Source organism: Eleutherodactylus coqui, chromosome 10 (genome assembly GCF_035609145.1).
Source record: "Eleutherodactylus coqui strain aEleCoq1 chromosome 10, aEleCoq1.hap1, whole genome shotgun sequence".
Classification (NCBI taxonomy): domain Eukaryota; kingdom Metazoa; phylum Chordata; class Amphibia; order Anura; family Eleutherodactylidae; genus Eleutherodactylus; species Eleutherodactylus coqui.
In genome coordinates, this window is record NC_089846.1 from 124,290,055 (window position 1) to 124,362,143 (window position 72,089).

Genomic DNA, 72,089 nt, shown 5'->3' on the forward strand with positions numbered 1-72,089 from the left:
CGGGCGTTTTTTTGCCCAATTTGCAGATGCGCTTGCGATCTGCAAATATAAATATCTAATGCTTTGCAGTGGGATTGGTCACATGGCCGTTTTTTATGCGAATGTGCCGAAAATTATATGACACAACGATTCGAAGAACACGTGCAACTGCGTTCTGCGCAAATTTTGTTGTTGTATATGCGCTCAATGGGGTCGGCGGCAGAAGCGCCGACCCCATTAAGAACATATACTAAAGATCGTTCTCCTCTGCGACAGCTGTAACTGTTGTGGCAGAGAAGAACGATGTTCTCCAATTGAATTCAATGGAGCCGGCAATATAGCCGGCTCCATTGAAAGCAATGGGCTGCCGGCAAGCGCTGTATTAATTTTCGTCTAAGGGCTTCAAATATAAGCCCTTCCCTGAAAACCATCCAAAAAAGTGTAGAAAATAAAAAATATATATATATACTCACCTTTTTGCAGCTGCCGGAGATCAGCCGCGTCCAGCCGGCTATACTCCTGAACTGCTTTCTGTAGTATTAAGAAGGCGGGGATTTAAAATCCGCGCCTGCTGAATGGGCTGCCTCTTATAGGTCAAAGACCTCAGCCAATCAGAGGCAGCTCTCACCCATTTATGAATTCATGAATGCGTGAGTGAGAGCTGCCTCTGATTGGCTGAGCACTGCGACCAATCAAAGGCAGCATTCAGCTGTCATTCAATAGCTGAGAGCTGCCTCTAATTGGTCACAGAGCTCACCCAATCAGAGGCAGCACTCACTCATGAATTCATAAATGGGTTAGTGAGAGCTGCCTCTGATTGGCTGAGGGCTGTGACCAATCAGAGGCAGCCCATTCTGCAGGCCGGGATTTTAAATCCCCGCCTGCTGAATACTACAGAAAGCAGTTCAGGAGAAGAGCCCGCTGGACGCGGGTGAGCCCCGGCAGCTGCAAAAAGGTAAGTATATATTTTTTTTTATTTTTTACACTTTTTTGGATGGTTTTCAGGGAAGGGCTTATATTTGAAGCCCTTACCCGAAAATTAATACAGCGCTTGCCAGCAGCCCATTGCTTTCAATGGACCTGGCTGTATTGCCGGCTCCATTGAATTCAATGGGCGAACATCGTTCTCCTCTGCCACAGCTGTGCTACAGCTGTGGCAGAGGATATCAGGCAGTGCCCGTGTGACCGAGCGCATTTTTTCAGCCGTGACACTGGCTTTGGTCACGCAATTTTTTTTGTGCGCATCAGTTTTGCGCAAAAAAAAAAAGAAAAAAAAAAAAAAAAAATCGCATGAAAGAACACCCGTGTGACTAAGCCCTCATAGAGTCAATACGTCATTTACTACTGCTTGGGAAGAATAAAGATCTTTTGATCTGCACCTTGGATGCTGCCAATTTATATCTATACATATAGGATAAAAATTGCCGTCGGAATTTCCATGCAGAAAGTCTGCACATAAATTCCACGACAATTCCACCCTGCGTTAACCCAGCCTCAAACATTTTCAATAAAGTTATTATGTTTATGATAACTGCTGTATGGCATAATACAAGAAATCAAACCAAAGCATGAAATAAAAATAGAATCCTTGTTTTTCGGTTGAAGTTCCTCTTTCTGAACAACTGCTGATCTGGAAAAATGCAGACATACAGCAGCTTTGCTTGCACTTACACCTCAGCTTGACCCACAATCTCCTCTCGTTCTTAGTATGAGCAATCACATCATCTACCCATCATGTACTAAGCACTAAATTGCTGAATGCTGTCACTCTCACATACTTCCAGCTGCCAGGTGAGTGTAGGCATGCTGATATGTGACAGCCAGGAATTCCAACAAAGATGGATTGTTTCATCCTGGGGGACTGAAAAAGTGGACCCTTGCCTTGTAATAACAGCTGTACTGACAGTGCCAGCATCCAAAGCACCATTAGTGCCAATTAAACAAGGAGAAGGATGAAGTGCTACCACCAGGGATTTGGGAACTAAAGGTGATCCACTAAAACTTTTGTTTGTACCTTCTATATAACCGTGTGACAATGCCCTTAATACCCAAATATATGCTTCTGCAACATTGACTGCCCTGTTCATTGCACAACAGGCAGTCAGGTGGCCACAAAGAATCCACCAGGTGAGATGAAATAGTGTAATACTTGATTCAGTAAAAGCTATGCACAACTTCTTTGAAGGCCATTACTATCTTTTCACAAGTTTCGTAATCTATATCCCAATGGCCACAAACCTTAACTGACTTCTCCCTTTCTGCTACTTGAAGGTAAAATCAATTATGATTCATAGCTTTTACCTATATTCACCTAATAAGTATCTTAATAAGCAGCATGCCATCTTGAAAACCACTCATTGTATATACTTTAAAACATTGCATAGTGGAATAAATAGTGGTTGCAGCCAGAAAGGAGTACTTCTGGTTTGACCTTTTAAAGTGTGATAAAATTGGTATTATTTCATAAAAACTATTATCATGCAGTTGAATTTTCTCTATTATACCACTGTAAATTTGGACACCAATAATCATTCAGAAAGGGAGGATTTAACCCTTTGCAATCCAATTTTGGATTCAGGGTTTCCTAGGGGGCTTTCTTTTTCTGCCATTATACAATGGCGCCATCTGCTGGCTTGAGCCAGTACTGCGGTATGGGACATGCTGGAGAGGCCCCCGACAACAGAGCAGCCAGTAATATACAGTAAGAATATCCTGCCGGACGTCTTCCGACATCGGAGCTGTACAACCTTCAATCAGAATGTCTTCAGACGTCAGACAGTGGACTGGAAAGGGTTCATGATCTTTCATGTGAATGTAGTTTCTCTGTGGTATAGGCAATGCCTATGTCACAGTTTATACTTTTAGAATGAAAGCTGTTTTTTCTTGATTTAAATTATGGCTCTGCAATTGTTGCTGTGAGGCTTTAAAATGTTTATATTAAAAAAACAAGTAATTGTAAACTGTACCCTCTGAATAATCTAATATAACAACACACCAATCCGTCATGCAACTTGTCCAACTCAATGCACTCGAGAGAACGCTTTATGCAATCTCAAATGCTGTTCTGTAGCATGAAAACACAATGTACCTTAATGTTATTTCCAGATCCAACTGAAGATTAGATGAAGAAGGGGGATCCCTGTGCACTGCAGGGCCAGCTACAGGCGTATGTGGGCTGTATAACAGCCAGGCGCTCCGTGCAGTAAACATCTGGATGCAGAACACAAGTGGGGACACCCCACTTGTCTTCTTCATCCTCCGCTCTAAGTGCTCGGCTGTATAACAGCCGGGCGCTCGGAGCGGGGAACAGCTGAATGCAGAAGACAAGCGGGGACACTTCTGCATCCTCCGCTGGCAGCGCAAGGTGATCGCTCATCTTGAGTGATCATCTTGCGCTGCAAATGACACAACAATTATCCCTCAAACATCTCTTGAGCGATAATCGTTGTGTCTAAATGGGCCTTTTTACTTCTATTGTGAGAAAAATGTCTGAATGGTTTATAAAAGATTCTATCCTGGAATACCTCAAGGAAAATAGCTGTATAACTCCGTATCAGCATGGGTTTCTGAGGAGTCACTCCTGTCAAACCAATCTGATCAGCTTCTACAAGGAGGTAAGCTCTAGACTGGACCGGGGAAAGTCATTGGCTCTTGTGTATCTGGACTTTTCCAAAGCGTATTGATACTGTGCTGCATAAAATGTTGGTATATTAAAAAGAGAATGCTTGGTCTGGGTGAGAATGTGTGTAACTAACTAGCTCAATGATAGAAAGCAGAGGGTGGTTATCGACTGTACATATTCTGATTGGATCACTGTTACTAGTGGGGTACCACAAGGGGCAGTATTGGGCCTGGTAGAAGGCTTGCACAGTAAAATAGGAATATTTGCAGATAACAGAAAAATATGTAAAGTAATCAACATTAGAGAAGACAGTTTACAGTTGCAACTGCATTTGGATAAGTTGAGTGTTTGGGCAAAAAATGTCTAATGAGATTTAACACTGATCAATGTAAGGTTATTCACATGGGCAGGGAATAGATATTCATTGGATATACTTAGAGATGAGCGAGTATACTCGGTAAAGGCAATTGCTCGAGCGAGCATTGCCTTTAGCGAGTACCTGCCCACTCGAGATGAAACGTTTGGGTGCCGGCGGCGGGCAGGGAGCTGCGGGTGAGAGCGGAGCGGAACAGAGGGGAGATCTCTCTCTCCCTCTCTCCCCCCGCTCCCTCCTGCTGACTGCCGCTACTCACCGCTTCCCCGCCGCCGGCACCCGAACGTTTCATCTCGAGCGGGCAGGTACTCGATAAAGGCAATGCTCGCTCGAGCAATTGCCTTTACCGATTATACTCGCTCATCTCTAGCTATACTCATATAAAGAAGAATTTACCCATTATGAATTAGCAGCAATGTTATACACATACAGCATATATCAACATATATATTCATATATAGACATTTATGCACACCTAATGTATATGCATATATAGGCACATGTATACATATACAGGCACATATACACAAACATAAATTCATATATAGACATATACATACACAATGGCCATTTACGTTTTCCTTGCTTGGATTCTGCTGTCCGTGTAGCGCCTATGTCCCCGTTTTCCTTTTGTTGTGTGCACCTTTGGTTTATGCATGGTGTGCACGTTCTCCGTTCGTGTCTTTACTCCTATATCCTTTCCCTTAAGCCATATTTACATTGCATTTATGTAGGTAGCTGTTTCCATGGCTTGCACGGACATAACATAATTGCTCTTTAAAACTCTTAATGATTGGAACCTGTGGAGAAAATGGAAAAGATGACTGATCATGAAAATGTCTTAGATGTGTGATCTTACGTATATTCATTTAGGGATTTGACATTTGAGCATTATAATATAAGCATTAGAGATGAGCGAGCGTACTCGGATAAGCACTATTCGCTCGAGTAATTTGCTTTATCCGAGTATCACTGTGCTCGGGTCTAAAGATTCGGGTGCCGGCACGGAGCGGGGAGCTGCAGGGGAGAGCGGGGAGGAACGGAGGTAAGATCTTTCTCTCCCTCTCTCCCGCCCGCTCTCCCCTGCTCCCCGCTGCGACTCACCTGTCAGCCGCAGCGGCACCCGAATCTTTAGCCCCGAGCACAGCGATACTCGGATAAAGCCAATTACTCGAGCGAGTAGTGCTTATCCGAGTACGCTCGCTCATCTCTAATAAGCATACAAGAAAATTATTTCTTAGAGATATTTTAAAACAGCATAAAAATGCTTATGATAAGCATCCCTACCAGACACAAAACTCATCTTTCAATACTTACTGTAGATGTGTTGCAATTTAATCTGCTCGATGTATGTCATTTTCTCGATGCACCATAAGAGCTTCTTTGTGTGCTTGGTTGTTTCCAGTTTATTATGTATTTGCATTTAATTTCTTCACTCATTTCCATTGTCACTTTCCTTTCTTTGCTGTGCATGTAGCTTTTGTTATATGTAAAAGCTTCTTTTGAGCAAGTGTCTGCTGCCTCTATATACTTTTGCTTCCCGGAGTGAGTCTGATGAAAGATGTCACTGAAACTGACAAGTGGTTCAAAGAATTATGCTACCTGACAAGTGACACTTTTTAAAATTCTACCTCCAGCTTTTATTTCTTCTCACCATCACATAAAATGAAAGTATGAAAAATAAGATGCTCAATGTATTGAGCAAAAAGTAGTTTGACTCTATATCTTTGTCCATGATGTGGATTTTTGGTTTCAGATCTCTGGGAATAGTTAATATTGAGCGATACAGTAAAAGTGATCATACAAATGCTAACTAACAGCTCATTTAAAAGCACACTCCGCTAGTAGATTTTTAAAAGTAAAAACAAGTCTAAAAAGTAACCCTTTTTAGTAGTAGTTGCCTGTTTGTCTTTATACATACACAGTGGAAAAAAAAAACATTGCTTCTTCCATTACCAAATAGTCCAAAAATGATTCCTTTTTGGGAGTAGAACCATGTTAAAAGAAATTTTATTTTATGTAATGTAATGTTATGTTTGTAATAAAATGGCTGCTGTGGCCAAATTATCAAAATAAGTGGTGTATGTTGTTAATGTATTTAAAGGAAGTTGGGAGAAGTCTATAAGATGGCATGGCTACAGCGGCTCTGGAATACCTTGGTCAATTAAGTCCAGAGCGGAGGCCGCTAGGGGCCGACATTGGAGGCTGCCCATGATGGGTTAACGAAGAGTGGTGAGGAAGGGGTTAACAAATACATAGGGGTGGAATGAAGGGGGTGGAAGTAGATAAGAGGAGGGGATATAGAGGAGCAGAGTTGGAGAAGAAGAGATAGAAGAAAATATGCCCAGAGAAGAAGAAATTCCCACCAGCAGGCACTATAGAAGAGCTAAGAGGACCTCCCTCCTTTTGGTTATGGTTAAAAAATTGGGTTTAAAAGAAATGTTATTTTATGTAATGTTATGTTTGTAATTAAATGGCTGCAGCTGGAGAGTCTCCATTATACGCCGGTCATGGTTTTTTACAAATGAAAACCCCTTTTAAGCTAGTTTCACATGAGCGAGTGCGATATCAGGCTATGGAATTCAGCCCAACATCACACTTATCAAGGTGTGATTGACCTGTGGATGAGAAGATTTTTTTCTTTAAAAACGCCTCCCATTACTTCAGGTAAAATAACAATCGGAAAGTGCTGGAGATTGTGATTCCGCTGTAGAGGGCTCTGGTAAGACCACTTTTGTGTTCAGTTCTGGAGACCTCACCTACTGAAAGACATTGCTAAAACAGAACGAGTCCAAAAATGGGTTGCAAACATGGTAGAAGGTCTCAAGAACAAATGGTTCTATGAAAGGTGACTGCTAAAGGTGAAGTTCTAAAATGAATTCTATGGTACATGGCTATTTAATTAAATTACTACCTCCATTTATAATTTTTAGGGCTTATTTACACGAGCGTATATCGGCCGCAGTTTTCATGGCTAGCCGATATACGCTTCCATGGGAGTGTGCGGGACAGGGGCGGCAAATGCTAGAGTGGAGGAGAGAGGCAGAAAGCCAGTGAAGGGGAGGGAAGGGGAGGGGACTGCTCAGATAAAAACATATATTCACCGGCCAATATATGTTCACGTAAGTAAGCCCTTAGTGAGCAACATTTTTGTGTTCCAGACAAGACTAGCATAATCTTGGTATTTTTTTGCTTTATCTTTTGCATGCCAAAGAGTAATATCATCCCTATACATTCCTTTACAGTATTATCTCCTTAATGACCAAGTTTTTTTATTTTCATTTTTTCCACTACCATTTTAAAAAATCCTTCAGAATCCCCACGGCTGGCATGACACCCACACGGCTTCCTGCAATCTCATCGCGGGTGGGGGAAGCGTACGGGACCCCCGGACATCAGCCGGGGGGATTTAAATGCTGCTGTCAGAATTAACAGGGGCATTTAAAGGGTTAACAGCCCCAATAAGCCACGCAGCTCGTTGCAGCTGTTGCCGCTGGGTGTCAGCTGTAAGGAACAGCCAGCACCTGAGATGTATGAAGGGAGGTCGCCACGTGGACTTTCTCCATACATGTCCTGCAGCAGCAGGACATAAAACACTATAAGGGCTTATTTACACGAGCCTATATCGGTCGGGTTTTCACTCACGACCGATACACACTCCCATTTAAGCAGTTCCCCCCTTCCCTCCCCCTCACCGTCTCTCTGCCTCTCTCCTCCAGTCCGGCGTTTGCAATGGGAGGGGCAGGAAGGGGCAGACTCCCGACCACTCCCATTGCAAACCGCTCGGAGGGGAGGTGAGAGACAGAGAGCCGGTGAGTGGGAGGGAAGTGGGGAACTGCTTAGATGGGAGCGTATATTGGCCGGGCGTGAAAACCTGACCGATATATGCTCGTGTAAATAAGCCCTACGGCTGTCACTAAGGGGTTAACCCTTTCCAAATCTACTGTCTTCCTACATACTGATTGAAGCTTGTACAGCTCCAAGGTCAGAAGACATCCAACAGGGTATTCTTACCATCTATTGCCAGCCACTCTGCTGTCGGAGTCTCTCTACCACACACACACTGGCTTTAGCCAGCAGATGGCACTGTTGTATAACAGCAAAAAGAGAAAGCCTTTTAGGAAACCCTGAATTCAAAATTGGATTGGAAAGGGTTAAAGTCATAATTGCCTGTACTTATTTAGATGTCAACAGTATCTGAGTCATTTTTGCCTTTTACGTGGGCAAATGATGACTGCAGATTACAGTGCCCATGCTATTCTAATTCATATGAACCCTGCACCACCATCACACCCTGAAAACTTCCCTGGAGTTCTAACATGGTTGTATCTATTGTATATTATTAAATAGTATGCAATTCTATTAGATTCTATGGTATTGTATATCACTATCCCATTTTAAATCTGCCACTAGTATATAGAAAAATGTATGGTGGTAGAATCAAATTTATGAATATCAAGCAAATCTGTCAGTGATTGCCGATTCCAAAGACTGTCATAATTCAGAACAATCGTATTCCTCCACAATAGTTCTAACAGTATCCAGTGAATCCTAATGTATTTGTATATCCAATAACATCTCTGGCGCATAACATTCTCCACATTTCACAAACACATTTTACTTCTGTTAAAATCTGACATTTCTGCTAGTTCACATTTGAATAATCGTTCATAAATAAAATAACTGTCCAGATGAAGTCAACCGTGAGATACAAAGTTTCTATGGATTTTCTATATAAGCTTATATATTGACTCACTGTCAAAAACAACATTTCATGTTTGCAGTACATGTAGTTACAAATAAATAGTATGAAGATACAATTGTAAAACAATATGTAATCCAAATACAGCTATGTGTACGCAATAAAATATAAAGCTACAGTCCTGACAGCTGCAATTCTGTTTTTTCTTGAATAGAATGTACAATCTATGCTGAAAACAGTCTTTGAACTAATTTAGTGGATTGTATGTGTCATTTTATAGTCTGACCAATATCATAATTCCATTGCATTTCAGACATAGCCAAATGTGGAAGGATATGCCAAAAGTCATGCTCAAAGGTATTTAACTCCGAGGCCATTATCACATCTCAGTATGATTGACAGTAGAGCTCTTGAGACGGACAACAGAACTAGGAAAAGATTCAAAATGTATCAATGATCAGCTTATATCGAGACTCTGTAGAAATTGCTTTTTTAGAATAAACCATGAGGATGAATTAAAAGTAAGGCCGCTCTCACACATGCGTTCACAAAATGCCACATCCGAAACGGCGGCGTTTTACTGCAATTTTGTGTGGCGTTTTCGAATGCATGCTACAGTGTTTGACAGCGTTTTTAATAGAGATGAGCGAGTATACTCTCTAAGGGCAATTACTCGAGCGAGCATTGTTCTTAGCGAGTACCTGCCGGCTCGAAAGAAAAGATTCGGGTGCCGGCGGGGGACGGGGAGTGGTAGGGGAGAGCGGAGGGGGGTGGGAACGGAGAGGAGATCTCTCTCCCCCTCGCTCCCCCCTGCTCACTTCCGCAACTCACCGCTCACCCGCGCCGGCACCCGAATCTTTTCTTCCGAGCGGGCAGGTACTTGCTTAGTACAATACTCGCTCGAGTAACTGCCTTTAGCGAGTATGCTCGCTCATCTCTAGTTTTTGACGCACCTCATCATTGAGATGGGTGATGAGGTGCGTTAACAAGTGCTAAAACGTACGAAAATAGAGCAGATGGTGCTAGAAAATCGGGGTATGTTCTATCTTGTGCATGCTCTTGCATCGCACCTCCCATTGCTTTCAATGAGGCCAGCAGCAGCATCGCGCTTGGTGCATGCGGTGCGATGCGTTGTCTCCCATTGAAAAAAATAGGATAAACTCCGCTATACACATGAAAACGCCTTGCATCCCTGAGGAATTTACATTGTCGGGAGCACAATATGGGTACGGGATACACAGCCCCGTATCACGCTTACCCATGTGAAATTAGCTTTTAGGAAGCCTGAAGCTAAGTTTATTGAGACAAAGGTATACTTGTTTGTAACTACTACTGTACAACACAAATTGCAAGTAGTGATACAGGAATGTTTATCTGAGTGCTATTAATCACAATGCCTGGGCCCTATCATGCTGTCTCTGGTATTTATCCAGTGCAAATTAAGTTCACCATGTCTATACCCGCACATGTGATCATGTGTATATGTGCCCCATCCAAGTGTATATCGGCTGGCATTTTCACGCCCGGCATATATTCGCTACCATCTAAGCAGTTCCTCCCTTCCCTCCCCCTCATGGCTCTCTGCCGCTCTCCTCCCCTCCGAGCGGTTTGCAATGGGAGGGGGCGCAATGGGGCAGAGTAAAGTCCCCCCCCCACCTTGTCCATAGCCAGCAATGGGAGTGGGTGGGATGTTGGCGGAGCTAAGCTTCCATCCCCTCCCCTTCTCCATAGCTAGCAATGGGAGTGGGCGGGACAGAGCTGAGCTTAGCTCTGCCCCCTCCCCTTGCAAAGGGAGGGGGCAGAGCTAAGGGGAGGAGGGAAGCTGGAGGAGGGAATGGGAGGACTACTTAGATGGAAGCGTGCATCGGCCGGCCGTGAAAATGCCGGCCAATATACACTTGTGGGAATAAGCCCTAAAGCTGCTCTCACACATACCATCGGCAAAACACCACCATTTAGATGGTGGTGGTTTACCACAACTTTACCTTTGTTTTCGTGACAGGTGATGAGGTGCGGTAAACGCTAAAAAATAGAGCAGACAGTGCAGCGCTAGAAAAAGGGACATCTAGCGCCATGATCAAGCCCATGTCTGCAAAGCCCAATTGAAATCATTGGGAGCATTATACCACGATTACCAAGGCGTTCAAAATGCCACAGTAATCGTGGTAAAAAATGGATGTGTAAGAGCAGCCTAAGGGCTCAGTCACACGGGCACATCTACTGCAGGTAGCAGACGGCCGTACCTGAAGACGGACGTCTCTTTGCAGCGCCGGAGGAAAGAACATGTGACCGGCTTCATTGCCGGTCACGTGTTCTTTCGTCAGCGCTGCAGAGAGGCGTCCGTCTTCAGGTACGGCCGTCTTCTAACTGTCAGTCACACGGGCGCATCGGCGCTGGTATACGGGTGCCGATGCGCCCGTGTGACTGAGCCCTCCCCTGATAGACTGAGCCCTGTAGTATTAGGATATGTTTATAAACTGTGGAATCTGCAATGAATCTACAGCAGCAAGATCCGCAACAAATGGGTTACATTTTGCTATGGATTAATTATGGTCACTTAATATATAGTTTCATATTTTTCTACTTTTGCACTGTAGTAGCATATTTTATTTAAAAAAATAACATTTTGCATCAGCACATTCCAAAACCCTTAACTTTTTCTATTTTTTCGCCAATGTAGCTGACTGTGAGCTTTTATTTTGCTGGGTGGGATACACATAATTTGACGTGATGAAGCATGTCCACCATTTTTCTATGCTATGCACGTAAAAAATGCTAGAATTTTATTTTACTCTAAAGTGCTGGCGCCAGGAAGTGATGCTGTGGGCATGTCACCTGTGCCAGGACTATCACTGCAATGGGATAGTATGGTGTTTGGCAAGTGAAAGTATACCTCCTACAGGTCCTGTGTGTAAGCAGCTGTCAGTCATGCTAGGATTTGTAGCTTCTGGAGAGCAAGAAGAAGACAGTCACTATTTTTAAAAGACTAGTATTATTAGAAAATTATAGTACCAGTGTTTCTCGTGGTGCAATGCGCCACACAGCTTTGCTACATACATGTCACAAACAGCTGTGCTACATGTCTTGCGCCTGACAAACACAGCTGTGGTACATGACATGCGCCTGACAGACATGACATGCGCATGGTATAAACACAACTTTGCTACATTATATGCACGTGACAGACAAAGCTGTGCCACAGTACATGCACATGTTACAAACTCAGCTCTGCTACCTGATATGCATGTCACAAACACAGCTGTGCTACATGACATACATTCATGCTGACTATACACATTCCACGCACAGTGCATTAGACAAACAGCCACACGCAGCTCTAATACATTTATGCTGACTGCACACATGACACACACGGCTCCTGGAATACAATGATGAGTCCCTGGTCATGTGATCCCTGATGTCACCCACACAGGTGATCACAATACGGTGACATCACAGGTCCTGTACTTTCTGTCCGCTTATCCAGTACACAGTACTACCAAACTCAAGAATGGCTCCTCCCACAGTGGTGACGTCACCACATGTCTTTCAGCCTATCAGATCTCTGTGGTGGCGGTAAGTCAGTGTCTCCTGTCAGGACCGCTGAGTTGTGTCTTACATAATAACGGCTTATTTATATTCTCAGTGTGTTAGGACGTGCCATAACGGCGCCAGGGGGCAGAGCTATGACAGGGCTAGGGCTGGGGCTATGATGTTGCCAGGGAGCCGAGCTATGATTATCACTCACACACATACTTACATACATACAAACAGACAAGTGGTCCTTAGTAGTTTGAATAAATAGTAAGGGGTTAACAGTACTTCAAGTAATTTAATCAAGGACCACTATTATTCTTTGCACTTTCACCTAATGTAGTATTCTATACACGTTCTACCCTTCTGTGAGGAGTTCCAGTGACATGTCTTTCAGCTTGAAGATGCTTGCAACATCTTGCTGCAAGCTTAGGTAAAGATGGTACCTGCTCTGCAACTAATGCAGGATATTTACTAGTAGTAAACACCTGCTAGTGAAGATTCCAGTGTGCAGCTCCATTTGGGGAGGGAGGTTACCCGGGGTGGCGACTGCAGGGAGCCTGTGAGGTTTTCAATTCTTAGTGGAGGGGCCCATTAGGGGATTCCCCAGCTTCCCAGTGGGCCAATCCTAGCCTGGATATAATTAAGAGGAATGGCTAGCACCACTCATATGACTACAACAGCAGACTTGGATTCACAGGAGCTTGAATGTTTTTGTGGAATGGGCATTTTATATTTGCGCGCACATCAACATTTTACTCTACCTTTTGCACACCCAAGTCAAGTGCAATTGCATGCAAAAAAAAAAAAAAACATGCATCAATGCTCTCACCTATTAAAATGGCCAACAGTTTGAGGAGTTCAGAATGTTCTCTTTCCTTTACAATTGCGCATATTTTTTAAATGGCCAAATTGCACATGCCAAATTCGTTCATGTGAACAAACCCTTTGAATTGAATGGGCTTTATTTTCTGCATGTTTCATGTGCAAATTTTTTTGAGATGTAAAGCTGGTTTGAAAGAACAATACAACAACAATTTTTTTCTTAATCACGGTTGATAATATATTTATCAAAACACTCAAAAAAACAGAAGACAGAAACAGTAAAAAAAAAGTACACATTAAATTCCTGTTCACTAATATTTAAAATCTAATCACGGCACAAAAATAAGATTACTTCATTAGATATTATATAGAGATGAGCGAGCATACTCGTCCGAGCTTGATGCTCGTTCCTGTATTAGGGTGCTCGAGATGCTCGTTACTCGAGACTAGCACCACGCGGTACTCGTCTCGATTAAATGAGCACTGACCATTGAATTCAATGGAGCCGGCAGTACAGCCGGCTCCACTGAAAGCAATGGGATGCCGGCAATCGCGGGATGAATTGTCGGGAAGGGCTTAAATATATAAGCCCTTCCCTGCAATTCATCCAGAAATGTGTAAAAAAAAAATACTCACCTTGTCCCGGCAGAACGATGTTAGCCCATTGAATTCAATGACATTCAGCTGAAAGCTGCCCCTGAGCCAATCAGAGGCAGCACTCACTCACCCATTCATGAATTCATGAATGGGTGTGAGTGAGATCTGCCTCTGATTGGTCAGGCTGTGAGCAAACAGAGGCAGCTCATTCAGCAGGCGGGGATTTTAAATCCCCGACTGCTGAATACTACTCACAGCTGTTCAGAGCAGTTCAGGAGGACTGTAGCCGGCCGCGCTGAATTCCGTCTGCCGGGACAAGGTGAGTATATATATTTTTATTATTTTTACACATTTCTGGATGAATTGCAGGGAAGGGCTTATATATTTAAGCCCTTCCCGACAATTCATCCCGCGATCGCCGGCAGCCCATTGCTTTCAATGGAGCCGGCTGTATTGCCGGCTCCATTGAATTCAATGGGCTAACATCGTTCTGCCGGGACAAGGTGAGTATATATTTTTTTTATTTTTACACATTTCTGGATGAATTGCAGGGAAGGGCTTATATATTTAAGCCCTTCCCGACAATTCATCCCGCGATCGCCGGCAGCCCATTGCTGTATTGCCGGCTCCATTGAATTCAATGGGCTAACATCGTTCTTCTCTGCCACAGCTGTTACAGCTGTGGCAGAGGCGAACGATCTTTACGCTGACAGTGCGGGGGGTCTCACTCTTGCCACTATTGTGGCTTAATAGTGGGACCTGGGAACTTGAGATGCAGCCCAACATGTAGCTCCTCACCTGCCCTATCCGTTTCTGTGTCGTTCCCATCACTTTCTTGAATTTCCCAGGTTTTCACAAATGAAAACCTTAGCGAGCATCGGCGATATACAAAAATGCTCGAGTTGCCCATTGACTTCAATGTGGTTCGTTACTCGAAACGCACTCTCGAGCATCACTGAAAGTTCGACTCGAGTAATGAGCACTCGAGCATTTTGGTGCTCGCTCATCTCTAATATTATAGCAAATGTAACATTTTGCAGCAAATATACCGTAAATAATGAATGATTGACCTCTGGTAATACAAACATACAGACAGTTATTCATATAGTATTTAAAACTAAATATTAACTTTTTTTATATTTGCATTGATATTTACATATACAGCACCATGAAGCATGGGAAACTGTTACTGCAATATGTCTTGTAATAAATGCAGTGGATGCTTTAGAATATACATATGAATGTTGACAAACGCAGATAGGCTACTGTCAAAGCTATTTAATTTTTTACATCCATGAGAACTTTCCTTATGTAACCATTAGAGTGTTTCTCCTGGTTACGTAAAATTTAGCATCACTGACAATAGCCTATCTGCGTCTGTCAAAATTCATATGAACATTCCAAAGTAAGCTGATTGTTTGTCAAAACAGAAACTGTTGCAAATATGTATTGACCAAAGCAGAGAGTTATAAACAATTCACTACGCTGGCATGCTATCTCAGCATGGATATTGGCTTTCTACAATGGTTTCAAAGACATATGTTTTCCTATTTTTCTGCACTGTTAAATGAACAATATGTACATTCCAAGAATATACAGTGATGGGCTATACTTAGGATTGTAAAAGTACATTTACAAGAGGTAATGTTCTGTTCACATATGTATTGTAGATTTACTATGATGGATCCCAATGTAGACCCCTAAGGCCTCATGCCCACGGCCAAGTCGGACTCCGCCGGCAGAATATCGCAGCTGAGTCCGACATGGCACCCCCAAAGACCCCTACTCACCTCTCCGGATCCGCTGCGTAAATTCTGTCTGACGGGCTGATGCGCATGTGTGGTACAGCACATGACGTGCCGGCATTGGCCGATGACGTGGCTGGCGTTGGCTGGAGGTGCGTAATCACGTGATACTTCCAGTGTCCTCACAGCGGAAGTATCGCGTTGCAGATGGCTACCATTGGCTACAATGGAAACGGGCCACGGGTTTTTCCACGGAAATTAGACAATTGGGCAATTTGCTGCGGTTTCTTTCACGCTGCAGAATTCCGTGGTGCAATTCTGCAATGTGAATATTGAGGTATTAGGTTCAATAGAACCTAATTGCTGCGGGACAACGCCGTAGATTTCGGCAGCATGAAACGTGGCAGAAATCTGTCTGTGGGCATCAGCCTTAAGTTGTGGTATTCATCAGTGTTAAGGCTGTCCCTTTCTTGCCATGAAATCTGTCACAACTACCAATTGAATATTTCCTTCCCTTCCTTCCCTCCTCTTGAACAAGCCAAACAAAAAGCCACACAGTAAAAAATAATATTACATTGCAGCCATATATGTCTTTATAAGCCAAAGATTGGTTCTCTGAGCTCATAGAAAGAGGTCTTAAGCAGGGGACACCCCTCTAGGACGTTCATATATTCTAATATGGCATAGGAAATTGGCACAGGTATCGTCTTTATAAAACAACCCCTTTAAAGTTTTATGGAGGAGAAATAATAGTTCTTGCCTTTTTCTTGAGGGATGTGAGGTGTAGTGGAAGGTGACCAGTGTTTTACTTGCGATGGGCTGCTTATATCAGGTTTGTCCCATTTTTCTACATTATTTAGCATATTCTGAGGCGCTTTACATTTTTTCTAAAATAATCCATATATGTCATTTAGCTAGCTATACGTTGCATATATTGGGATTAGTGCAGAATAAACTTTTCAAACATTTAGTTCAGCCATTTTGCCAAATTTCAGAAAAAGGTTTGGTTTATTCCAAATTAGTTTGAACCAAGCTGGAAGTTCACCAATAGCTGTAAAAGAAGGTGGTGTGGTAAGTTCAGGGGAGACAAACCACCCGAAGTTTAGATTGGTGGCAAAGTAAACTTTTTGCAGAGTTCAACCAAAAACAAGATTCAGCTGCTACAGTAAGCTAAACACTAATTGGTATATTTACAATCCAAATAGGAGATTTGCATAGAGAGGATTAGTGTGAATGGAAATTGCTAGTAATATTGAGTAACAATGTTAATTGTTTGTTACGATCGTGTGGGCAAACTAAGCACGGGGGCCCACACGATCGTACCCAAAGAGGACTGGATGCACGCACACAGGTTGCACATGGGTCACACGGATTTCAGGCAACTGACCCTGTTCTACAGGGAGGATGACATGGCCCTACCTAAGGGGGGATTCACCCCAATAAAGTGCAGCCCAGTGGTCTTTGGATCTGGGCCCTAGCTGATCCTAGGAGCCACGCCACAGAACAGGAGACATACAGATGCCACATGACAGGGACAGAACAACAGGATACACAGAGCCAGAAAACACAGCTTACAGCAGCCAAAATGCAACCACTAGTAACAGATGATAGGCTGAATATAAATACCAGGTATTAGTTGACATTTTGTACAAAACGTGGAAGCTAGCGGGCTAACTTCACGGCTCCTGGTTATACCACTAGTCCCTACACTAACCAGGAGTCCAGGAGAACCGGACACAGTTCACACAGCACACTGCAACAGGACAGGACACAGATCGCAAGTCATACAGCAAGCTTACACAAAACTGACAGAATTTAAACGAACAAACACACATGAACCAGCAAGACATAGATCACACAGAAAGCTTGCAACAGGACAGAGCACAGGGCACACGGCCAGCTGCAACAGGAACAGGACAGAGCACAGGGCACACGGCCAGCTGCAACAGGAACAGGACAGAGCACAGGGCACACGGCCAGCTGCAACAGGAACAGGACAGAGCACAGGGCACACGGCCAGCTGCAACAGGAACAGGACAGAGCACAGGGCACACGGCCAGCTGCAACAAGAACAGGACAGAGCACAGGGCACACGGACAGCTACAACAGGAACAGGACAGAGCACAGGGCACACGGCCAGCTGCAACAGGAACAGGACAGAGCTCAGGGCACACGGCCAGCTGCAACAGGAACAGGACAGAGCTCAGGGCACACGGCCAGCTGCAACAGGAACAGGACAGAGCTCAGGGCACACGGCCAGCTGCAACAGGAACAGGACAGAGCTCAGGGCACACGGCCAGCTGCAACAGGAACAGGACAGAGCTCAGGGCACACGGCCAGCTGCAACAGGAACAGGATAGAGCTCAGGGCACACGGCCAGCTGCAACAGGAACAGGACAGAGCTCAGGGCACACGGCCAGCTGCAACAGGAACAGGACAGAGCTCAGGGCACACGGCCAGCTGCAACAGGAACAGGACAGAGCTCAGGGCACACGGCCAGCTGCAACAGGAACAGGACAGAGCTCAGGGCACACGGCCAGCTGCAACAGGAACAGGACAGAGCTCAGGGCACACGGCCAGCTGCAACAGGAACAGGACAGAGCTCAGGGCACACGGCCAGCTGCAACAGGAACAGGACAGAGCTCAGGGCACACGGCCAGCTGCAACAGGAACAGGACAGAGCTCAGGGCACACGGCCAGCTGCAACAGGAACAGGACAGAGCTCAGGGCACACGGCCAGCTGCAACAGGAACAGGACAGAGCTCAGGGCACACGGCCAGCTGCAACAGGAACAGGACAGAGCTCAGGGCACACGGCCAGCTGCAACAGGAACAGGACAGAGCTCAGGGCACACGGCCAGCTGCAACAGGAACAGGACAGAGCTCAGGGCACACGGCCAGCTGCAACAGGAACAGGACAGAGCTCAGGGCACACGGCCAGCTGCAACAGGAACAGGACAGAGCTCAGGGCACACGGCCAGCTGCAACAGGAATAGGACAGAGCTCAGGGCACACGGCCAGCTGCAACAGGAACAGGACAGAGCTCAGGGCACACGGCCAACTGCAACAGGAACAGGACAGAGCTCAGGGCACACGGCCAACTGCAACAGGAACAGGACAGAGCACAGGGCACTTGCTTACAGAAGACTACAACATATAGTGAAAACCAGACAGACTCCACCCAGAGCTCACATGCACACAGATGGAACTCACAGCAAGTCTATGTGTCCTCATACGAGGGGGACTAGACAGTCAGCCACACAAGCTGACATAGGGAACTGTGTCAAGTTCCACCAACTGACAGAGGGGATAGACAAGACATAAGACATTTGAAGACCTTACCTGTAAAGGGGGCTGCATGTGCTGCAGACTAGGACTACAGATGTCCAAACCGTCTTGGGGAAGCAGAGAGACACAGACCTACTTACCTACACAGATCTGAGTGGGAACAAGGCAGATACATCCAAAGAGTACAACAGCAGCTTCAGACAAGGATACATGATCACTCACTCTGGAACCCAGCCAAAGACTGACAGGAGCAGGGTTTATATGTGAGCACAGACCCAGTAAATTGGCTAGCAGGAAGTACCACACACAGCCAGCTCAATCAATTAACCCTGTGAGGGCTGTGCTGCTAGGAAGCTTAGAACTACAGATCCCAGCAGCACACATAACATTGTTGTTCTTTTGAATAACATTGTATAACAAAAATCACCGTGACAAGAATGCTGCTACCATTACCTCCACTCCCTTCTGTGAAGCTACTTTTGTGAATATCATTATGCTTAAGTGTATTTATGTACAGGTCTGCTTCTAGTGTCTTGAAGAATAAACACTATTGGCTCAAGACAAGACACAATTCCAAGACTATAATTTCCAGCAGTTATCAGAACTCCTTCTACTTTTACTCAGTGCAGCAATGGTCCCTGTGCAAAACAACCTTACTGAATATTCTACAACATTACCCAATTCATCCAATTTTCAGTGAACTGGTACAAGCTATAGGGCCATGTTCAAAAAACTGTTCCAAAAAGTTTTCCCAGTAGAGTGACATAAAAAAGAATGCCCCAGTCCACCTTTGTGCTATTAGGTTTAGAATGAAATGTTCAAAAAGCACATTTCTGTTTGATGTTTGGGATCCACATATAGTACTTTTGGCCATGTACTGTGCCTCTGCAGTGCCTATCATTGCTTACAATACATTTCACATAACCATAAAAAGAAAACATAAACCGAGAGAGCAAACTGTTATTTGCACAAGTGCTTGATGCATGAAAGAAAGCCAATATTTTCCATCATAAAAGCTTTTGAAAGCAGCCCCCGAGTCATATGTATCTCATAAACGCGTGCCACGGACCAAAATATTTACGTAAGATAAATAAACTTGCTTTAAAGCACAAAATTGATTCCTTTTGTTATAAATGTATAGTTTACTGCTTTATGCCATTAACAAAACAGTCTCTGCTTGGTGCAGAAAACATTTGTATAAACCCATTTCTACGTTTTTCCTTATTATTTTCAATATTTAATGGCTTGTAACCAAGTTAAATGAATTGCATCCACTTTTACTTGCCGGGAATATGGGTTGTTTGATCCTCATACAATACATATAATAAACAATAGATATTTTGCGCTAAGGCACATAACTTACCAAGGGACTTACATGGATATGACTGATAATGCTTCCATAACCGAACATTTAAAGTGATTTATTGAACAGAACAGGGAGATTGATTTCAATCATAGCCCTGAATGATGCCGTTCTACCATATCACTATTAATCTACCTTCTCTGAGCAATTGGAGCCAACAGTGAACTCCCATGTCAGAAAATACACATTTTATTGAGTCTTATATGATTCTTTCAGGCCAGCACAGAAAAAGTAAATGATATCAAGACTCTGGTTATAAATCACAACAGAGTCATACTAGACTGATAATTAATGTATTTCATTTTTCTTCAACTCCAAGCCCTAGATTTACTAGAGTGTGCTGATTCCCATACCCCCTTAGTGGCCCTGGGCATAGGTTGTCAATTTAGTACTGATTGGTGTCCAAGGCTACTTAGTCATAGTCAGTAAACTTCATTCTCTGTGTATGGACATGAGCTCAGAATTCTTCTCCTAAAAAGAAACATCCTGTAATGAGTTTACCAAGGAGACATTTACTACATGTCTAGCATTTTGAGTCTAACTTAATTTTGGTCGGTCACAGTGCTCTGCCAGCTAAAGTCTATTTGTAATGGTCAACTGAAATTGTATTTTTCTTTACATGAAGACTATTAGCTTCTCTATATACAACAGGACTGAAAAAGTGTTCAATAGTTTATCATACCCCCTATTTATAAATCTGAAACCTCACTTTCAGCACCATATATGTTTCAATTATATAAACGATATTGTAGAAATCTGAACTAAAAATATGTTAGGCCGACTGCATAAGACCGGGTCGGACTTTGGATGCAAGATCTCGCAGTGGAATCCACCCCAGTGTCTGGCCGGTGACCCTGCGTACCTGTCTTCTTTTCTTCTTATCTGTGCTACGTATGGCTCGGACGGCTCGCCATCGGACATGCACAGTACAGATTTTCCCATGCCTTTGCTAAGCGATGACGCAGAATCTGCGCCTTGCCCGCAATGTTAATTGTGGACAGGCCGCGGATCAGACAGTTTTGATTGACTTCAATGGAAGCTGTCCATGTGGACACGGCACTAAAATAAAGCATGCTACAATTTTTCCTACGCAAGCGGTAAATCGCGATCGCTTTTCCACTGATGTACAGGAAAAAAAATTGCTTTTTTCATTGCATGCTATGGAAGGCATTTGCTGCGGAACCTAAAGGCGGGCGCCCATTCTGGTTTCTGCAATCCAAATACGCCCGTGAGCAGCCAGCTTAATTTTTCCATTCTTGGAAGTTTATTTTGCAGGCTTTTAAAATATGCAGACCCAGCTGAGGTCACAGGGATCCAGAAAGAAGACTTATGCTGGAGTTTTATCTCACCCAGGCTAAGCATTTGGGTAAAATATACACTCCTCCAGTACTCTTCCTTGCACATGTCTACAATAGTTATTAGCCATCTATTTTCTAAATAACCCCAATTTTGGTAACCTCTCTGAGTATTGCAGGAGTATTCTAGTCCACCCATTTAATTTATTGATTTAGTTGCCATTTGAATCTGATCAAACTCTTATATATCCTTCTTGAGTACTGGTGCCCAAAACTGTACACAATATTTCATTTGTGGTCTGTCCAGTGACTTGCAAATAGGACAGCAGTGTTCTTTTCATATGCCCCTACATCTCTTTTGATGCACCTCATGATCCTATTTGACTTGGAAGCAGCTGCCTGGCATCGTTTGCCTCAGTTAAGTTTACAATTAATTAAAATTCCAAGTCCTTTTCCACGTCAGTATTGCCCAGTGGTTTCCCCTTTAGTGTCTAAAGGCGACATGTATTTTCTCCACACATGTGCATAGCCTCACATTTATCAGTTTTAAATTTCATTTGCCACTTTTCTGCCCAAGCTCTAACTTATCCAGATCCATTTGTAACCATTGTGACAAGTTGGGGTCTACTTGCCACTGGATCGCCTACCTTTCAGACTGGAATGGCCACCAACCATGCAGAAACGCTTAGGAGACATAGATTCTAGTTAAGTCGGGTGCCTGCCAGCCTTAATTCAGCATCACACAGGTATATTACACATAGCATACAAAGTCCACAAACACCCCACTTGGGGGTGAGTCAAGGGTTGTCATCCCTGTCAGACTCCAGACCTTATCTGTTCCTCACTGGACCCCAGCTTGCAGCCTGTCCAGCACTGCCAAGCTGTCACTTCTCTCCCTCTTCTGGCAGGATCTGCTTCTTCTACATAGTTCCTACCACACCCAACAGGTGTTAACTCTCTCTGTACCTTTTTTGCATTGTATCAGAATGCCTGTTTAACACCCTCTGCAGGCCATTCTGATACTGTACTGCTACACCACATACTGCCCTCTTTTGTTTTAATTACTTTATATAGTTTTGTATCATCTGCAAATATTGATATTTTACTGTGCAATTCCTCACTGAGGTTGTTAGTATATTTAAAAGATTCAACACCAAAATCTACGGTAAAAAAAATCATTTTTATTTAGAAATGGATTAAAAATTCACTAATGCCTATATGAGGAAATTATTCTACGCATTTCAAGCAGCACACATTGTGTAATCACTAGAGATGAGTGAGCACGCTCAGATAAAGCAGTTACTCGAGTGAGCATAACTCTTCTCGAGTAACTGCTTACTGGTCCGAGCAGGCTCGGGGGGGGGGGGGCAGGGAGAGAGAGATCTCTCTAACTCTCCCCCCGCTACACCACACCGTCCCCTGCTCAGCCCTGCTCCCTGCCGCTCCCCCGAGCCTGCTTGGACCAGTAAGCAGTTACTTAAGAAGAGCGATGCTCGCTCGAGTAAACTGCTATATCTGAGTGTGCTCGCCCATCTCTAGTCATCACTCATAACAATATGACAAAAGACACCCAGTAAGTATTTAAAGCAAATTCCATGCTTGAAGGTAGAATTTGTTTTAAATACTTACCTAAATGATAGATCAATGGATGTCCAATCCCTTACTATTACACATGCTTGACTGCTGTTCCATTCAAAACTCTGCCTAAAGGCTCCTGCACCCTTGCGTTTTTGTTGCGTGTTTTTTTTTAATGCAATATCGCAGCATTTTTTTCACGCAGTTGTCAATGGGACTTTCTAATGTTAAAGACTAGAGATGAGCGAACGTGTTCGTCCGAACTTGATATCCGTGTGGATATTAGGGTGTTCGGGATGTTCGTTATTCGTAACGAACACCATGCGGTGTTCGGGTTACTTTCACTTCCTTCCCTGAGACGTTAGCGCGCTTTTCTGGCCAATTGAAAGACAGGGAAGGCATTACAACTTCCCCCTGTGTCGTTCAAGCCCTATACCACCCCCCTGCTGTGAGTGGCTGGGGCGATCAGGTGTCCGCCGAATATAAAAGTCGGCCCCTCCCGCGGCTCGCCTCAGATGCCGTGTGAGTTAGATGAGGGACAGTGCTGTTTGTACCGGAGCTGCTGTAGGGAAAGAATTGGTAGTTAGTGTAGGCTTCAAGACCCCCAAAGGTCCTTATTAGGGCCACTGATAGCTGTGTGTTGGCTGCTGTTAGCAGTGGCAATTTTTTTTTTTCTCAAAATCGGCTCTGCAGAGCGTTGCACCCGGCATTAGGGACAGAAGTGTTGCATAGGCAGGGAGAGTGTTAGGAGTGAGTGTAGCCTTCAAGAACCTCAACGGTCCTTTCTAGGGCCATATTTAACCGTGTGCAGTACTGTGCTGGCTGCTGTTAGCTGTGCTGCATATTTTTTTTCTTCTCAAAATCGCCTCTGCAGAGCATTGCACCCTCCATTGATACTGCAGGGAAAGAATTGTGTAGGCAGGGCCACAACACAGTTATTATTCATTGAATATACGCAGTGCGGCCTTTTGCTTGTAAAACAAGTGAAAAAAATTATATTTGACCTGCCTCTGTCCGACCTAAGGGCTGTGGACACGTGTCGGCTGCGTGTGCAACGTTTAAAAATCAGACGCACCCAGCTACGTTTTACTGCTGGCTTCGCCATTTGCTTTCCTTAATTGGGAAAAAAAATACCTGCTCTGCCAGAGTTATAATAACTCTGCTACCCTCAAGTTCTGTGCCACATTAGCAGGGCCACAGCACAGTTATTAAACTTCTCATGTTCATTGAATATACGCAGTGCTGCCTTTTGGTGGAAAAAAACTGAAAAAAAATCTATTTGTCCTGCCTCTGTCCGTCCTAAGGGCTGTGTGTACGTGTCGGCTGCGTGTGCAATGTTTAAAAATCAGACGCACCCAGCTACGTTTTACTGCTGGCTTCGCCATTTGCTTTCCTTAATTGGGAAAAAAATACCAGCTCTGTCAGAGTTATAATAACTCTGCTACCCTCACGTTCTGTGACACATTAGCAGGGCCACAGCACAGTTATTAAACTTAGATTATTCATTCACTAGAGGCAGTGGGGCCTTTCGTTTTCAAAAAAGGGAAAAAATTATATTTGGCCTGCAGTCTTGCGCCAATTTATTTCCTGCCTGTGAAATCAAATCACTGGTAATACAGCATGCTGAGGGGTAGGGGTAGGCCTAGAGGACGTGGACGCGGCCGAGGACGCGGAGGGCCAAGTGAGGGTGTGGGCACAGGCCGAGCTCCTGATCCAGGTGTGTCGCAGCCGACTGCTGCGCGATTAGGAGAGAGGCACGTTTCTGGCGTCCCCACATTCATCGCCCAATTAATGGGTCCACGCGGGAGACGGTTATTAGAAAATGAGCAGTGTGAGCAGGTCCTGTCCTGGATGGCAGAAAGTGCTTCGAGCAACCTATCGTCAACCCGCAGTTCTGCGCCGTCCACTGCTGCAAATCCGAATCCTCTGTCTGCTGCTCCTCCTTCCTCCCAGCCTCCTCACTCCACTACAATGACACCTGCTCAGGAGCGGGAACACTCCCAGGAACTGTTCTCGGGCCCCTGCTTAGATTGGGCAGCAGCGGTTCCTCTCCCACCAGAGGAGTTTATCGTCACTGATGCCCAACCATTCGAAAGTTCCCGGGGTCCGGGGGAAGAGGCTGGGGACTTCCGCCAACTGTCTCAACAACTTTCTGTGGGTGAGGAGGACGATGACGATCAGACACAGTTGTCTTGCAGTGAGGTAGTAGTAAGGGCAGTAAGTCCGAGGGAGCAGCGCACAGAGGATTCGGAGGAAGAGCAGCAGGACGATGAGGTGACTGACCCCACCTGGTGTGCAACGCTTACTCAGGAGGACAGGTCTTCAGAGGGGGAGTCAAGGGCATCAGCAGGGCAGGTTGCAAGAGGCAGTGCGGTGGCCAGGGGTAGAGGCAGGGCCAGACCGAATAATCCACCAAGTGTTTCCCAAAGCGCCCCCTCGCGCCATGCCACCCTGCAGAGGCCGAGGTGCTCTAAGGTCTGGCAGTTTTTCACAGAGACGCCTGACGACCGACGAACAGTGGTGTGCAACCTTTGTCGCGCAAAGCTCAGCCGGGGAGCCAACACCAACAGCCTCACCACCACCACCATGCGCAGACATATGATGGCCAAGCACCCCACAAGGTGGGACGAAGGCCGTTCAGCGCCTCCGGTTTGCACCCCTGCCTCTCCCCCTGTGCCCCAACCTGCCACTGAGATGCAACCCCCCTCTCAGGACACGGGCACTACCGCCTCATGGCCTGCACCCACACCCTCATCTCCGCTGTCCTCGGCCCCATCCAGCAGTGTAGTTCAGCGCACCGTCCAGCCGTCGCTTGCGCAACTGTTGGAGCGCAAGCGCAAGTACGCCGCCACGCACCCGCACGCTCAAACGTTAACCGTCTGCATAGCAAAATTCATCAGCCTTGAGATGCTGCCGTATAGGGTTGTGGAAACGGAGTCCTTCAAAAGTATCATGGAGGCGGCGGCCCTGCGCTACTCAGTTCCCAGTCGCCACTACTTTTCTCGATGTGCCGTCCCAGCCCTGCACGACCACCATCCCCCCGCCACGGCCCACTTAATCCTGGCCGCATTCCGAAAACCAACACAACAAAATACAACCGTGCTACTAGGTCCGCAGTCACCACCACATTACCACCAACGCGGTTACTGTTAAGGTACATATTACCAGTCTGACTGGGGCATGCAGACACCTTGACAGAATGAATAGTGTGTGGCACATAGGTTCCCCATTGCTATGCCCACGTGTGCAGCTCCTGATGGCGGTGGCACAGGATTCTATTTCTCATTGCTTCTGTACAGCATTGTGGGCTATCGCCCCACCACTTTTAAAGAGGGTCGCTGCCTAGCCGTGCCAACCCCTCTGCAGTGTGTGCCTGCGGTTCCTCCTCATGGCAGACGCACTTCTAAATAGACATGAGTGTGGCGTGGCATGAGGGCAGCTGAAGGCTGTGCAGGGACACTTTGGTGTGCGCTGTGGGGGGGAGGGGGGGCGGTTGGTCAGCATGTAACCCAGGAGAAGTGGCAGCGGAGTGTCATCCAGGCAGTGATTGTGCTTTGTTGTAGCTAGTGTGGTGCTTAGCAAAGGTATGCCATGCTAATGAGGGCTTTTCAGAAGTAAAAGTTGTTGGGAGGGGGGGGGGGGCCCACTCTTGCCGCTATTGTGGCTTAATAGTGGGACCTGTGAACTTGAGATGCAGCCCAACACGTAGCCCCTCGCCTGCCCTATCCGTTTCTGTGTCATTCCCATCACTTTCTTGAATTGCCCAGATTTTCACACATGAAAACCTTAGCGAGCATCGGCGAAATACAAAAATGCTCGGGTCGCCCATTGACTTCAATGGGGTTCGTTATTCGAAACGAACCCTCGAACATCGCGGGAAGTTCGTTTCGAATAACGAACACCCGAACATTTTGGTGTTCGCTCATCTCTATTAAAGACGCATCACAAGTTTGTGCTTTGCAATATTTGTGCAATGCGTTTTTAACATTAGAAAGTCGCATTGACAATTGCATGAAAAAAAAAACACAGCGATATTGCGTAAAAAAAGCGCACCAGAAAAACGCGAGTGTGCAGGAGCCCTAACTCTCATGTGACTGGGGTTCCTCATTCTGGTGCTCAGTAGGAGTGCCAGCTATTGGATCCCTGATATAGCAGTTACCTCCTATTCAGTGGACAGGTGGAAATGCTTTCTGCTAGAATACCCCTTTAAATCCAGTCCTGTATGTTATGCAACAAGCAGTTTGTGAAGCCATTTAACATTTTATTCATGCCTTCTTTGTGATACAACATGCTTCAACATCTGATAAGCTAACAAGTCTTATCATAATAAAAGGAAAGCTGGCACAATTAGCGTTCTTGTTTCCGGCATCACTGAACAGTAAAAATATGAGTTTGCTTAAAAGGACTGGTTCAAAAATTATGAAACATTTTTAAAAACAATATTAGGCAATTCTCAGGCAATGGTCTCTTAACCCCTTAAGGACCAAGCACCATAAATTTATGGCGCTTGATCCTGGGCTTTAATCCTGTCTGATAGCAAAATATGGTGCAGGATTAAAGCCTCTGCTCCTGCAATCAAACAGGAGCAGGTCGGGTCCTCAGCTATCAGACACAGCCAAGGACCAAAAAGAGAAAGTAAAAACAGTTTTTAACCATCCCTGCCTAATCCTTTACAGGCTACATAACGCTCAATGAGAACTATGTACTAAAAAGTGAAGCAGAAGTATTAGCTCCACTATGTGACCCAGTGATCATATGACCATTGGGTGTCATCTGTCACAGCAGAGCTGCAGGGTCCTATCAGATCCTGATCAGCTCTGTTTCCCCCTGTAACTTGGACTCCTATGGATGCCCCAGCTACAATGGAAAAGTGTGAAATTTAAAACAAAAATACAATGTGAATGACCCCCAGAAATCGTATATGATGTCATGGGGAATATAGATGTTCAAAAAGTTACAGAATAAAATAAAAATAAATAAATATAAAACAGAAAATGACCTAATGCTAACAACAAACAGTACTGTTGCCATATGCGTCATCTAATCCAAAATGATACAAATTTTATATCAAAGCGTCCAAAATGAAATGAGGAACCCGTTCCCATACTTTATTTTAGCATATATATACTAATCTTAAAAATTTACAACCTTTACATTTTAAAAAATCACCCTCATTGTCTCACGGGTCCTATCTCTAACGAGACAACATCCACAAGAAACTTACCTGCAAGCAGGGCAATCGTCCCGATAAGGACAGCCCTGTGCTGGATCCTATGGACCTAATAGCCCAGGGTGGAAAACGAACCAAAGCAGGACAGGACGCAGTTCAGACAAACAAATCAGGGCTTGTATGCAACACAGAACAGTTTTGTTCATACCTAATGTCTTGCCACCTGCAAAGACACTGAGCATGACACTGCTCACACCTATACACACAACACATAACAGGCATGCAAGAAACCCAAAACCCTAGAGTGAAGGAATACCAGCTTTCTCTTGTAGAGGGACTGGTTTATATATGCAGCAGGCCAGTGGAGATTGGCTTGCTGGAGAAATCCACACCCAGCCAGCTCAATAATTCCACACCTGCAAAGGTGTTCTTCTAGGAACCCATAGAATAACAAGTCCCAGCAGCACAATCCAACAGCAGCACTTAGTGGGTGGGGACTACAGGGGGCATGTTCATACAACATAATTGGTGGCTGAGCCTCAAATTTCTTCTGCAGATTTTAATCTGCAAATGCAATAGATCCATATGTGGATTAGTTTAATTCATTGAATGGGGCATAGATTTGACACTCATTTGATGTGGATTCTTAGGAACATTTCTGTTGCATAAACAAAGCCTAAGAGTGCCCACACATCTTAGATCTAGATTAGCTTAAGGCACATTTACATGGGCCGATTATAGCCCAAAATTCTCACTGGAAACAGCGAATTTGAGGACTAATAATGCTGTGCACATGTGGCCACCGACAGGGTAGGAAGCGAGAAACCACTTACTTGTCAGAGTCATTTGGTTGTTAGCAGATCCAAAAACCAAGCGACTATTGGGCCATGTTTGAGCAACTTGTGTTTACTGTAAATTGAGGGGGGCAGGTCAGCCACTCCACCTCCATTCACTTGAACAACTATCGCTCCCGTGTAAAACACGGTCTGGCATTAGTCTGTGGGACGCTGTTGGCCGCTAAAGTGTCTAAAAGTCATCCTGTGTAAAGGTTCTTTAATAGAGATGAGCGAACGTACTCGTCCGAGCTTGATGCTCGGGCGAATATTAGGGTGTTCGGGATGTTCGTTATTCGTAACGAACACCACACGATGTTCGGATGTTCGTCTATATGCGCTCAATGGGGCCGGCGGCAGCAGCGCCAACCCCATTGAGAACATATAGAAGACAAATCCTTCTTCTCTGCCACAGCTGTAACAGCTGTGACAGAGAAGAACGATGTTTGCCCATTGAATTCAATGGAACCGGCAATACAGCCGACTCCACTGAATGCAATGGGCTGCCGGCGATCGCGGGATGAATTGTCGGAAAGGGGTTAAATATATAAGCCCTTTCCTGCAATTCATCCAGAAATGTGTAAAAATAAAAAATATATATATACTCACCTGGTACCGGCAGATGGAGTTCAGCGCGGCAGGCTGCAGTTCTCCTGAACTGCTCTGAACAGCTGTGAGTAGTATTCAGCAGCCGGGGATTTAAAATCCCCGCCTGCTGAATAAGATGCCTCTGAATGGTCACAGCCTGACCAATCAGAGGCCAGCCCTCACTCACACCCATTCATGAATTAATTTGGCCATCGGAGGCCGAAAATTAGTCGGCACCATGGAGACGAGGACGCCAGCAACGGAGCAGGTAAGTATAAAACTTTTGATAACTTCTGTATGGCTCATAATTAATGCACAATGTACATTACAAAGTGCATTAATATGGCCATACAGAAGTGTATAGACCCACTTGCTGCCGCGGGACAACCCCTTTAATGTAGATTTTTCTTCAAAAAAACAAGTGCCATTATAACTCCAAAGTTTACGAGAGAGGGGATGAACAGATGGCTATGTGTTAGCATTCCCTGTGCTCATATTTAATGTGTATATGTATGCCTATATACACACAGTGGAGCAGTGCTATACAGTTCCCAAAAATAATACCATACATTTCTTAATGTATTTGTTAATGTACCATTAAATATCATATTCATTGTATAGATCATAAAAAATAAACTATGTTTTCAATTGAAATGCTATTAAAAAAGGATGCAGTGAAGAATTATGACATTTACTTATATAGTATGGCGCTGTCACAGAGTCAACATCACCATGACTTCTGGGATGTCTACTGGGTTTGAATGATGTCAGCAATGCACCCTGAACCATGTGCTGTGCCATTCAGCGCTGGACACCTAGGAAATAGCATCTCCCTCTAGTGCCAGTGCTGATAGGCTAGCTGGGTGGTCTTTTAACCCAGTCAGCCTCTCAGTTGTAATTGTTTGATATAAAAAATGGCCCTTTAGTTCTAACTGTGGGGGTTATACTGTTTGTATACTGGACACACGCTGTGATAGTTTTCTCTATTGTAGTTCACAGTTATTCTAGTGTCCAGAAGTTGTGTTTCAGTCAGGTGACATGCTGAGCCTGGTGTGTGTTATACTTACCTCACCCGCTGATCCCCCAATGTAGTAAAAAAAACACTGTACAGCCACTCCCTGGGGTGCAAAAAAGCCAATCTTTAAGGGCTCAGTCACACGGGCGCCGATGCACCCGTATTACTGCACAAAAAAGATGGCCGCACTGCAGGTGTGGACGACTCTCTGCACTGCCGGAAGAAAGAACACATGACCGGCAATGGAGCCGCTCATGTGTTCTTTCTTCCAGCGGTGGGGAGAGTTGTCCACACCTGCAGTGCGGCCGTCTTATTCTGCAGTAATACGGGTGCATCAGCGCCCGGATGCGCCCGTGTGACTGAGCCCTCAGGGGTTATGTTCACATCAGCGTCAGAGGTTCTTATCAGAGCCTCTATTGCTGATATCTACAAAAATCCCAAACGGCGTTGCTTGGTTCCATCTTAAAATGGATCCATTTGGCCAGTGGATTCTGCTTTCCTGCTCTCACAATAGAATAGGAAAATGGAACCCACAATAGTGATGTGAACAGTACAGAATGTTATAATATGATAAAAAAGTGACGAGCATATAATATACAGTATTAGTACAGCATAGTAGTTTAGCTTAGTAAATCTAATCTCATACTTGTCACTGTCAGTCAGGTGGTAGCAAGAATATAATGAAAGCCTAATATTATATACTGTTGAATATAATATGTGTATAATATTATACTTTAGTAGACTTTTTGTTGTCAGCCCTCCGTCCTTTGCAATTCAATGTGGCCTCAACTTCTTATGTGGCTGCCTTCGTCATAACAAATGCTTATGCATTTGTCAATTCCGGCCGCAGCTGTGATTTCCGGTGGGGCCTAGACTAGACTGCCATCACAGAAGAAGGAGGAGGAGTCTGATTGGCTGAATGGGGACAGCTACAGTGAGGGAGAGTCGCCATCAGCTGGAGCTGCAGGCTCAAATAATAGCAGAGGCTTCACCAAAGTGGCACCCAATTAAATGAAAGTCAGCTGTGGTCTGTCAGATAAAATGGCCCTAATCATCTACTGGAGAACCAGCCTGATAGGCACATACCACGCTGCCCCTCAGCCCAACCCACCACTGCTGGTACAGCTGAGCAGAAGGGACTGTGTCTGAGATGTTGTTAGGTGTGCGATTAGCCAGAGTACAGGCCAAAGGTGCTTGACAGTGTGTGGTATGCTGACAGAATAGTTGCTGATTTCAGGAGCTAGGTACAGACAGGCTAACTACCACTAGGACTCAAGAAGAACAAACAGGTGAAGATCGGTTACAGCATGGAGATGGGCTGCAAAAGACAAAGGTCCTGAAGAAAATTGTGGAATTTGTCTTCATTGAGTTGTAAGTGAGGCTGGTCTCAGTAGAAGCCAACAAGTGTGCACAACCATCGGGACAGTTATAGCAGGCCTGCAAACAAAGATAGGGACAATATCACAGACAATACATTTTATTACAAGTTATCAGCTCTTATACTCGGTTCAGAGACTGTGTCATGAAATAGGAACTTTGAGTATTCTATAACCAACTTTTCTAGGACACTGAGTTGGGCCATTGATTATAACAAGTTCAGGGGTGCGTTGTCTTCCATCATCAGTGTATGGGGCATTTGGCAACAATAAAGGGGTTGTTTGAGTTATAGCTTATTGTTTAAACACCCTCTGCATGCTCTAAAATAACAAATCTATATACTTTCACCTCTCCTTCATTCATATTGTAACTGAATCACTGGTTATTCCAGGAGTTAGTTTGCCCTGGCTAGCTAAAGGGAATTTCACAGTTAAGGACTAGAGATGAGCGAACGTGTTCTTCCGAGCTTGATATTCGTGCGAATATTAGGGTGTTCGGGATGTTCGTTATTCGTAACGAACACCATGCAGTGTTCTGGTTACTTTCACTTCCTTCCCTGAGACGTTAGCGCGCTTTTCTGGCCAATTGAAAGACAGGGAAGGCATTACAACTTCCCCCTGTGATGTTCAAGCCCTATACCACCCCCCTGCTGTGAGTGGCTGGGAAGATCAGGTGTCACCCGAACATAAAAGTCGGCCCCTCCCGCGGTTCGCCTCAGATGCCGTGTGAGTTAGATGAGGGACAGTGCTGTTTGTACCGGAGCTGCTGTAGGGAAAGAATTGGTAGTTAGTGTAGGCTTCAAGACCCCCCAAAGGTCCTTATTAGGGCCACTGATAGCTGTGTGTTGGCTGCTGTTAGCAGTGGCAATTTTTTTTTTTCTCAAAATCGGCTCTGCAGAGCGTTGCACCCGGCATTAGGGACAGAAGTGCTGCATAGGCAGGGAGAGTGTTAGGAGTGAGTGTAGCCTTCAAGAACCTCAACGGTCCTTTCTAGGGCCATATTTAACCGTGTGCAGTACTGTCCAGGCTGCTGTTAGCTGTGCTGCATTTTTTTTTGCTTCTCAAAATCGCCTCTGCAGAGCATTGCACCCTCCATTTATACTGCAGGGAAAGAATTCTATAGGCAGGGCCACAACACAGTTATTATTCATTGAATATACGCAGTGCTGCCTTTTGCTTGTAAAACAAGTGAAAATAATTCTATTTGTCCTGCCTCTGTCTGTCCTAAGGGCGGTGGACACGTGTCGGCTGCGTGTGCAACCTTTAAAAATCAGACGCACCCAGCTACGTTTTACTCCTGGCTTCGCCATTTGCTTTCCTTAATTGGGAAAAAAAATACCTGCTCTGCCACAGTTAATAACTCTGCTACCCTCACGTTCTGTGACACATTAGCAGGAAAACAGCACAGTTATTAAACTTCTCATGTTCATAGAATATACGCAGTGCTGCCTTTTGGTGCAAAAAAACGGAAAATAATTCTATTTGTCCTGCCTCTGTCCGTCCTAAGGGCGGTGGACACGTGTCGGCTGCGTCTGCAACCTGTAAAAATCAGATGCACCCAGCTACGTTTTACTCCTGGCTTCGCCATTTGCTTTCCTTAATTGGAAAAAAAATACCTGCTCTGCCACAGTTAATAACTCTGCTACCCTCACGTTCTGTGACACATTAGCAGGAAAACAGCACAGTTATTAAACTTCTCATGTTCATAGAATATACGCAGTGCTGCCTTTTGGTGCAAAAAAATGGAAAATAATTCTATTTGTCCTGCCTCTGTCCGTCCTAAGGGCGGTGGACACGTGTCGGCTGCGTGTGCAACCTGTAAAAATCAGACGCACCCAGCTACGTTTTACTCCTGGCTTCGCCATTTGCTTTCCTTAATTGGGAAAAAAAATACCTGCTCTGCCACAGTTAATAACTCTGCTACCCTCACGTTCTGTGACACATTAGCAGGAAAACAGCACAGTTATTAAACTTAGATTATACATTCACTAGAGGCAGTGGGGCCTTTCGTTTTCAAAAAAGGGAAAAAATTATATTTGGCCTGCAGTCTTGCGCCAATTTATTAGCTGCCTGTGAAATCAAATCACTGGTAATACAGCATGCTGAGGGGTAGGCCTAGAGGACGTGGACGTGGCCGAGGACGCGGAGGGCCAAGTCAGGGTGTGGGCACAGGCCGAGCTCCTGATCCAGGTGTGTCGCAGCCGACTGCTGCGCGATTAGGAGAGAGGCACGTTTCTGGTGTCCCCACATTCATCGCCCAATTAATGGGTCCACGCGGGAGACGGTTATTAGAAAATGAGCAGTGTGAGCAGGTCCTGTCCTGGATGGCAGAAAGTGCTTCGAGCAACCTATCGTCAACCCGCAGTTCTGCGCCGTCCACTGCTGCAAAATCGGAATCCTCTGTCTGCTGCTCCTCCTTCCTCCCAGCCTCCTCACTCCACTACAATGACACCTGCTCAGGAGCGGGAACACTCCCAGGAACTGTTCTCGGGCCCCTGCTTAGATTGGGCAGCAGCGGTTCCTCTCCCACCAGAGGAGTTTATCGTCACTGATGCCCAACCATTCGAAAGTTCCCGGGGTCCGGGGGAAGAGGCTGGGGACTTCCGCCAACTGTCTCAACAACTTTCTGTGGGTGAGGAGGACGATGACGATCAGACACAGTTGTCTTGCAGTGAGGTAGTAGTAAGGGCAGTAAGTCCGAGGGAGCAGCGCACAGAGGATTCGGAGGAAGAGCAGCAGGACGATGAGGTGACTGACCCCACCTGGTGTGCAACGCTTACTCAGGAGGACAGGTCTTCAGAGGGGGAGTCAAGGGCATCAGCAGGGCAGGTTGCAAGAGGCAGTGCGGTGGCCAGGGGTAGAGGCAGGGCCAGACCGAATAATCCACCAAGTGTTTCCCAAAGCGCCCCCTCGCGCCATGCCACCCTGCAGAGGCCGAGGTGCTCTAAGGTCTGGCAGTTTTTCACAGAGACGCCTGACGACCGACGAACAGTGGTGTGCAACCTTTGTCGCGCAAAGCTCAGCCGGGGAGCCAACACCAACAGCCTCACCACCACCACCATGCGCAGACATATGATGGCCAAGCACCCCGCAAGGTGGGACGAAGGCCGTTCAGCGCCTCCGGTTTGCACCCCTGCCTCTCCCCCTGTGCCCCAACCTGCCACTGAGATGCAACCCCCCTCTCAGGACACAGGCACTACCGTCTCCTGGCCTGCACCCACACCCTCACCTCCGCTGTCCTCGGCCCCATCCAGCAGTGTAGTTCAGCGCACCGTCCAGCTGTCGCTTGCGCAACTGTTGGAGCGCAAGCGCAAGTACGCCGCCACGCACCCGCACGCTCAAACGTTAACCGTCCGCATAGCAAAATTCATCAGCCTTGAGATGCTGCCGTATAGGGTTGTGGAAACGGAGTCCTTCAAAAGTATCATGGAGGCGGCGGCCCCGCGCTACTCAGTTCCCAGTCGCCAGTACTTTTCCCGATGTGCCGTCCCAGCCCTGCACGACCACGTCTCCCGCAACATTGTACGCGCCCTCACCAACGCGGTTACTGCCACGGTCCACTTAACTACGGACACGTGGACAAGCACAGGCGGGCAGGGCCACTACATCTCCCTGACGGCACATTGGGTGAATTTAGTGGAGGCTGGGACAGAGTCAGAGCCTGAGACCGCTCATGTCCTACCCACCCCCAGAATTGCGGGCCCCAGCTCGGTGGTGGTATCTGCGGAGGTGTATGCTTCCTCCACTAAAGCACCCTCCTCCTCCTCCTCCTCTGTCTCGCAATCAAGATGTGTTAGCAGCAGCATGTCGCCAGCAGTCGGTGTCGCGCGGTGTGGCAGCACAGCGGTGGGCAAGCGTCAGCAGGCCGTGCTGAAACTACTCAGCTTAGGCGATAAGAGGCACACGGCCCACGAACTGCTGCAGGGTTTGACACAGCAGACCGACCGCTGGCTTGCGCCGCTGAGCCTCCAACCGGGCATGGTCGTGTGTGCCAACGGCCGTAACCTGGTGGCGGCTCTGCAGCTCGGCAGCCTCACGCACGTGCCATGCCTGGCCCACGTCTTTAATTTGGTGGTTCAGCGGTTTCTGAAAAGCTACCCACGCTTGTCAGACCTGCTCGTAAAGGCGCGCCGGCTCTGCGCACATTTTCGCAAGTCCCACACGGACACTGCCACCCTGCGCACCCTGCAACATCACTTTAAGCTGCCAGTGCACCGACTGCTGTGCGACGTGCCCACACGGTGGAACTCTACGCTCCACATGTTGGCCAGGCTCTATGAACAACGTAGAGCTATAGTCGAATACCAACTCCAACATGGGCGGCGCAGTGGGAGTCAGCCTCCTCAATTTCTTTCAGAAGAGTGGGCCTGGTTGGCAGACATCTGCCATGTCCTTGGTAATTTTGAGGAGTCTACCCAGGTGGTGAGCGGCGATGCTACAATCATTAGCGTCACCATTCCTCTGCTATGCATCTTGAGAAATTCCCTGCAAACCATAAAGGCAGCTGCTTTGCGCTCGGAAACGGGGGCGGGGGAAGACAGTATGCCGCTGGATAGTCAGGGCACCCTCCTGTCTATTTCTCAGCGCGTACAGGAGGAGGAGGAGGAGCATGAGGAGGATGAGGAGGAGGGGGAAGAGACAGCTTGGGCCGCTGCTGACGGTACACCGGCTGATTGCCTGTCATCCTTTCAGCGTGTATGGCCTGAGGAGGAGGAGGAGGAGGATCCTGAAAGTGATCTTCCTAGTGAAGACAGCCATGTGTTGCGCACAGGTACCCTGGCACACATGGCTGACTTCATGTTAGGATGCCTTTCTCGTGACCCTCGCGTTGCACGCATTCTGGCCACGACGGATTACTGGGTGTACACACTGCTCGATCCACGGTATAAGGAGAACCTGCCCACTCTGATTCCCGAAGAGGAAAGGGGTTCGAGAGTGTTGCTATACCACAGGACCCTTGCGGACAAGCTGATGGTAAAATTCCCAGCCGACAGCGCTAGTGGCAGAAGGCGCAGTACCGAGGGCAAGGTAGCAGGGGATGTGCGTAGATCGAGCAGCATGTACATCCCAGGCAGTGCAACAGTCTTTAAGGGCCTGGCCAGCTTTATGGCTCCCCACCAAGACTGTGTCACCGCTCCCCAGTCACGGCTGAGTCGGCGGGAGCACTGTAAAAGGATGGTGAGGGAGTACGTAGCGGATCGCACGACCATCCTTGGTGACGCCTCTGCCCCCTACAACTACTGGGTGTCGAAGCTGGACACGTGGCCTGAACTAGCGCTGTATGCCCTGGAGGTGCTTGCTTGTCCTGCGGCTAGCGTCTTGTCGGAGAGGGTGTTTAGTGCGGCTGGGGGAATCATCACAGATAAGCGTAGCCGCTTGTCAACCGACAGTGCCGACAGGCTAACACTCATCAAGATGAACAAAGGCTGGATTTCCCCAGACTTCTGTTCTCCACCAGCGGACAGCAGCGATACGTAAGCAATACGTAGGCTGCACCCGCGGATGGAAGCTACGTTCTCTCTCACCATCCAAAACGGGGACATTTCTGCTTCATCAATCTATGTCTAATATTCCTCCTCCTCCTCCTGCTCCTCCTCCTGAAACCTCACGTAATCACGCTGAACGGGCAATTTTTCTTAGGGCCACAAGGCTCACTCAAATAATTTTTCTGAACACTTTTTATAAGTTTCAATGCGCTTAAAAGCGTTGGAACTTTAACTTGAACCAATTTTTCGTTACACTGGGCTGCCTCCAGGCCTAGTTACCACTTAAGCCACATTAACCAAAGCGATTAATGGGTTTCACCTGCCCTCTTGGCTGGCCATGGCCAATTTTTGGGATGTACATTAGTACTGTTGATACAGCAATTTTTGTGGGCCCTCGCCTACAGTGTAATCAAATTAATTTTTAGCCCACCTGCATTACAGCTGACGTTACCTCAGCTGTGTTGGGCAATGCAATGGGATATTTTTGTGTACCGCCGGTGGGTTCCAGGGAGCCACCCATGCTGTAGGTGCACACGGAGTTTTTAATACATCTGTACACTTCTAAAGAACCCCAGTCTGACTGGGGCATGCAGTGTGGGCCGAAGCCCACCTGTATTACGCACGACATTACTACCTCAGCTGTGTTGGGCAATGCAATGGGATATTTCTATGTACCGCCGGTGGCTTCCTGGCACCCACCCAGGCAGTGGGTCCACAGGGAGTTTAACCTACATGTGTCCACTTCTAAAGAACCCCAGTCTGACTGGGGCATGCAGTGTGGGCCGAAGCCCACCTGCATTAAGCACGACATTACTACCTCAGCTGTGTTGGGCAATGCAATGGGATATTTTTATGTACCGCCGGTGGGTTCCAGGGAGCCACCCATGCTGTAGGTGCACACGGAGTTTTTAATACATCTGTACACTTCTAAAGAACCCCAGTCTGACTGGGGCATGCAGTGTGGGCCGAAGCCCACCTGTATTACGCACGACATTACTACCTCAGCTGTGTTGGGCAATGCAATGGGATATTTCTATGTACCGCCGGTGGCTTCCTGGCACCCACCCAGGCAGTGGGTCCACAGGGAGTTTAACCTACATGTGTCCACTTCTAAAGAACCCCAGTCTGACTGGGGCATGCAGTGTGGGGCGAAGCCCACCTGCATTAAGCACGACATTACTACCTCAGCTGTGTTGGGCAATGCAATGGGATATTTTTATGTACCGCCGGTGGGTTCCAGGGAGCCACCCATGCTGTAGGTGCACACGGAGTGTAACCTACATGTGTCCACTTGTAAAGAACCCCGGTCAGACTGGGGCATGCAGTGTGGGCCGAAGCCCACCTGTATTACGCACGACATTACTACCTCAGCTGTGTTGGGCAATGCAATGGGATATTTCTATGTACCGCCGGTGGCTTCCTGGCACCCACCCATGCTGTGGGTCGACAGGGACTTCACAATAGGGAGTTGTACCTGCCTGTGTCTATGAATTAAAAAGCCCGGTCTAACTGGGGCATGCAGACACCTTGACAGAATGAATAGTGTGTGGCACATAGGTTCCCCATTGCTATGCCTACGTGTGCAGCTCCTGATGGCGGTGGCACAGGATTCTATTTCTCATTGCTTCTGTACAGCATTGTGGGCTATCGCCCCGCCCCTTTTATAGAGGGCCGCTGCCTAGCCATGCCAACCCTCTGCAGTGTGTGCCTGCGGTTCCTCCTCATGGCAGACGCACTTCTAAATAGACATGAGTGTGGCGTGGCATGAGGGCAGCTGAAGGCTGCGCAGGGACACTTTGGTGTGCGCTGTGGGGGGGAGGGGGGGGCGGTTGGTCAGCATGTAACCCAGGAGAAGTGGCAGCGGAGTGTCATCCAGGCAGTGATTGTGCTTTGTTGTAGCTAGTGTGGTGCTTAGCAAAGGTATGCCATGCTAATGAGGGCTTTTCAGAAGTAAAAGTTGTTGGGGGGGGGGGGGGGGCACACTCTTGCCGGTATTGTGGCTTAATAGTGGGACCTGTGAACTTGAGATGCAGCCCAACATGTAGCCCCTCGCCTGCCCTATCCGTTTCTGTGTCATTCCCATCACTTTCTTGAATTGCCCAGATTTTCACACATGAAAACCTTATGCTCTGGTCGCCCATTGACTTCAATGGGGTTCGTTGTTCGAAACGAACCCTCGAACATCGCGGGAAGTTCGTTCCGAATAACGAACACCCGAACATTTTGGTGTTCGCTCATCTCTATTAAGGACCTTTTAGACAAAACGATTTTCTCTCAAAAATCGCTCAAAGTCATCTTTTGAGCGATAATCCTTGTGTCTAGCTGCACTGACATTGTGCATTTTTCGTTAAGCCATCTCTGATATTTCAGCATGCTGAAAGGTAAGCGATCAGATATCAGGAATTCACAGCGGGATACAACAGATACTATTGTTTCAGCTGTATCTTGCGCCCTGAAGACAGGCTGGGTATGAAGAACAGAGCTAGAGCTGTCCAGCTGTGGTCTCCATACCCCGCTCGGAGCGCTCGGTTGTATAACAGCCGGACGTTCCAAGCGTGAAACAGCAGAATGCAGAAGACAAGCGGCTCCGCTAGTCTTCCGCATCCTTCGCTCATAGCCCAAAGTACAATTTGAGCGATCACCTCAAATTGCAAACACAATGTTTATCACTCAATAATCACTCAAAAGTTTTTTTGAGCGATTTTGTTGTGTCTAAACCAAACTTTACTGTTTAGCTGTTTATTTGCCACTATTCCATTTATTTTCTTTTGTTGTTTGCTTATGAATAAATCTTGCAACTCCATCGTCTGCATCGTACCCTGAACTTGCATTGTGATACTAGCCCCCACAACAGTTGTATATGATCTCCTAGTAATACCAGAAGCAAAAGCGTGTTGCTGGAGCGTGGGGTTGAAGAGCATACACCAAATGTGGTGACATCATCCACCTGGGATGCTACAGCTGAGGAGGGATTGTGCTTGGATCTGGATTGGCTGAGCTGCCAAGTGTTATTAATTGAACTGGCACAGTAAACACAGGTAATAAGGCAACTGTATGGCAGGCATAGGAGTAAGATACTCCAAATTTATTAAAAGATCCATGTTCTTAAATTTGCTACATCGTTGGCTGTCTGTGTGCCAGAAATTGAAATCTTTGCCTGAACTCTAGAAGCTGGAGGTACCCTTTAAATTGTAAAGTACCCAGTACATTTCATTGTGTCTTTTTTCCTTTGTATTTTTTTTAAACATCTAAAAACAACTCAATTTTGAACGTGAAGTTCAGCAGTACATGGGAAGATCAAGGGATTTATGCTGCACTGTACTAAGTTAATCCTGACTCGGAACAAATGAAAGACGGGCCACTGAAAAGAAAGAAATGTGTGTTTTCACTTTTCAGAAATACATGACCTGCTTCTCACCGCACAATGTCTTGCAGAGCAAATCTTAAAGTTTGTTCCCAGGGAGAGTGAAGAATATATAAAGAGGAAATTCTCACTTGAATATGTGAACATACTAAACAGAATAAATGCTTAGTGCCACGCACCACTTCAAGATATTTGAAGGGTCAACTAACAATAAGTTTTCTTAGCTGCCTTCTGCTTATGGATCTGTACAAATCCACATTAAGAGATATCCGGGACCCCTGCCAATCAGTGCAATTAAGGGGAGTGAGGTCTGCTGCCACTTCATTGTTTACAGAGGCACATCAGCTCTTCTGTATGAGTGGCTATGCCTAGTACTGTAGCTGAATCAATTTAGTCCCATTCAAGTAAATTGGATGAATGGGGTATTGAGCACCTGTGGGTTATTGATTATGGATAGTCTGATAGCACATAATATATTTTGTTGTTATATTCACATTATGGACATGATGGGATTTCACTCCAAAGTTTTAAATACTTATAATAATGTGTTATATTTTCACAAATTATACATTTTGAATCTTTGTTATTGACAGAACTTGATTTAAAAAAAACAGGAAAATGAAGATTCTAGTACATCAACTGTTTGTTTAATCCGCAGGATAGTGACTGCATTATCAGACACTTGCAAGGTTACAATATAAGCTGAAGAGTCCTATCTGGACAATTCCTTGTTTATTAACCCTTTCCAATCCAATTTGTATCCTGGTTTTCCTAGGGGGCTTACTCTTTCTCTGCTGTTATACAACGGCGCTATCTGCTGGCTAAAGTCAGTACTGCATGAGGTGACACGTTGGATAGGCTCCAACAGCAGAGAGGCTGGCAATATACAGTAAGAGAACCCCGACGGATGTCTTCCAACATCGGAGCTGTAGAGCCTTAAATCATAATGTCTTCAGACGTCAGACAGTGGATTGGAGAGGGTTAAACATTTTGTATGATATTTACAAGGAAGGTAGTGATCGGATAAAAAACAGTAGTTGAGATCTCTTTTCTAAATGAAAACTTTCTGTTGATCACTTGATCAGCCTGCGTCCAGCAGCGGAAGCTGATGGTGATCATCTGTTATCACAGGAAGAGGAGAAATGTTGTATTGCAGAGCCTGATTAAATGAGCTCCATCCTAAGGCCTCATTCACATTAACATTTTCTTACAGCTATTAGCCACGAGAAAACATCACCGAGAAATCGCGACCGTGTAAAGTATTGGATTTCAATGCCCTTATTTACATGGGTGATTTTTAGCGAATTGACGGCAATTTTTCAGCCACCATTTTTCCTCGCAGCATCAAAAGATAGGCCAGGACGTATCTTTTGATGAAAATCGCAGAGAGCTCCCATAGATTCCTATGGGAGCTGAAAAAAAAGGGAGGGGGAGGGAGTTTAACTGGGTCCAGCGCTAGTTGAAGAAGACAGCTGGTTCTATTTACTGATTTAAGTGAAATAGAGCCATTCTGCTGACCGCCCCTGCAGAGTCCATTCATGCGATGTGCTCATTGAATGGACTGAGAAAATGCTAATTCCTTTTGAAATTTGATCGCGGCAATGCAGCGTTGTCACGATTTTTTGACACAATGCGACGTTCATGAAAAGACATCCTTCATGTGAAAGAGACCTAAGGCTTCTTTCACACAAGTATTTTATCGTGGCTATTTGCTGCGATAAAATGCCGGCCGAAAATCGCGCCCATCTTAAGCATTGAATTTCAATGCACTTGTTCAGATGGGTGATTTTTTGGAGCCTAAAATTGGCTGTCCGGAAAAGATAGTGCATACGGAGTGCATTCCAGCTGACTGATTATATGCACACCCAGAAAAGATAGGTCTTGTTCTATCTTTTGTGGGAATATGCACGGCCGTTCCCATAGACTCCTATCGGAGCCACCAGAAAAGGGAAGGGGCAGCGTCTCATATTGCTAAAGTCCCTCTCCTTACCAGCAGCTCCCATAGGCTAGGGTGGAGAGGGAGTTTAGCCATAAGCTCTGCTCAGCTCCCGCCCCCTCCCTTTGCCGAACGCCAGCAAGGGGCGGAGAAGGAGAGGGAGTTTAGCAGATCTGAACTCTCTGACGCCAGCCAACGGTATTCCAGGCCATCTGAATGGGCGTAGAAAAGGGAGATGCAGCCGCAACTTGGTCGCGGCTGCCTCTCATCAATGCGATTTTTGGTCGAAATGCGGGCGGACAAAAATCGCAGTGCTCGTGTGAAAGAGGCCTAAGTGTCCTTCTACACAGAACAATTAATCATTGGAACAAGCAAACAACCAAACGAATCATTTTCTTTCAAATGACATCTGTTTACGCAAGCAAATAATAGTTTTAACATTTTCATCATTTTTTCATGATAGCTCCTTCTGACTATTGTTGGTCTGTCAGGGAAGACTGGAAATGTCTTAAAAAATGGTTTGTAAATGACTAAACAATCACCTTTTACATAGAATGATGAATGATGAATGATTTTTATGCCTATATAAGATGAATGATGAATGATAAGTGAATACATTATTGTGTATTGCTCATTTGTTGGTTATGTTTACACTGAACGATTATCATTCACTTTTTACATGTTTTAATGATTAATTAAACAATATTTTTTGCCTGTAGAGGGCCCTAAGGGCTCCTTCACACTGGGGAGAAAATTGCATGATTTTCTCGCTATGCGAGAGGGAGTGAAGACGCATGATTATGAAACCAATGTTTTTCAATGGTTTCATTCTCATTTGTGATGTTTTCACTCGTCTGATGTTGCGTGAAGAAGAAAAAAAACATTGCATCTCCTTTCTTTTTGCAATATCGCTCATTGAAAACAATAGGAGAACATTGCAATCCCCTGCTGCATCTGTGACAGCTATGGTGGGGAATTCTTTCTGCCCCGCAGGGATGTGAGGCTGTTGCCTTCAAGGGTGTCCACATGTTTCCAATGGGGCCAGTGGCAGCAACTCCGGTCCCATTGAAAATAATGGGAGCACATCGCGATCTCCTGCCGCGGTTGTGATAGCCACAGCGGGAATGACGGGAACCATCGCAGTGCTGCGAGGCTGTTTTCAGAAGGATTGCGAGGGTAATATCGCTCTTGCCAGTGTGCAGGAGCCCTAAATCCTCTAGTGTGTAAACTTTTCTTTGCAACTGCTTCCCTTTCTGTCTAATAAGGGAGTCCAAAACATATGAACAGAGATTGTCGCAAAGGGACAAACGCTTTAAGGAGAGTGTGCACTATATATTAGTTTAGTACATTCAATATCTTTCTATTTGTCAAGATCATTTATTATTATTATTATTATAAATAATTCCTTTTATTTACTATTCTTCTATACTTTTATATTATAATTGTTACCATCATCCTTTTTCTAATTATCAAAATAAACCAAATAATAAAAATCCAGAAAACTGTGTCTGAGCCCAGAAGTGGAAAAAAGTGTAGCACTGATGCACGTTAAAATAAAGCTTTTTTGCTGGGAAAGTACAAGTGAAAACAACATTATTTACCTTGATGGACATTTTACGAGTAAAGTAACAACTTTATCTGTCTGTAACAAGTCGTAAAAGTATGTTTTAAGTACAGCCTAATCAATCCACTATGCTGCTTCCATTATTACAAAATAGTCATCACACTCTCTTACAAAGTGTTCAGTGTACCGCTACATACATCCACATCCATTAATGGAGATAAACAGCTACGCCATCTGCCCAAATTTCACAGTGACTCTAAATGGTAGCTTAATTTAATACATTTGTACAGGGTACAGAAAAAGGTAGCTTAACAAATTATTTCATCACGTCCAGTTTTATTTTCAGACGAAAATGTTTTCAACCTACTTAATTCTGCATCCTGTTTACATTGCTTACTTTCTGCTTTCACTGTCTTCTTTTCTCCAGGGGAAGAAATGCCCTTCTCATCATAATCAGTTTCTTGACATGCGGTTGGACATTTGCCATTCAGATACTTGAGTTATTATTCACTGAGGGTTTAAGTCTAAATGCTACTCCACTCTTTCTTGGAGACTAAACTGATCTTTGCAATGCGCAGTTTCATCTAGCTAATTGTAAATATGAGTCACTGAGGATTATTTTCCAGCTTAGACTTTACTTCAAGGAATATGGTTAATACAGATTAAATTGTAAAACCCACAATAAATGTGCTGAAACAAAGTAATAATGCAGTGAAATGAGAATTAATATTCATGATAGGCAGAGGAAATGAAGCTTGCACTTCAACAGATGAACTTGGTTGACTATATCTTATTCCCTTACATGTGTATTACAGGATCATAAATGACAGTGGGCAGCCAGTTTCTATGAGGATCACAATGTGGGAAATACATTTCACTCTATTCCATTTAGAATTGCTTGGTATGCTGGTATGTTACTAATACTGCAATAAAAAAATTGTAATAGAACTTTCCATAGACTTACATCATAGACTTGAGTCAGATGGGTGAAAGGGGAATCGCAGTATTACTTTATTTACCAAAAATGATGTTTGAGACCTTAGTCAGACGGGCGTTTTTTTCGCGCGATTTGCGAGTGCGCATGCGTCCGGCAATTTTTTTAAAACCATTGCTTTGCAATGGTATCGGACACATGACCGCTTTTTTAGGCGCTCGTCCGATAAATTATAGAACAGAAATCGCAGATCGCACCTATCTGCGATCTGCGATTCCTGTTCTCTTCTTTATATGCGCTCAATGGGGCCGGCGGCAGCAGCGCCGACCCCATTGAGAACATATAGAAGACAAATCATTCTTCTCTGCCACAGCTGTAACAGCTGTGGCAGAGAAGAATGATGTTTGCCCATTGAATTCAATGGAGCCAGCAATACAGCCGGCTCCATTGAAAGCAATGGGCTGCCGGCGATCGTGGGATGAATTGTCGGGATGGGCTTAAATATATAAGCCCTTCCCTGCAATTCATCCAGAAATGTGTAAAAAAAAAAATATATATATATATACTCACCTTGTCCCGGCAGACGGAGTTCAGCGCGGCCAGCCTGCAGTGGGTGTGAAGGGGGTGTGAGTCAGACCTGCCCCTGATTGGCTCAGCGCCGAGCCAATCAGAGGCAGGTCTCACTCACACCCATTCATGAATTCATGAATGGGTGTGAGTGAGACCTGCCTCTGATTGGCTTAAATATGTATATATATTTTTTTTACACATTTCTGGATGGATTGCAGGGAAGGGCTTATATATTTAAGCCCATCCCGACAATTCATCCCACGCTCGCCCGCAGCGCATTGCTTTCAATGGAGCCGGCTATATTGCCGGCTCCATTGAATTCAATGCGCTGGACAGCTCCGGCCCGTTTCTAATGAAACGCGGCTAGGAGCAGATTTTTCGGGCGATTTTTCGGCCCCGGTCACGCGATTTGCGGATGCGCATCCGTCATGCGATCCGCAAATCGCGCGAAAAAACGCCCGTGTGACTAAGGCCTTATAGTGAAAAATTGCTAGACAACAATTTTCTTACTTTCTTCTAAAATGCTGTTCAGTGTCTGTTACAATGTGAAGTATTTCTTTAGCATGATTGACTCCTAGGGTACCATCACATTGTAACGTTTTCTTGGCAGACTGTTTTTGCGGGGTGATTTGCCATTGCCTTCCCCAGTCATCTTTACCCCCCAGCAAGCTGGGTACTCATTTTACTGACCTCAGAAGGATAAACCTGAACCATGCAGAGATTGAACCCACAACCGTGCTCACAACCTAGTCGTGAATGAGAGCTTAGGACTGGATACTGCTACCCCAGCACTCTGCACCACATGAGGCCCATAGATGCATTGAAATAGCTTACAAGAAGCATATGTGGAGGGATGTTTGCTGCTGTCTCATTCTCCCCATAGAATTCCATGTGCAAGAAGGGTGAGGCGTAGGTTGTTGCTAGAGTTTGATAGAAACAGATACACTTACAGGGACTCTACTGTAGAAAATAGTGTTCACTGTCTAACAGCTTCTGAAGTCACACCTACACTGCTCAGTCTCAGTGCTGTTGTAAAATGTCCTCCATGATGCTGTAACTTATGAGGGTTTGCTACACAGAATGAATACATAAGCCTGCTCTCCTCTGTATGCAGTGTACGTATATGAGAGATCATGCCAGCTAGTCTCCATCCATCAGCTCTGGGAAAACTGAGAATGAGAGACAGAGCCTGCAGAGACTGAAAGCTGCTGAAAAATGTAGTGTAGAAGACATATAATTGCTAGAAATAGTGTAATTCTTCATGTACAAACATGGCAGCTTATTCTAAAAACTCACCCGAAAATGTCGGTACCTTTTACATGACGACCTTATTTCCTAATTCAGCCACGACACATAACATTTCCCTTGCAGTCGAGAGCAATATCCCCTTCCATCAGGAACAGCCAGCTAACCTATTTCACTGATATATGCTTAACCTCTTAAGGACCAGACTGTTTTGTACCTTAAGGACCAGACACCTTTTAGGGATTTTACCCAAGTAGTGGTTTAACTGCCCTATTTTTTTTCCTTCAGCTACCAACATTATTTTTGCTGTGTTTTTTTCAGTGATATATGGGGCTAATTTTTTAATATCTTTTTCACTTATTTTTTTCCCCAGTTTTTTAGTTTTATTAGGGGTAAAATGCTAAAAAATGACTTTTTTAACATTTACAGTTATTTCTTTTTTTAAATTAGTATATTTACACTAAAATAAAGTATGCAAATGATTTACTTATTTTGTTTCGGATGGTGTGATATATAATATGTATGGTTTGGGATTACAGGGTGCATATGGTGACGGTTTTGGTTGGCGTCAGCTTTGGGTTATTTTCTTTCTTATGTATATATTTTTATTTCATGCTGTAATTTTGTTTTTACTTAGTTATGTAATTTTTTTTATTACTATCTATGTACCTCATGACATCATATAAGACCTCAGGTGGACATTCATATGGCCTTTTTTTTGTGGACATTTTTTCACTGCTGCTGGGGCATCCATAGAAGCCCCAGTTAAAGGGAAAGCATCCCCTGTAGTGACTATAGTCACAGGCAGAGCTGATCAGGGTCTGCTAAGACTCTGCAGCACTGCTGTGCTAGGGGATCCTGGTGATCACGTGACTGTCAGCTCGCTTAGTGTAAGAAACACTTCCACTGTCCCTCTTTAGTATATAGCACTCATTGAGCACTGTGTACTAAAGAAAGGATGAGGCAAAATGGATTAAAAGTTACTTCTTCCTTCTCCTCCGGGTTAACAGCTGACAACCCGTCCTGCTTCTGATTGATTTCAGAACTGAGGCTTTAATCCCACGTCGTATTTTTACTATCAGCTGGGATTAAAGCTGAAGACCAATCACCGTAAATTTACTGTGCTTGGTCCTTTATGGGTTAAGTCTAGGCAAACTCAACTAGTTTCTATTAAAACACTGTGTATCTATCAGTTGCCATCATAACCCCAAAAGTATATTCTCAGGAAGTTATAAAGTCCCTTAATCACTCAAAACCACATAATTTGGTTTTTAAGTTTTTTTTGCAAGATAATTAAAAAAAAAAAGATTATCCCCATGCTGGAAAATAATAAATAATCTCTTACTCAAGTCTCCCGCGACCCAAGTTCTCCCAGTATTTCAATGCTTAGTTTTGAGGCCTTAGTCACACGGGCGTTTTTTCACGCGATTTGCGCATCGCATGACGGATGCGCATGCGCAAATCGCGTGACCGGCGCCGAAAAATCGGCCCAAAAATCGCCCGAAAATCTGCTCCTAGCCGCGTTTCATTAGAAACGGGCCGGAGCTGTCCAGCGCATTGCATTCAATGGAGCCGGCAATACAGCGGCTCCATTGAATGCAAGCGCTGCGGGCGTGCGCGGGGTTAATTGTCGGGAAGGGGTTAAATATATAACCCCTTACCTGCAATGCATCCTTAAATGTGAAAAAATTAAAAAAAAGGATGTACTCACCTGCTCCCGGCAGCTGGAGATCCCGGCGGTCGGCCTGCAGTGGGTGTGAAGGAGGTGTGACTCAGGCTTGCCCCTGATTGGCTCAGCGCTGAGCCAATCAGAAGCAAGTCTCAGTCACACCCATTCATGAATTCATGAATGGGTGTGACTGAGCTCAGCCTCTGATTGGCTCAGGCTGAGCCAATCAGGGGCAAGCCTGAGTCACACCTCCTTCACACCCACTGCAGGCCGACCGCCGGGATCTCCAGCTGCCGGGAGCAGGTGAGAACATCCTTTTTTTTTATTTTTTCACATTTAAGGATGCATTGCAGGTAAGGGGTTATATATTTAACCCCTTCCCGACAATTAACCCCGCGCACGCCGGCAGCCCATTGCTTTCAATGGAGCGGCTGTATTGCCGCTCCATTGAATTCAATGGGCAAACATCGTTCTTCTCTGCCACAGCTGTTCCAGCTGTGGCAGAGAAGAATGATTTGTCTTCTATATGTTCTCAATGGGGTCGGCGCTGCTGCCGCCGGCCCCGTTGAGCGCATATAGAGAAGAGAACAGGAATCGCAGATCGCAGATAGGTGCGATCTGCGATTTCTGTTCTCTAATTTATCGGACGAGCGCATAAAAAGCGCTCATGTGTCCGATACCATTGCAAAGCAATGGTTTTAAAAAGTCGCCGGACGCATGCGCATGCGCAAATCGCGGCAATAAACGCCCGTGTGACTAAGCCCTAAGTCTGTGTTTTCAAGCTGCAGTCAACTAGTGTTTGGATGTCACAGGCTGCTACAATCAATCACAGACCTCAATACTAAAGTGCTGAGGTGTGTGATTGGCTGTAGCATTCTGTGATGTCCTGTAAACAAGCTGCTGTAGTCTGTAAACATGTAAACATGGTGTCCCGTGACACCCCAACTTGCCGCTGCAGGAGATGCGGGGAAACTGGGACATGTGAAGATAAGCTTGTTTATTTTTATTTTTTTTGATATATGGAACATTTTTTTAATCAAACCCTTTAAAATTCATCTCAGGATTTATCCTGATTACTATATTTTTTTATATAATCTCTTTTTACAGGTATTGCAAAACGGTAAGAAATTGTAACAAATACAAAGCTACAGCGGAATAAAGCAATAAGACACGCAGGTCTGTAGATTTGATAGGTGATACATTTCAAACAGGCACAAGGAATCACAGAATAAGCTATTTTAAGTTAGATGTTTTAAATGCAAATTTCAAAAATCCAACAGCAAATAGAGGAAAACATATATCAATGACCTGCACTAGGAAAGAGATTATCAATGCACTATATAATCTAAAATAAACAAAAACACAGAGTCAACAAAAGAAAAAAGGTCACTTCTACATTTTATGTTATTAAAAATAAGGAGATTGGTCTCCTTGGCACAATTCGTCAAACCTAGACTATAGAAGATGTGGAGTCAAAAGGGAACATTTTAAACTTGCTTTTATACCCTGGAGTTGGAAGGGAAAAGAAGGCATACACAGTGATGTATATATTTGGATGCCGAAGATGTTGATTGAGTATTTGAAAGGTTTGAAAGTTTGTTGACCTGCAGAAGAGTCAAGCCAGATTTTTCAGATAGACGAAAATGTCTCTTCAAATCAGCCATTTTTTGACACCTTATCTTTCCAGGACACCATGATAGAAGATTCCATTTGTCTCCATTTGTGTGGAATCAGTAGTTTAGCAGCTGACAGTAGAAAAGTGGGGGTATGAGTAAGAAAGAGGTGGATGTGTATAAAAGGTTTCCAAAGAATAACTAATTCAGGTGTCAATTTGATAGAAGTAGAACAAATCTTAATGATTTGAGCAGACATCTCAGAACAGAAGGCGTTATCAATGGACACTATCATCAGATCTGTAGAGTAATACACTTGTCTAATACCCCATTTACACTTACAGATGATTGCTCAAAAGTCACTCAATCGACAGTTGGGGTGGGCACAGCGCGGCCCCTAATAGAACAATATAGCTGCTTTGCATAAGCAAACAACTGTAGTGTTCTCTGTGCTTGCAGCCCGTGCCCCGCTGTGAATTCACAGCAGGACACAGGCACAGAGAATCTTATCAGTGCAGCTGGCTGATTACAGCCTACTCCACAGATAACAGCTGATTGCTCATTTCTAGCAAGCTAGAATTCAGCAATCAAGGACTTGTGCATGAAAACTGCATAATGTCCCTGCATTTAGACAGAATGAGAATTGTTCAAAAGATTCTTTTGAGCGAATTTTGAGCAATTCTCGTTGTGTCTAAATTAGCATTAAGTTGCATTTCCAATAGGTTTTCCTCATTCCAAGAGATGAGATTAAAAGCCTATTCACACACGCAGAAAATCTTTCAAAAGATTGAAAGATCAGCAATCGTTTTGCATAAGCTACTAATAGGCACTAATTGCTATTAGAACTTTATTAGCTTCATTTACATGCAAATGAGCTTCTGGGAACTGTTGCAGAACTCAGCGGGAGGTCTCAGCTCTGTAACTAGCTCTATTGTGCAGCCAGGGGCAGCTAAGAGAAAATAATGTAATCTCTAGCTTGCTGTGGAGAATTCAGCACCATGGACAGCAGACACAGCCTGCGGTCCTGCTTATCAGTTGTTCTGCCATGGGGCTGACAGCTGAGAACAGCTGATACAATGTTATCATCTGTAATCAGCTCTCTCCAGGCAGAACACAGCTTGTGGTCCTGCTTATCAGTTGTTCTGCTGATTGATGGTTTTAAGCAGAACTGAATACCTTCGTTCGGCAGAAAATTGAAAGATGGGCACATTAAGACACAACAATTATCGCTCAAAAGATGGCTTTTGAGCAAATTTTGAGCAATAATCATTGTCTAAATGGACCTTTAATCTAAAGAGATAATCTGGAGACCTATTTCATGTCATTGCAAGCTAGAAGCCGTTCTCTTGATAGCACTTAGTAGTCCATTCTATGGTATGTGGAGTAGTCATGTGAATATAATGCATAATCTTTACCAATCAGGTTGATTAATTATTAATCTATCAACTTAACTTGCCGGAGCGCTCTTTTAGAGATTCCTGGAGCTTCCGATAAAGCAAAGGGGGGGGGGGGGGGGGGGGGGTCTATGATCAGGTTTAGATTACTGTCAAAGATCTTAAGCCCCTCAGAAAATGTCTAGAACTTCTTGATAGCTTGTAGAAGCCAGTGAACCTGACATTAATTGGCAGCATAAATGTTGGCAAGCAAAATCATAGTGTGGGCTATTTTGTCTTTTTAAAAGACATATCTTCCCTCCGAGTTTAGTTGTGACAAAGTGAGTTAGGATACAATTGAGAGTTCTCTGAAAGATGAGGAGTGTGACCTATGGAACCACTGAGTATAGGTCAGTCATTTTGGTATGTGACTGTGCTTAAATGTGTCTCTCGAAGGAAGATGATCTCTGAACTTCTGACATTGTGAACACTTTTGATGCAGAAAAAAAACTATTTGTAGATTACAGTAAAAATTTGGGGGATTCAATGAAGCTGTTTCTGACTTCACGCTATGTGCTGATTGCTATATTTGAAGCCAGAAATTATTTTTCCCCATTATATAAAGCAAATTGAGACCCAATATAATGCTTATTTGTGTTTGTTTCTAGACATTGCATAATAGATTGAACAATATCATCTTGTCTTTTTCAAGCTTACAGGTTATACATGTAACTATTGACTTAAAATTTGCCAAAAATAAACAAAGATGCCATTTGTAGTAAATTTTCAAAAACAGATAATAAATAGTAATAATAATACTATAACATAAATCAAATGTATCAATCTATAGTTACTTTGATGTTTGTTGCTTTTTTTTGTTCTTTGGGACATGGAAGCATGCCTGGTTGTGGCATTGGATTTGCACACCTGTTTTTTGCCAACTGACCCTAACATGATGCTCCATATTTATCTTGTACACTGTTTGAATCGAGATGCTGGCAGCTGTAGTTGTGTTTTGTACTGTGTTATCCTCTGTGAAAGCTTTAGTGTATGACAGATAAGAATTACAAGCTCAAGTAGGTTAAGAGCCAAGCTAGAGGAAAAACACCAGGTCCGGTAAGGGGATTCTGAAAAACTGTTTCAGTGTCTTACGAAAGTAATTGATTGGGCAAAGCATTTTTTAATCATAGTGCTGAATGCAAGTTAATGATTCAGTATCTCAGTTCATCAGAACAACCCTTGGGAGACTGCCTCATCTACTCTATTTGACCCTTTCTTTGTCAAACATCGCAGTCATTTGCTTGCCACCAGCATTGCTTTCAACAGCCTATTGACTGTTGCCAAATGTGCTGATTGGTTTGTAAAATTGGCTTTTTTTAAATAAACAAAAATTCTGTCATCCATAGGCAACTTCCACATGGTGGTATTTTGGTTTGTGTTTTGCTTCAGTATTTATAATCTTGAAGCCAGAAGTGAATCCAATAAACAGAAGATGTGAAGATCTTTCTATTATACGTTTTACATGCAGGTTCAATTCTTAGTTTTGGCTCAGAAATACTGAAGCAAATTACTGACTATGATACTGCCTTGTTGAAAGTCCTGTAAGGTTATGTTCAGATGGGCCAAGATTTGTAAAAAAAAATGTTTACATTTCTATTACCTTGTTTTCAAATGTATGAATTATTTGTTTATTAGCATGCATTTATGTTTATTATGCTTATTTAGTTTTGTATTTGATTTATTACAATTAGGTAATTTTAGCTTTTGATTTTTTTCTTAATAGTACTGTACTGAAATCTGTATATTTCAGAGAAAATGCATATAAATCTCTTAGGCATGCCATACCTAACAGTTATTACCACTAGATAGTGCTTGGGGCCTTTGGGGCCCATTTAGACACAACAATTATCGCTCAAAATTCACTCAAAAGCCGTCCTTTGAGCGATAATTGTTGTGTGAAACTGCACTGACATCATGCAGTTTTCGTTCTTCCAGTGTGCTGAAAGATGATCAGCCTTATCAGGGATTCACAGAGGAATACAGCTGATGCTTTTGTTTCAGTTGTATCCTACTCCATGATAACAGGCGGGGTATGAAGAACAGAGAGGTCCAGCTCTGTTCTCCATACCTGGCATGGAGCGCTTGGCTGTATAACAGCCGGGCGCTCTGTGCAGAAAACATCTGGATGCAGAAGGCAAGCGGGGACACCCAGCTTGTCTTCTGCATCCTCTGCTTGGAGTGCTCGGCTGAAAAACAGCCAGGCGCTCCCAGTAGGGAACAGCTGTATGCAGAAGACAAGCAGGGGACACCTCGCTTGTCTTCTGCATCCTCCACTCCCAGCGCTCGGCTGTATAACAGCTGGTGCTCGGAGCAGGAAAACAGCTGGATGCAGAAGACAAGCAGGGACACCCCGCTTGTTTTCTGCATCCTCCGCTGGCAGCGCAAGGTCATCATTCATCTTATGCGATCATCTTGCGCTGTAAATGACACAACGATGACCGCTCAAAAGTCGCTTTAGGGACATCTTTTGAGCGATTATCATTGTGTCTAAATGGGCCTTTAGACTTCAGGCTGTAACAGTGCTTTTACACCTAATGATTATCATTAAACTGTTGGATCATGCAAAACTGAAGATAACCATTCATGTAAATATGGCCAACAATTCAATAATGAGCGATCATTCATTTGCTCATCATTCAGTGTTAATTTCATGCAGGAATAAAAAATAATTTGTCATTTGCCAGTCGTTTTGTGTAAAAAGCGATTATTCAGTCCTTTGCAGACCATTCCACACCCACTTTTAGACACTTTCTTGACAGCCTAACAATCAACTGAATTAGCGAAATGACAAACATTTTAAACAATTACCTGCATGTGTAAATGGACATTGTTTGAAAGCAAATTGCTCTGTCTTGATACACTTGGTTCAACGATTAATCACTCTGTTTAAAAGGACCTTAAAGTTTCAAACTGTTAACCCCTGGAGATCTACCTATCTTCCTTAATTAGTATGGATCATGGCATAATAGCAATTAAATTGCTCAGATTCTTCATTAAAAAGCAGAAGGGCAGAATAGCAAAATTTAAATGTGACCGACCCCACACACCTACGATTTCATTGAATTGTCTGTGTGCTATTTCTTTGTGAAAGACTATGCTATTGGGGTTTGTAAACCTACAAATCTCTACTTTGCTGCTAAACAGATGCAGAAAGGGGCTACAAATAAGGTTCACATAAATACCAAGTATCTATGACTAATTGTCAGGGCTCAGTATTGCTTACGTAACCCATGAAAATATGTATAAAAACATTTTACACTTCAGATCCAGGCATGAGGTAGAAAGAGGGCTCAATATATTTCTGTTACCCAATATCTGACATATGCCTGGAGCTAGTCCTGAATCTGTACTTAAGGCCCTTTTACATGCATAGATCTTTCTAATGACTGAAAGATTGAAGGATGACCATTTACACTTTATCATCTTCATTTGCATGTAAAAGGACCTCCATGAGTTGCTTGCAGAGCCCAGTGAGTGTTTAAACACAGGACTAGCTGTGTAAACAGCTTCCAGCACATTCCTTTGTTCTCTTCACGGCTAGAGTAAACATGCCACAGGGAGAACATCTTGCAATCTACTGAAAGATGAGTGAAATTCATTCAAATGGAATGTATTTGCTCAGTCTTTCGTGGCTAAACAATGGATTTTAACTGAACTAAAATCCATTGTTTAAACGAAAACTGCACGAGGCCTGCATTTACATGTACTGATTATCGCTGCTTTTTTTCCGGCCATTTGGACACATTTTGAGTGTAAAAGGCCTTTATTCTGACATAGGATAGCAGCATCTCTTATCACATGGGCTTCCACAGGGCATTTTCACACTAGCATTTTCATTTTGATGCTTTGTCATGGCAACAACAAAACTGAAATTAAACATTTCCATTAAACATTTCCATTATCAGGGTTGTATATTTAATTGTGTTTTTTCTTCTTTTTTCTCAAAAATGGTGTTTCAGATGTTAGCAGGTCTGCCTTGTATGCTGGAGTTGCAGCTTGTATAGTGTTTTTCATAGTTGACATTGATGAGATTTGATCAAATTTGGACCTTGGACCCAAGCATTGCAAGGCAACAGTGCTAACCAGTGACACACATTTATAGAAGAGGCACCACATTTTAAATGGTAAAAACATATATAAGCAAAAAGCTTACAGATGCTTTCCATTTCCCTTCTGTTTTTCATAAAACCTGATAGGTCAAAAAAACGCTAGTGTGTAACGTAGCCTTTAGAGATGAGCGAGCATACTCGTCCGAGCTTGATGCTCGTTTGAGTATTAGGGTGCTCGAGATGCTCGTTACTCGAGACGAGCACCACGCGGTACTCATCTCGATTAAACGAGCACTGACCATTGAATTCAATGGAGCCGGCAATACAGCCGGCTCCATCGAAAGCAATGGGCTGCCGGCGAGTGCGCGATGAATTTTCGGGAAGGGCTTAAAAAATAAGCCCTTACCTGAAAATCATCCTAAAACGTGTAAAAAAATATATATATATATATACTCACCTTTCCGCTGCAGCCGGAGTTCAGCCGCGTCTGGCCAGCAGTTCTCCTGAACTGCTTTCTGTAGTATTCAGCAGGTGGGGATTTAAAATCCCCGCCTGCTGAATGGGCTGCCTCTGATTGGTCACAGCTCTCACCAATCAGAGGCAGCTCTCACTCACCCATTCATGAATTCATGAATGGGTGAGTGAGAGCTGCCTCTGATTGGCTGAGCACAGGGACCAATCAGGGGCAGCTCTCAGAAAGCAGTTCAGGAGAACTGCCGGCCAGACGCGGCTGTATTGCCGGCTCCATTGAATTCAATGGGCTAACATCGTTCTCTGCCACAGCTGTTACAGCTGTGGCAGAGGAGGACGATCTTTATGCTGACAGTGTGGGGGGGTCTCACTCTTGCCACTATTGTGGCTTAATAGTGAGACCTCGGAGCCCGAAATGCAGCCCTGCATGTTGCTCCTCGCCTGCCCTATCTATTTCTGTGTTTTTTACATGAATTTGGTGATTTGCTAAGATTTTCACAAATGAAAACCTTAGCGGAGCACCAGTCATATACAAAAATGCTCGAGTTGCCCATTGACTTCAATGGGGTTCGTTACTCGAAACGAACTCTCGAGCATCACTGAAAGTTCGACTCGAGTAACGAGCACTCGAGCATTTTGGTGCTCGCTCATCTCTAGTAGCCTTTAACCCCTTCCCGCTCCAGGACGTACCGGTACGTCCCGGGAGCCTGGTACTTCCCGCAAAAGGACGTACCGGTACGTCCTGGAGATAGCACGGGATCACATAAGATCCCGCGCTATCCCGCAGCGGGAGCCGGCTGTCAGTCACAGCCGGCGTCCAGCTCCAACAGCGGGGGGACATCGGAGATGCGCCCGCCGCTGTTAACCCCTTCCCTGCCTGGATCTAAGTAGATCGCGGCAGGGAAAGAGTTCACAGAGGGATCGCGATCCCTGTGTGTCTCCGGCCGGCTTTCGCGATGTCATCGCGAGAGCCCGGCCTGTCACCATGGCAACAGGATGCCAGACACCGGCGTCCTGTATTGCCTGTGCCTATAATCGCTGTACAAGCGATAAGGCATGGGAGAGCAGTAGCTCTGCCATGCCTTATGACAGCGATCATAGGCACAGTGATGTAAGTCCCTCAGAGGGACTCAAATAGTATAAAAAAAAGAAAAGAAAAGTGTAAAAAAAAAGAAAAGTGTAAAAAAAAAATGTAAAAAAAACCCTTTTTTATGCTTTTTCTAATATTAGCATAAAAAAAGGGAAAAAAAAACTAAAACCCCACATATTGGATATTGACGTGTCCGTAACGACGTGTACAAAAAGTTAAACATGCTTTTTATTTTGTACGACAAAAAGCGTAAAAAAACCCGCTAAAAAACAGAGGCAAAATGCTAATTTTTAGCATTTTGCCTCAAAAAAAATGCAATAAAAGTGATCAAAAAAGCCGTACATTTCCCAAAATGGTACCAATAAAAACTACAGCTCGTCTCGCAAAAAATAAGCCCTTAAAGAGCTCCGTACATAGAAAAATAAAAAAGTTACAGGACTTTGAATGCAGCTATAGAGAAAAAAAAAAGATTTTTTAAAAAAAGGGTGTTTTATTGCAAAAAAGTGTAAAAACCTAAAAAAAATATAACAATTTTGGTATCGTTGTTACCGTACCGACCCGCAGAAAAAATTTAGTGTGTCATTTATGCTGCATGATTAACGCTGAAAAAAAAAAAAAATCTATGGCAGAATTGATGCGCTTTCTCTCCCTGTTATCATTAAAAAAAATAATAATAAATTTTACGATATTGTCTATATACCCAAAAGTGGCACCGATAAAAACTACAGATCGCCACGCAAAAAACAAGCCCTTATACGGTCACGTCCACGGAAAAATAAAAAAGTTATGGCTTTTGAAAAATGGAGATGGAAAAATACCAAAAAATCGCTTGGTCCTCAACGCCAAAATAGGCCATGTCATTAAGGGGTTAAATATAATGGTTTTTCATGGTAACATATGGTATTAATGGGAATATTTCACATTATAAAATGTAACCTTATTTAACTAGAACTTTGCTTTTCGTTTTTTTTTTTCTGCTAAACTAGGTTCTTGTTTTCCAGGGAATCATTTAGCAAGAGTCTGAGAGACAGACATATGCGTTGAGGGCAGTGTAAGTATTTAGGAGCTTTTTGGACTGGTGTTTATAGTGTGGAAATGTTTCTTCCTCATCTGCTCATGTAATTTATCTGTTCCAGTTACCAAGCTGTTTTATTTCTCGTAGACTTATGAACATTATGTTGTTTTGCTGCAATTTAATTACATTATAGGTTTCAAAAGCATGGTTGTGCATATTTTATCCTGCCGAATCCTTCACTTTTCAAGTCCTTTTTTAAGTAGGTAAGCAAAAACTCTATCTTGCACAACAGAAAATAATACTGAATGCTAACGACATAAGATGTTTAATCAATATATTTGTTCTAACCAATATTTTGCTTTGGACAGGTCTTTATATCGTTTTCACTTAATATCGTTCTTTTGCCATTCAAAGCACAACAGCCTCATTTGTTTCCAGAGATCTACACCAGTAGATAAAGTGTGTGCAGTAGTGATAGAATTGAATTGCAACTTTTATGTTTGAGCATTACATTAAAGTTGGAAACTATCTTGTAGAACCACCCTCTGTAACAATGCAAGGTGACTTGATGTCTGTTTTTACAGGGGAAAGTTTTTTTATAAAATACTGCAGATTCTGATTCTGCAGCATGTCTATTTATACTGCGGAATCGCGCTGTGAAATTTGACATTTGAAATACAGGTTGAATTTCTCTGTTCCACAGGTGAAAATGTGACCAAATCTGCACTATTTAGATGCGGATTTGGTCACTTCAGAATTCTTGCAGAATTACTCAGGCTTTCTGTTGCGGAATGCCTGCAGCAATTCTGCCATGTGAGAAGGCCTTATAGTCTGTGTATCACTATATGGTGCTTCCATGGGGCAGTGTATTTGGTGGTAGGAGGAGAGAGTACTTCCATAATATGGAATGAAATGAAACATGCCAAGATTTTTTTCAGAGATACTCCTCCATATAGCTATTTGCTTATCTGCATTCTGTGGTGTCTATACCTGGTCTTGTACTTTTGCTTCATTATATCAGTAGGTATGGCCACTGGCAGGGATTTTTTAAAATCATATGCTCTTTTTCTGTGATTTGTTTGTAATTTTCGTGGGTGGCAAGCTTGTGTATTTTGGCCAAAATATTAACCAATACTTTGCCTTTATTGATATCTATTATTATTTTTGCAGCACGCAGTCTGACTGTAAATTCTTGTGGAGCATGCAGTGTCAATGCTAGTGTGGTCCATTTGGGAAGGGCATGACAGCCTGCAGGGCTTTATCATATGGGCATCATTAATAGTCTGTAGGATTGCATGGTACAAAATACATATTAGTGGGACTGGCACCCTTCCTTTGCCTTATCTATGTGCAAATATGACACCAAGCAGCCACTCCCCTTAATATTTGCAGATTTCGAGGAGCAGGCCCTCAGCTGAGGAGACAGGGTAGAGAGATAACCTTGTTACGGGGCTCTACCATCTCGGCTCTAAGGGTAGCTTGAGACCTGACCTCGTGACTGCAGGGGGAGATCACGAGAACAGTAGCCATGGTTAACTATAGTCCAACTTGTCACTCATGATGCCAACATTCTGTCCTCTGTGGTGGATCAATGTTAATTCCTGGAAACAAACTAGTCAACGCACAAAGTACACTTTTTTGAACAGGAACCGTGAACATTTGGTTCTGCTCGTTTACTTAAACATGTACAAATAATAACAGTCCAACAATTATTACAATGTTGATGCAGGGAGGATTCACAGGTATTTGTATATCTACAGTCCCAGTTATCTGTAGGCATTAACTCTCCTGCTAAGTCTCTTTTTCTCTCCTGCAGTCACTCACATTTCTCTTCCTTGCTAGCAGTTCCTTTCTCCCTCTCCGGACTCTTGCGGTTTCTACGCATTTCTTCTTTTCTTGCTAATAAGCGGTTCCTTTCTTAGTACTCAGTAGTAGTGCAGACGATTCCTGGGTTGAATGGGCCCAGGCTGAGCAGCAGACGATCGTTCGGCTTCCTCCATACTCCACACACAGACCAACCTGGCAGCCTCTTTATCCTGTGTCTCAGCCTCTCTCTCCTACTGTCTCCATGTTGTTGGGAAGTAGTGTTTAGACATGCTCTTGTATCTTTGTATCAGTAAGTATGGCCAATGACAGTTATTTTTTTAGTTGAAATGTGATTTTTGTGTGATTTGACTAGAAAACTGACAAGAGATGCATCTACTATAGAGAGCACTTGGGACATGTTGCTGACCATAACCAATGGAAGAAGATGGCAGGGGATGCTGTCACTCATGACCAGTGGCTGTAACAGTGGATCATTCCAGCAAATTGCCATCATAGCTTGATACAGTAATGGTGTAGTCATCACCTGCAACTTAGAAGATGGGAGAGCTGGGTAGATTACATAATTATACAGCTAGTAACCTGCTATTATAGTGAGAATCAGAGATAACTCCAATAGTGGCCATTTAACTGCTTGCCATGATGATTAGGCACTATGGTACCTAAGTGGTTTTACAGAGGGATAATGATTTATGCGTAAGCCCATTGGTATTACTGTGGCACAATCAAAGGGTGCTTATGGATTATCATGGCAGCAGAAGGCCCAACAAAGATTCCCAGATTGGTCATGTAAGAATATTAGGCTTCATATTAATACAGTAAAAGAACAATGAGAAGAAAATATTACAATATAGAAGTTTTGCAAAGTATTATAAAAAATGACATGTCAAGTACCATAGAACTAAAAATCAAAAGTAAAAAAAGTTCAATAAAGTCTACAAGAACTTTTTTTATATAATGTGCTTTATTATATGAAAAAAATTGCACATACATCCTGGCTCTCAGAATATAGCATCAGAGAAAACAAATTATTTCAAGCAGATAGTAAAATGTATAATTTTGGGCTTAAACACATAGGTAAGTTTTAGTCCTGCTATGTGGACATGAAAATCCATGGTTTTCCACTATCGGGATTCTCGTACGTTAATACTATATGCGAGAAAAGATAGGACTTTCCTATCTTTCTCACAAGTAGTTAATACTACATTCAAGATAGGTAAGGTAGGACCTATCTTCCTCCTTTTTTTTTAACCTACGCACACTAGAATAGTCCAACCCCTCCCAACCCCAATTCATGCGCTAATACGCTACATAGTGGCGAATGTATTAGCTCATGTGCCCATGAGTTTTTGCCCTCATATTGATCAAGTAGTAGTTGCTTAGGACAAACTTCCAGCAGATGTGGTTAGAAAATCAACAGTGAATTTAAGCATGTCTAAGATAAGCGGGGATCTGTCTTAGGCCTTAGTCACACGGGCGTTTTTTCCCGCGATTTGCGGATCGCATGACTGATGCGCACCCGCAAATCGCGTGACCGGGGCCCAAAAATCGCCCGAAAAATCTGCTCCTAGCCGCGTTTCATTAGAAACGGGCCGGAGCTGTCCAGCGCATTGAATTCAATGGAGCCGGCAATATAGCCAACTCCATTGAAAGCAATGCGCTGCGGGCGATCGCGGGATGAATTTTCGGGAAGGGCTTATACTCACCTTGTCCCGGCAGACGGAGTTCAGCCGCGGCCAGCGGCAGTTCTCCTGAACTGCTCTCTGTAGTATTCAGCAGCCGGGGATTTAAAATCCCCACCTGCTGAATGAGTTGCCTCTGATTGGCTCAGCGCAGGGACCAATCAGGGGCAGCTCTCAGCTGTCATTCAGCTGCCCCTGATTGGCCCTGGAAGGGCTCATTCAGCTGAGAGCTGCCCCTGATTGGCCCTGCGCTGAGCCAATCAGAGGCTGTGACCAATCAGAGGCAGCTCATTCAGCAGGCGGGGATTTTAAATCCCCGGCTGGTGAATACTACAGAGAGCAGTTCAGGAGAACTGCCGTCGGCCGCGGCTGAACTCCGTCTGCCGGGACAAGGTGAGTATATATATTTTTTTTATTTTTACACATTTCTGGATGAATTGCAGGGAAGGGCTTATATATTTGAGCCCTTCCCGAAAATTCATCGCGCGCTCGCCGGCAGCCCATTGCTTTCAATGGAGCCAGATGTATTGCCGGCTCCATTGAATTCAATGGGCAAACATCGTTCTTCTCTGCCACAGCTGTTACATCTGTGGCAGAGAAGAATGATTTGTCTTCTATATGTTCTCAATGGGGTCGGCGCTGCTGCCGCCGGCCCCATTGAGCGCATATAGAGAAGAGAACAGGAATCGCAGATCGCAGATAGATGCGATCTGCGATTTCTGTTCTATAATTTATCGGACGAGTGCATAAAAAACGCTCATGTGTCCAATACCATTGCAAAGCAATGGTTTTATAAAATCGCCGGACGCATGCGCATGCGCAAATCGCGCGAAAAAACGCCCGTCTGACTAAGGCCTTACAAGAAAACATAAAAAATAAATAATATAAGTGCAGACTAGATGAAGAATCTATATTTTTTTGTGCTTTTATAGCACGCAATGAATGCTGCAAATCTGAAAAACAATGGTTGAATAGCTTTTTTTCCATTCCTAAGAATTAGCCATTCAGAAACTGATTACTGTCATCATGTTCAGCATGTCAGCATGTTTTATAAATGACAAAGTAATAGTTTTATCATCAGTTGTTAGAACACTAATTCAAAAGTGACAACCAATATGGCTGCACTTTTGTTGTTAATGTTTGCAAAAATGACCACTACTGTAGAACAGAAAAATGACATTAACTTTATAATTAAAACTAACATGACATCAGGCATTTGCTCTAACTTTTCATTTACTATTGTTTTGCCATTATAGATTGGGAGTAGGAAAAAAAAATATGCATTTTCTTTTTCTTCACCCATTCCCAGTCTAATGCTACCTATACTCTGGCAAACATTGAGAAACTCAGCCCGATATCATCAATGTGCGTTTTCACAGTGATGCGAGGCATTTTTGTTGCAAAAACGCCTCCCATCACTTCAGTAAAGTAGTGATCCTTTGGCATGGCTTTCAGATAATCTATTAGGTAATTCCTTTGTTAAGGCCTGCCTTCATGGCAACATATTGGTGCCCCCTCTGGCTAAGCAGCTAGATGTTGTGATCTCCATTGATAGTGGTATATAAGGGGCAGAATGCTTGAGATTAGAGATAACTTCAATGCTAGTCATTGCAGTAGGATATTGGCTGTATATTACAACTGATGTCTGTTACTGATGGTACAAGTCTGGCTCAAATAGTCATGGAATGGGTTAAAGAGGTTGTCTCATAAAGACAATTCCTTTCAATGTGCCTTTCTTCTATGAGATAGAGCGGAGAGTCACTTATATAAAGCAGCTGTTAAGGTGTGAACCCCTTTCTTAGTTCATTCTTGCAGGCAGGTGGATGGTGTGCCATCCATAACAGGTAGTGGGACCTGTGTGGCGTGTGGATGCCTGAATATGTCTTGTTTAGTGTGTTAGGTGAGCATGCAACACCTGTGTGTTTAGTACCTCTGGGAATTATCTTACATCTGTCCAGTTCTGTCCTCTTTCCTACTTTCCATCTAGGGACAGACTAGGCATTGAGGTACAAGATGCAGGGCCATTCTTGTCAGGAGAATTGCCCTGCTTGTACATATAAGCTCTTCCCTGAAAAACAATTCAGTGATGTCGGCAGACCATTGTCTTCAATGGAGCCGCCGGCAGCAGCAGCAGATCCATTGAAGAGAATGCCTGCATTTTTTTTTTACAATAAAATTTTTGTTATTCAGGGAAGAGCTTATATGTAAAGCTCTTCCCTGAAAAACAATTCAGGGGTGCCGGAAGACCATTGTCTTCAATAGAGCCGCCGACAGCAGCCGCGTCTCTATTGAAGACAATGCGTGCATTCTCTATTGTGCAAGCATGTCCTATCTTTACAGGCACACACCTATAAAACACAGACATGTGGACACACCATAAGGAATGCATTGTTTTTAATAGAAGTGTGTGAAGCTACCCTTAAGTACAGGCATTCTCCTCCAAAGAGAAGCAGTAGAGTTGCCAAAAATTATGCCAAGGGAGACAGCAGGTGTGCTGCATGTTTTAAAAGCAATATCATAATGTTTGTAAAGGACACATTCTACCTGATAACTCAGAACAGCCAAGCATGGACCTACACCAAGGTAAAGATGTAGAGCTACAGCTGTTTCTTGTGCTTTAGAAAATGTCATTTTGGGAAAAGGAGGAGGAACATGATGGAAGCAAGGGAATGAAAGCAGCAGTTCCACCATCACCACCAGAAACAGAATTTTGAGAGCACAGTGTGGTCTTTGGTATAAATCTATGCTCGGTCATATGTGATCAAAAAATTGCCAGCATACTAATCAGTGGAATCTGCCATAGGACTTCAAAACTCAAGTGAAATTCATGTCTGGTTCATTTTTATAAATGTCAAGTGATCCATATAGTTTGTGGACAGGCAGATGTGTTTGTCAGTTCACCCCCCCCCCCCCCCCCAACTATACTGACCACTTTTTCTAATAGCATACTGGCAGTGGGAAAGGAAATCTCATTTGTAAATTGTTGGAGGTACTTGATAATTCCTGTTGCAGGAATAGATTCTGGAATTCCCCTGAACTTGACGTTGTTGCGTCGGTTTCTATCCTCCATCTCTGCCAGTTTAATTTTAAGCAGGTCTACCTCCTTTGACAGAGCATGATGGGAGTCAATGAGTTCACTGTGTGAGGGAATAATTTCCTCCATTTTATTTTCCATATGGGTTATCCTTTCATCAAACTCCTCCAAATTTGTTTTCAGGGTGGAAGTCAAAGAATCAAAGTTGGTTTGGAGGAAGTCTCTCAAAGCGACCACCATCTCTTTCATATAAGCCTTTGTTGCTGGTTGTTCTGTTGTAGGCATGGAGAAGATGGAGTCATTTGCAGGAGGTACATATATACTTGCTGCCTGAACCACTGTTAATTTAGGACGTTGCTTGAGCGGGAGAGTCATGAGGATGTCCCTGAGACTGCAGAGCCAGTGCCATTTTAAGAGCACACCGTGCTTCCTTGCTGAAATTCTTCCCTCCAGGAGCCATTTTAAGCAGAGCTGTTGGGTAGAGAGAACCCCTAGGGGACTCATGTGGTGCATTTTCCTCAGAGATTTCTTCTTGTAGGGACACCAGGGCCGCGGTGATGAGCTGCCAGTGGTTGGGGAATCCCTTTCTTCTTCCTGCAGGGAGGATGGTCGGGGCTTCATCTGCAGTATTCCATGGCTGGCCATGCAAGGAGAAGAACTTCTTCAAGCGCCCAGTCTGGCGCCCTACATTTTCTGATTCCAGATTTTGATTGTTCTTCACATGAATCTTTAAGCACTAGTACATTTGGTAATTTGTACATAGATGGTAAATTAATAGACTCCATTGTACTTTTAAATCTTTGCACCAGGTTCTCAATAATCAGTTTTACAGTTTTCTCTGGATTCGCCATGACATATCATCTCTAGCCATTTATAATTCTGCTTTTCTGAAATCAGCATATCCTTTCTTCTCGTTAGTCTTTTGTGTGACAAAGGGTATCTTTACTTCTTTATTCTGCCTTTTTCTCTTTCAAGTTAAGTCTCCATCTATCATTTATTAGGAGCAGATGTTGAAGAGACAATACTTATTAAAGAAATGGAAGCATGCCCTCTCTCATGAGTTCAAACACTATGAATGTGATCAAAAACACTTTCTTTTATGGTACTTAAGTTTGACTAAACTTTCAAGAATGCATCCCTCTTAGACAGAAACCTGCTGGAGGGAATGTGACTCAAAATAAACTTACTACCAGATATGGTACTGGTATCAGAGCCTTTTGGACATCTACCCTCTCCTTTATATACACAATGACTCTCCAACTCATGCGCCCGGACATGGTGCTAGCTCTTGGTTTCCTCAGTGCAAATTATATTCCTTCCAAAGCCTCAGTAGTCATATGTTTCTTGCTGTTCAATCAATGAATGCCAAGAACAGGAAAACTTCAATACCATACTCCATTCTGGAGTAAAAAAAACTCAGTCTCCCACACTTACCAATTGGAACAATTATATTTTTCAAGATTCCTTCATTCGAAACTTAACTCAATTGGCTCACATGGACTTTACATATTCTTTACTATTTCTTCTCAAAATGTAATTTGTGTTCATAACAATATGATTTTGTTGGTTACAGTTGTGGTAAATTTCTTTGTCTACTATGCTTATCCTTCATAGGAACTCAGATTGGTGATTTTCTCCACAGTAACTATTTATATCTCCTATTTCAATTATTCATTTTTATCATGACCAGAATTGGTTTGACCTCTTTTTTTATTTATCCTTTTTGATTTAGCATGTGGTAGATGGCTACTCTTTATTCTGGTTTCTCTTTCTACAATTTTGTGCTCCATTGTATAAACATATAGTACATTTAATGTGGAATATGTTTAAGATGCACATAGTTTTGGGTCCCGCCCAATTTGTTTCTCCTCCTTCAACTTCCTTCTATGTTCTTACATTTGTTCTTTGCATATGTTTGTGTCGAAAAAATTAAACACTCAATTTAAAAAAAAGAAATATATTCTGGCACTATATTGCTAAAAATAAAGTGTACCATATGTACTAATAAAGTCTTTTACTAGTATATGAGAAAAAGAACAATAAGGGACAGCGCTCCACCCACTACAATGCAGTTCTTGGAATGCAAGAAAGAATAACAAAAGGACTTACCCGGTGTAGGTGGATGGATCCCTGGGAAAGGACCCCCTACCTAACACCTCCACGTCCTGGTAGGCGTTGAATAAATTATGAAATCTCCTCTCTCTAATCCAAAAATACTGAAATGGATGCACAGGAGCAAGCAGGGATCTGTTGCCTTCCCCAATAGGGGTGCGACTAAACAAACGTGGAAAGACCAAAGAACAAAAAAAGGATCCAGCGCTCTACAGTGAAGGAAACCTATTAAACTAAATCAATAGTAGGTTCCTTGGTTTACAAAACAAAAGAAAGACTTTTATTTTAAAATTACGTCCGACGCGTTTCGTCGCATAACAGCGACTTTTTCAAGTGACATCAATACAAACATTTCTTATCCTTATATAGCATACAAAACACTTTACTCACATTCTTTTTTTGTTCTTTGGTCTTTTACTAGTATATGTCGTGCCCTTTACCGACTGCTATTTTGGAAATATGTGATGGTTTTAACTACATGCTGTTAATAATTTTATATTAACATACATTAACATATGGAAACAATTTGTATGTGTACTGTAGGGCAGAAGTATTTTCTTCTACAACAGAGTGGCGCAATTTAGATGTGCTGTATCTGTTTGTTATAAATGTGCTTTTATGTAAATGCCCAGACTGTATGTGTCAATCCATTAAATATTTTGATCAGTGATTTTCATCTAAGCCCATTCTACATATTCAAGTCCATGAACCACTCCCCTCGATAAAATACTTTGCAAGCCCCTGAGCTTAATGACTTGCATATTCTCAAGATTCTGGGTGTGAGAATGTGACTTCAACAAAATTTGAATGCTAAGAATTATTTTCTAAAATGATGATACATTTCTCATAACAATAACACTCCTTCCTTTTCTAATTTCCAAATGTCAGCTGTAACTCTACTTCAGTCTCCTAAAAATAAGAAAAGAAAAATATTCAAAGCATGGCGATGAAGCTATTTTATGATACTACTTAAATAACAGTTAATGGTTTTATCAGAGTCCATAGTGAAGGTCTGAAAGAGGTATTGCCTATTAAAGCTAATGGTTTCAATTTTGCGCTTCCTAAAACTACAGCCCCAAAAGCTGGCAATTAGAGTGAAACTATTAAAAAGGCCATCTAGCTGAATTAAAGTGTTGTATTTCATAAAAATGTTACTACCTTTTTGTAAGACCTGTACGTGTGACCTTTGGATTGTGACTTCCACTTTAACATCCATTTTCATCATTTGCCTGAAAAATAGCTTTTAAATGTGCTTTAGCCAAAAGAACTCTTGTGTTAAATTTAAACATTGGAAACTATTTTATTTTATTATTCAGCATACTGATTTACAGAAATACTTAAAGTAACAGTGCTTGGGCTTGTCTAAATAAAATTAGGAAGACTTCCAATGATTAGATCTAGAAATATAAACCTCAAAAATACATAAAAAGGTAATTGCCTCATTGATCAATTTGCTTGTTGTTACAACCCAAAATATAGGTGGCTATTTTACGCTGCTACTGTTGATGAACAAGAATATTAATTAATCTCTGCAGCTCTTATCCTCCTAAATAATGACCTCAGCTCAATTGAAGGTAATACTTGATTCCAGAATGCTCATAAATACATGTACTACATATGCAAAAACATGCGAAATTGTAGTGATACATTAAAATTCAAAGGGGCAAAATAGCAAAGTAATGAGTGAGTTCTCACTACCTTGTTGGCAGTGACTTGAACTGTAATAATGCACAAATCTGCATAAATACTACAGATTACACTGTTAACCACTACCTGCTAATTACAGTGTAACTAACTGTATTGCAGAAAATGAAGCAACTATAGCGGCTACAGCTACGGTTATATTCACTTCGGAGTGTTAAATGAATTTCCTTTAAAATGTTATACACTTAAAACAATACAAAACAGCTACAATTAATCTAAAAAAGAAACATAGTTTTTCCTGATTTGCATAAATCATAAGTAAACAATATGGGAGTATTCTCTATCAACAAAAAGAAGGTGCCATGGCCCAAGTAAGTCAACTTGCGACCCATCTATGATATAATGATCTGTCTTAAGAAAAGACCATCAATCTGAAATTATGGAAAACTCCTTTCAAGAAAATGAAGCTTAAAGCAGTATTCCCATATCAGCAAGTACTCCCCTGAGGATAACTTGCTAATCTGTGGGGTTCAACTAGTGGGACCCCCACCCATCTAGTGGTATCATCCCCAATTTGTCCCAAAGTTTTGACAGTGGTAATCAAGCATGCACACCACCACTACATGCTCCACTCACTTCAATGAGACTGCAAGAGTTAGTCGACTTTATCACTCAGCAATCTCTGGCAGTCTCATTAATTTCAGTAGGATTGCCAGAGATTGCTGAGTGCTTGAACCCGTAGGAGTTCCATTGAAGTGTATAAAGTGGTGGCCTGCTGTCAAAAGTTTGGGACGCATTGGAGACAATATCTTACGATCAATGGAGGTCCCAGCAATTAGAGCCTGACTAATCAAGTTATTCCCTACCCTGTAACTAGGGAATAACTTATGGATAGGGAATAACTTGCTAAGATAGAACAACCCCCTTGATTGAGTTATAAAAAGATATTAAACTAACATATGCTATACTATATATTCTCATATTTTCAGATTTTTGAAAGCAGATAAATGGTGGCAGAATCAAAAGACAGCCAGAGGAACTTATGGGGATCTATAGTTTTATACAGTTTACAAGTTGGTTAAAGTGGTGCAAACTGTGACAAATTTATCAAATTATATAAGCATTTTATATTTTGGAGTAAATTTCTGGGCATGTAAGACACATTTGTCTTCTTTGATTCAACTCACAAATTACAGTCTCTAGAGGGTTAAAATGTCTGTTGCGACAGAAATTGCATGTGGACTCCAATAGATCCAGCTGTGGCTCATTGTTGCCACGCGTGCGTGTGCATGTGTAAGTAGAAGATGGAAGACAGTACTGCCCACTAAAATCAATAATAAAATACCACAAAATTGTGTTTTACAAATGTAACCTAAAATATTAGTGCTTGATCTGCTACAACAACTTGCCATGTAAAATGGTCCCTAAGGTAGTGTTTGATGTTCAGCAAGTAAAACAAGAACTAAGGATGAGCGAGTATACTCGCTAAGGCACTACTCGTCCGAGTAATGTGCCTTAGACGAGTATCTCCCTGCTCGTCCATAAAGATACGGGGACCGCTGCGGCTGAGAGGTGAGTCGCGGCGGGGAGCAGGGGAGAGCGGGCGGGAGAGAGGGAGAGAGAGATCTCCCCTCCGTTCCTCCCCGCTCTCCCCTGCAGCTCCCCGCCCCGCGGCGGCCCCCGAATCTTTAAGGACGAGCAGGGAGATACTCGTCTAAGGCACATTACTCGGACGAGTAGTGCCTTAGCAAGTATACTCGCTTATCCTTAACAAGAACCTATAAACTACCCTGATGCCTCTATTTTAGGAAATTTTGTATTACTCATGAAATCACAGTCATGGGGTATCTTTTCTAAGAATTCTATGTTGTGCACTTTCTCCATTTTTCCTCCTTGATTAATAAGTTGACTGCTGGATATTAAAATTTCCTTTGCCAATGGGACATGTAAAATCAGACACTGACAAAGCATGCAGCCCATGTTGACTGTATGCCAGCACACATATGAGTTCATAGTATAGAGGTATGGGCTTTGCAATGTCAGGACTCCTGAAATTTTCTGAGAAGCAGTAATTATATAGAAGGGTTTGAATTTTAGGCTCTGATCTGTGGTCTAATTTTTGAGGTCCGGGGTCTAGCCTGAGGTCTTAATTTTTGGGTCCTGGTTCTGGTATTGGGTGTGAACTAAATTTTGAATCTTATGTGGCCTAAAGGGGTTATCTTGGCTTTATATAAATTGCTATTTTAACTGCAGGTGACATATTTTAGTGATACAAAGCTAATACCTTCCAGCATTGTCAGTACATGCTCATTCGTCAGTTTAACGTTTTCAGCGTTCACATTGACTGGAACTGTGATGTCTTATACCAGCAATAACCTCTCCAGACAATCACTGCTTACAACATTCATTTGCAGAGCTTACTGAGACAGCCGCTGCAGGCAATCCCTTCCTTCTATACTGTATTCATTGTAGGGTCCTTTTAGTGAGAATGTATACAGGGAATATTCAGAAAAAAAGTGTATTCTGACATACTAGCCTCATTGAATGCCACAAACCAAAAAATTATGACCTGGGAAAGCCATGCCCATATCAAGTCCTGCTTCAACATTTCAGCATAAGTGTCGCTAGATAAAAGTTCAAATGTTGGCAACCATGTAGCGGTACAGTGGAGTCCAAAGCAGTTCGAGTGACCTATAATACAAATACACACAAGTAAAAGCACATAGGGTAGGCTCTATAAGGCCTCGGTCACACGACCGCTTTTTGCCGCGATTTGCGGATCGCATGACGGATGCGCATCCGCAAATCGCGTGACCGGGCCGACGATTCGCCGAAAAATCTGCAGCTAGCAGCATTTTCGGCGAAACGGGCCCGATCAAAGGAGCGCTGTCCAACCCATTGAAATTCAATAAAGCCGGCAATACAGCCGGCTCCATTGAAAGCAATGGGCTGCCGGCGAGCGCGGCATGAATTTTCGGGAAGGGCTATTGTCATTCAATAGCTGAGAGCTGCCCCTGATTGGTCCTTGCGCTGAGCCAATCAGAGGCAGCACTTACTCACCCATTCATGAATTCATGAATGGGTGAGTGAGAGCTGCCTCTGATTGGTGAGGGCTGTGACCAATCAGAGGCAGCCCATTCAGCAGGCGGGGATTTTAAATCCCCGGCTGCTGAATACTACACAGAGCAGTTGAGGAGAACTGCCGGCCGGCCCGGCTGCAGGGACAAGGTGAGTATTTTTTTTTACACATTTTTGGATGTTTTTCAGGGAAGGGCTTATATTTTTAAGCCCTTCCCAAAAATTCATGCCGCGCTCGCCGGCAGCCCATTGCTTTCAATGGAGCCGGCTGTATTGCCGGCTCTATTGAATTCAATGGGCGAACATTCGAGGAGAATGATCTTTATACTGTATGTTCTCAATGGGGTCGGCGCTGCTGCCGCCGGCCCCATTGAGCGCATATATAGAACACAAGGAA